Here is a 72,089-nt window from a genome sequence, read left to right on the forward strand (position 1 = left end):
AACACAATGGTAGGGCATTATTTACTTTCCCATGTTGGTAGGGCATTGTACACCTAACATATCAGTAGGGCTCTATATACCTAACACAATGGTAGGGAATTGTTTACTTTCACATGTTGGTAGGGCATTCAGTTGCTCGGGCATTATTTACTTTAACACATCACTAGTAATTAAATTGTTCTTGAGTCAAGAGAGGACTTTATGTTTTATAGTTGATAAAAATCACAAAAACATGGACTTCACATCCTCCTGTACCTGCATGTTTTTCACCAAAAATCCTGCAAAGATTGATAGCTGCGTTTCTGTTGCATTTTTGCACTCACTCACTGCTTTTTATGGGTGAAAAAAAACGCTGCAAAAAACCTGAATGAAGTGACATTCTGCAATTTTCAAAAACGCAGCAGTTTTCCAAATCAGTCAGAAAAAAAATCTGTGTGTGCATGAGATTTCTCGAGTCTCGTAGCTTTTACTGATATTGTAAAAAGCAGCTTTTTTAATTCACATAAAGAAAAATGCTGCAAAAAACGTAACGTGTGAACAAAGCCTAAAAAGATACAAAGCTTTCCTGCGGGCGATATGCACAGGGGGACGCGCTGCGTTTCTGCTCCTTGTCGGACGGCTCCCATTGACCTTGGCTTCGTTGCGTCGTTACTAATCATGTTTTTTTAAAACGAATCCAGCGACCTTGATACAGGAGACAAATGTATGTAACCCGTCGCCTAGTTGTCTCAACCGCAGGACATAACCCTTCCCTTCTATTCACACAGATGCTTCACCATAAACCTTAACCAATTCTGGGGGCAGGAAGGACACGCACTTCTTGTTGTTTTTTTCTTCTTTTTCAGGGCAGCGCATTATGTACGATGGGGAAGTCGAAGCAATGTTTGTCACGTCTGGAAAGCAAGCACAGCAAAGCGCGCTGTCCGCATGTAACCCCGCCACTAACATATGGCACGGTTTTCTTATGGATATCATACAGCTTCCTTTCATAAACATTATGTTCTTTCGCATGTAAATAAAGCTTCACGCACAACTGCAGGGTCTCTCGATATTGCGGCTTTATTCCTCTGTTGACGTGGAGCAGTTGTCTACTTTTTTCTCACTGCTGGTTTGGTGACCGATTCGGCCACCAGTCTAATGTGTATGGGGGTCCCGGACACATTGTCGGAGGGGGGGTGGTTTGGGATACAGTGTGTGTAACCTCGGACCACCGATCCTTTTGTTCTCGCTAATCATCTGCAGACATATCTGGTGAAGCAAGAACACAAGAGCGGAGCATGGGTGTCACACTGTGTACGGGGAACCCTGTGACTAGGGACTAAACCCTGTGTCTAGGGACTAAACCTGCTGCTGGTCCCTGGGGTTTCTTACCACCCTAGATAGGTTTCACACCTATGCGCAGAGCCAGATACCTGACCCTAGGTATGCCTAGTGCTGGGCCCTAAATAGGGAACGGGTGGGATGAGCTCTTCGTCAACCCCACTAAACGCTATAGATGACACAAGGAGGACAAACAAGCATGAACTACTTATTCACAGATGACACAGGTAGAAGTTCAGCAAAGTTTCAGCAACAATACCAGGGGAGTACAAGCCACCTGCTTGCAACCAGAGCTTGAATGAACTGAAAATATCACCAGCATCAGTCCAGGGAAGGAAGGGTATATTAGCAGCAAGAGAATACTGATGATCAGCATCTGGGTGGAAGGAGAGCTCCTGCTGGGTCCAAAAGAAGGAGAGTTGAAAGTCCAGCAGGAAAGCTACCTATACCAATGAATACCAACAGCAGGAACAATGGAAAGTCAGGGAGCATTCTGTGCAGCCAAACGCTGCGACCTTCTATGGCCAGAAACCACAGGACTGTCTGTCACACGAGACAAACCCGTGACAATGGGGGAGGCAACCACTATAGCTGCCGGATGAAAGATCGGCTATCCAAGGTGTATGGGAGGTTTTAGGGAACTCGAAATCCCTGGTGAGCTTGTGCGTCTACATAGCCGCCAATCTGAGAAAGGAGAGCTGAAGTGTATGGTGACAGTGGAGGGTCTGGTAGGACTCTAGTTCCGGACAACCGTGCAGTAGTCCATTATATTGGAGAGGGACTTCACGACGACTGATAATCCATCAGATGTTAACGCTCACAACCTATCGTTCATGATAATTGTGCAATGTAAATGGGTCGAACAATCGATCGATGTGCCCAGAAAAGCTCGTTCATCGTACAAAAAATTGTTCAGGGGAGCAAAAAAAAAAATTCTCATTCCACTGTTTATATACAGTGCCTTGCGAAAGTATTCGCCCCCTTGAATTTTTCAACCTTTTCCCACATTTCGGGCTTCAAACATAAAGATAAAAAAATGTTAATGTTCTGGTGAACAATCAACAACAAGTGGACACAATTGTGAAGTTGAGTGATAGTTATTGCTTATTTTAAACTTTTCTAAAATATAATAAACTGAAAATTGGGGCGTGCAATATTATTCATCCCCTGTAAGTTAATACTTTGTAGCGCCCCCTTTTCCTGTGATTACAGCTGCAGTCTCTTGGGGTATGTGTCTATCAGTTTTGCACATGGAGAGGCTGAAATTCTCGCCCATTCTTCCTTTGTAAACAGCTGGAGCTGAGTGAGGTTGGATGGAGGCGTTTGTGAACAGCAGTTTTCAGCTCTTTCCACAGATTCTCGATTGGGTTTAGGTCTGGACTGGGACTTGGCCATTCTAACACCTGGACACGTTTATTGAGAACCATTCCATTGTAGATTTTGCTTTATGTTTGGGATCATTGTCTTGTTGGAAGACAAATCTCCGTCCCAGTCTCAGGTCTTTTGCAGACTCCAACAGGTTTTCTTCAGGAATGATCCTGTATTTGGCTCCATCCATCTTCCCATCAATTTTAACCATCTTCCCTGTCCCTGCCGAAGAAAAGCAGGCCCAATCCATGATGCTGCCACCACCATGTTTGACAGTGGGGATGGTGTGTTCAGGGTGATGAGCTGTGTTGCTTTTACGCCAAACATATCGTTTGGCATTGTGCCCAAATAGTGATTTTGGTTTCATCTGACCAGAGCAACTTCTTCCACATGTTTGGTGTCTCCAGGTGGCTTGTGGCAAACTTTAAATGACACTTTTTATGGATATCTTTGAGAAATGGCTTTCTTCTTGCCACTCTTCTATAAAGGCCAGATTTGTGCAGTGTAGACTGATTGTTGTCCTATGGACAGACTCTCCCACCTCAGCTGTAGATCTCTGCAGCTCATCCAGAGGGATCATGGGCCTCTTGGCTGCATCTCTGATCAGTCTTCTCCTTGTGTGAGATGATAGTTTGGATGGACGGCCGGGTCTTGGTAGATTTGCAGTGGTATGATTCTCCTTCCATTTCAATATGATCGCTTGTACAGTGTTCCTTGGGATGTTTAAAGTTTTGGAAATCTTTTCGTAAATAAATCCAGCTTTAAACTTCTCCACAACAGTATCACGGACCTGCCTGTTGTGTTCTTTGGTCTTCATGATGCTCTCTGCGCTTTACACAGAACCCTGAGCCTATCACAGAGCAGGGGCATTTATACGGAGACTTGATTACACACAGGGGCTTATATTTATCATCAGTCATTTAGGACAACATTGGATCATTCAGAGATCCTCAATCAACCTCTGGAGTGAGTTTGCTGCACTGAAAGTAAAGGGGATGAATAATATTGCACGCCCCAATTTTCAGTTATTTATTTTTTAAAAAAGTTTAAAATAAGCAATAAATTTTGTTCACCTTCACAATTGTGTCACTTGTTGTTGATTCCTCACCAGAACATTTTTATTGTATTCATCGCTGTCCTTAGGGGTCTTGAACTTGCAGTCGTCTGATTGTTTGTACTATATACAGTAATGTCAAAGTATTTCTGTTTGTAGTAGATATCATTGTCTCCTTTGAAGTCCATGGTGACCCGGTCATCACAAACCATTGGCGCTCCACAGGGACACCAATTGGTGCATTGAATGATGCCCATCCATGATGGTGCACGGTTAATGTCACTGAAAAGAGTTTGACTGCAGCATTTAACAGCTTAACTGAGCTCCTCTCCACCCTCGGCCGTTAGACGCAGGTCATTATCTGCTTGCATGGGGTGAGCCCACTCCATACACCCGCGACTGACTTGTGCCACACATGTACAGCGGATGTCAGTAAACGATTATCTGGTGGCGTAACTGAATCCTTAGTCGGCAAGTAAACCGGTCGGCAAGTGTAAGGATCTGACGGGCCAGATTGTGCCGGCTGGACATCTAGGTTAGAAGATATCCAAAATAGGGCATTTTCGGTATTCAGTGGTTAAAAACTACCGAAAGTGGTAAAAGCAAGGAAAACCGGTGACTCCATGATAGATTTGTAGGCAGCAAAGTCCCATAGACGCTCGATGATTAAACTCCGGCCTGCCTGCGCCGAATGCACAAAAGAGCTACGGAAGCAAGAATTGCTGAAAAAGTTGCAAAAAACTAGCTACAAAATAATAAAAAGAAAATTTGTCAGAACACAATGCAACAAAACTTATGGAAGAGCAAACGGGCCGCACACAATATCCGGCAGGTAGCTGGAAGCTTCAAGGATTTGCTCTTGATTTCATAAATCCGGGGGCCACGTGACCCCCTTTGTTGGATACTGTAAGTTTAGCTTTGGGAAACTCCGATATCATTTTGGAAATCGTGGCACTTATCGAGGCCGCGGTTTAAGGCTTGTGGTTTTACACGTTGTGAAACAACAAGCAATAAAAAAAACGAACAAACACATGCTGGAGAAGATAAACTGATGTCACCGCCGCTCATCACTTTCTTCCGCCCTGTACTTACTATAAGCTGATTGATTCCCTCTGTATAAAGAGGGTGTAATATGGGCCTATAGGTGTTTCTGGGGTCCTTGGTAAGACGTGACTTAAAACCAAATCTGAGCATACCGGGCAGAATGATTGCGCTTGTAATACTGGTAAAAATATAGCTTGTTTTTGTTGTAATTGCTCATTGATAGAGGGCAGACGTGGGTAAAGTGCGTCCGAAAGACCACATCCGGCTCTCTGGGTGTGCAAGACAGGTCCACCGACTGAGACAGCCGAGAGGACGAAAACAGTGGCCTGCGGGGTGCACCATGTGGCCGCCCTCCACTTCCCCAATATCACCGTTATCTGCATCCTCAGGATATAGACAGCGGTGTGTATATATTGGTGGAGGAAGGAGCCGCCGGATCTTTCTTTCACCAATCAAGTGTGTGGGACAAAGCAGACGCGATGACCTCACTACATTGCGTCTACTGTGCTGACGTACAGCACCAGGAGAGCGTGCGCGAGATGAGGGGTGGTTTTTATGTGTAGAGGTTTGTGCCTGTATATAGCGGGCTATGTAAGGGCTCATACTGAATATAGAGAGGCTATGGGGGATCATACTATATACAGAAAGGCTAGCTGGAGCTTATACTGTATATAGAGGCTATGGGGGCTCATACTTTATATAGGAGTCCTATGTGAGAGCTTATATTGAATACAGAGAGGCTATGTGGGGGCTCATAGTATATACAGAGGCTATGTGGGGGCTCATACTGTATCTAGGGGGCTATGTGGGGGTTAATTCAATATGTAGGGGGCTATGTGGAACTCATACTGTATATAGGATACTATGTGGGGACTCAGTGAATATAGAAAGGCTATGTGGGGGCTAATACTGTATCTAGGGACTAATTCTGTATGTAAGGGGGCTATGTGGGGTTCATACTGTATATAGACTATGGGGGGCTCATACTGTATCTAGGGCTATGTGGGGGCTCATTCTGTATGTAGAGGGCTATGTGGGGGCTAATTCTATATGTAGGGAGCCAGGTGGGACTTATAATGTATATAGGATACTATGTGGGGACTCATAGTGAATATAGAAAGGCTATGTGGGGGGCTCATATTGTATCTAGGGACTAATTTTGTTTGTAAGAGGCTATGTGGGGGCCCATACTGTATATAGGAGACTATGTGGGGGGCTCATAGTAATATAGAAAGACTATGTGGGAGCTTATACTGTACATAGGAGGCTATGTGGGGGCTTCTACTGTATATAGGAGGCTATGTGGGAGCTCATACTGAATATAGGAGACTATGTGGGGGGCTCATAGTGAATATAGAAAGACTAAGTGGGAGCTTATACTGTATATAGGAGGCTATGTGGGAGCTCATACTGAATATAGGGAGGCTAGGGGCAGGGGAGGGCTTATACTGTACATAGGAGGCTATGTGGGGGGCTCATACTGTACATAGGTTATGTGGGGGCTCACACTGAATATGGAGAAGCTAGGTGGGGGCTCACACTGTATAAGAGGCGCTGTATGGTGCTCATACTGTAAAAGGGAGGAGGGAGGGGGTGTAACAGCCCAGTTAATCCTGCGCAATATTAATATGAATTACAAAAAAATGTATATTGAGTAGCATTAAATTCACCCTGTTGGTTTGACCGCTGCAGCAGTCACAGTCTCTCATGTGGCCCTTTGGGGAACATTAATTATGCGCACTTGATACGGAGTATCAGCCAAATATGCAAGTATATTTTCAGACAAGTGCCTCTGAAGGAAGAATTTTCCATTACTCTCCTTGTCTTACGCCAGCTGGATGTTAATGTTGGAATTTATAGTAAAACAGGTCAGTAAAAACAACACAAAAAGACACACACCAAATTATTGGTCTATATTGTAGCTTAAAAAATATTCCTCCATTGAACGCAAAAGGAGCCAGAACATCGTGGCGTCTTCAGGCGTTTGACGCTGCGCCGGGTCTGTGCGCCGGGTCTGTGCACCGGTTGCAGATTGTCCTCATTTCAAGTGCGCTTATTTCTTTCTCAACAAGTCAGGAAGGTTTTTTTTTCCTTTGCGGTACAAGAGGAAGGTTTGTTGGGATCTTCTACTTTTTGGCTTTCCTTGATAACCTGTGCATTTCTTCTTTCCATCAATTCACAAAACACCTCGGTCAGCACTACTTGTTTTTTTGTCACGCTTACCAATCAATAACCTTCATTGTTCGATAATTTTATATTAAGGCCGGTTACACACATGCGTGTTTAATCAGGTACAAGCCACTCGCATGGTTATGGTCATACATGTGGCACATGTGTCATCTGTCTTTGCATACGTGTGACACGGACCGGAGAAAACACGGGTCTTTTAAATAAAAAGATTTTCTATATTCACCTGTATCCAACGCTGTTTTCTTCGGCTCTGCTGCCTCCCGCTCCTGACCCCCGCTCATTATATTCACTGATTATTCACTGCAGTAAGCAGCTGGATATTAAAGCATCGCGGGGACAGCGGAGTATTCAGCAAGCAGTGTGTGTTATGTCAAGACTTTAGACAATTTCTTGTTGGTACTAGTGATGAGTACTAGTGTACTCGAGAAATGAGCAGGTCGAGTGCCCCAACGGGCTCAACTCAAGTACAAAGCATGAGGAAAGTCAACGGAAAAATGCTCACGTCACATTGACTTCCATTATACTCTGTACTCAAGGACGTCAGAAGGATCTGACCTGCTCATGTCAAGTACCGAGCATGGTAGTGCCCGCTCATCACTAGTTACCAGTACTGAGCACCCGAGCATGGTAGTGCCCGCTCATCACTAGTTACCAGTACTGAGCACCCGAGCATGGTAGTGCCCGCTCATCACTAGTTACCAGTACTGAGCACCCGAGCATGGTAGTGCCCGCTCATCACTAGTTACCAGTACTGAGCACCCGAGCATGGTAGTGCCCGCTCATCACTAGTTACCAGTACTGAGCACCCGAGCATGGTAGTGCCCGCTCATCACTAGTTACCAGTACTGAGCACCCGAGCATGGTAGTGCCCGCTCATCACTAGTTACCAGTACTGAGCACCCGAGCATGGTAGTGAGCGCTCATCACTAGTTACCAGTACTGAGCACCCGAGCATGGTAGTGAGCGCTCATCACTAGTTACCAGTACTGAGCACCCGAGCATGGTAGTGAGCGCTCATCACTAGTTACCAGTACTGAGCACCCGAGCATGGTAGTGCCCGCTCATCACTAGTTACCAGTACTGAGCACCCGAGCATGGTAGTGCCCGCTCATCACTAGTTACCAGTACTGAGCACCCGAGCATGGTAGTGCCCGCTCATCACTAGTTACCAGTACTGAGCACCCGAGCATGGTAGTGCCCGCTCATCACTAGTTACCAGTACTGAGCACCCGAGCATGGTAGTGCCCGCTCATCACTAGTTACCAGTACTGAGCACCCGAGCATGGTAGTGCCCGCTCATCACTAGTTACGAGTACCGAGCACCCGAGCATGGTAGTGCCCGCTCATCACTAGTTACGAGTACCGAGCATGGTAGTGCCCGCTCATCACTAGTTACCAGTACTGAGCACCCGAGCATGGTAGTGTCCGCTCATCACTCGTTACGAGCGCTGAACACCTGAGCATGGTAGTGCCCACTCATCACTAGTTACCAGTACTGAGCACCTGAGCATGGTAGTGCCCGCTCATCACTAGTTACGAGTACTGAGCACCCGAGCATGGTAGTGCCCGCTCATCACTAGTTACGAGTACTGAGCACCCGAGCATGGTAGTGCCCGCTCATCACTAGTTACCAGTACTGAGCACCCGAGCATGGTAGTGCCCGCTCATCACTAGTTACCAGTACTGAGCACCCGAGCATGGTAGTGCCCGCTCATCACTAGTTACCAGTACTGAGCACCCGAGCATGGTAGTGCCCGCTCATCACTAGTTACGAGTACTGAGCACCTGAGCATGGTAGTGCTCACTCAGCACTAGTTACGAGTACTGAGCACCTGAGCATGGTAGTGCCCGCTCATCACTAGTTGGCATCAAAGCAAGTGACAGATCTGAATTAAAATGCAAATGATCTGTGTCCTAGATTACTTCCATCATTGCTGGGTGTTGTAGAAGGAAAGACGTTATTGGCAACGCACTGGACTTTTTTTTTTTTGCCTTCCCCAAGTGGACAAGTAGAGAGCCTAATAAATAAGCCATCGTTAGGATCCACTTTCACAGAAGACCACAGAACACAGCAGCATTGGACCGGTGATTTGTCATTTCTACTTATGAACTTGTGCTCGAAAACAATCACCTTCGCCAAACAGCGAGTTATGAAAATGGCCATAGAAAATCCTGCACATAGGCCCGACTTGAGTCTTCCACAGCTCCCAAAATCACAACATTAGTTTCACTTTAACAATATCAAAACATGAAGTTTCCAGTCTTCTGTATTTTCTGCTTGAAACTTAAGTCCAGACTGCATCAAAAGCAGTTGGAGGGTCTCATCTTCCTCAAACCTTCTCTAAGGCCCTATGCACACGCTGCGGATTTACCGCGGATTTGCTGCAGAAAATGTGTACAACATTGCTACAATCATTCCCCAGCAAATCCTACAGGCTTTAAAAAATGCTGTGCGCACACTGAGTTTTTTTTCTATCCGCGGATTTTCCGCTGCGGAATTATTGAGCATGCCACTTTTCCGCAGGTACCTGCGGTTTTTGCCATAAATAATGGTAAAAATTGCAGGGACCAACCTGCGGAAAACCCGAGGGGGCGATATATTTTCAGAGGGTCCGTTTTCTTCAAGAAAAATGCACTTTCTAGTGCGCACATAGCCTAAAGGGATACACATGTGCAAGTGCATCTCAATACATTAGAATATCAAAAAGTTAATTTCAGTAATTCAATACAAAAAGGGAAACAAAGGGATCTATTCCTATATATTATATAGTCATTACACACAGAGGGATCTATTCCTATATATTATATAGTCATTACACACAGAGGGATCTATTCCTATATATTATATATAGTCATTACACACAGAGGGATCTATTCCTATATATTATATATAGTCATTACACACAGAGGGATCTATTCCTATATATTATAGTCATTACACACAGAGGGATCTATTCCTATATATTATATATAGTCATTACACACAGAGGGATCTATTCCTATTATATATAGTCATTACACACAGAGGGATCTATTCCTATATATTATATATAGTCATTACACACAGAGGGATCTATTCCTATATATTATATATAGAGTCATTACACACAGAGGGATCTATTCCTATATATTATATATAGTCATTACACACAGAGGGATCTATTCCTATATATTATATATAGTCATTACACACAGAGGGATCTATTCCTATATATTATATATAGTCATTACACACAGAGGGATCTATTCCTATATATTATATATAGTCATTACACACAGAGGGATCTATTCCTATATATTATATATAGTCATTACACACAGAGGGATCTATTCCTATATATTATATATAGTCATTACACACAGAGGGATCTATTCCTATATATTATATATAGTCATTACACACAGAGGGATCTATTCCTATATATTATATAGAGTCATTACACACAGAGGGATCTATTCCTATATATTATATAGAGTCATTACACAGAGGGATATAGTCATTACACACAGAGGGATCTATTCCTATATATTATATATAGTCATTACACACAGAGGGATCTATTCCTATATATTATATATAGTCATTACACACAGAGGGATCTATTCCTATATATTATATATAGTCATTACACACAGAGGGATCTATTCCTATATATTATATATAGTCATTACACACAGAGGGATCTATTCCTATATATTATATATAGTCATTACACACAGAGGGATCTATTCCTATATATTATATATAGTCATTACACACAGAGGGATCTATTCCTATATATTATATATAGTCATTACACACAGAGGGATCTATTCCTATATATTATATAGAGTCATTACACACAGAGGGATCTATTCCTATATATTATATAGAGTCATTACACACAGAGGGATCTATTCCTATATATTATATAGAGTCATTACACACAGAGGGATCTATTCCTATATATTATATATAGTCATTACACACAGAGGGATCTATTCCTATATATTATATAGAGTCATTACACAGAGGGATATAGTCATTACACACAGAGGGATCTATTGCTATATATTATATAGAATCATTACACACAGAGGGATCTATTGCTATATATTATATAGAATCATTACACACAGAGGGATCTATTGCTATATATTATATAGAATCATTACACACAGAGGGATCTATTGCTATATATATTATATAGAATCATTACACACAGAGGGATCTATTGCTATATATATTATATAGAATCATTACACACAGAGGGATCTATTGCTATATATATTATATAGAATCATTACACACAGAGGGATCTATTGCTATATATATTATATAGAATCATTACACACAGAGGGATCTATTGCTATATATATTATATAGAATCATTACACACAGAGGGATCTATTGCTATATATATTATATAGAATCATTACACACAGAGGGATCTATTGCTATATATATTATATAGAATCATTACACACAGAGGGATCTATTGCTATATATATTATATAGAATCATTACACACAGAGGGATCTATTGCTATATATATTATATAGAATCATTACACACAGAGGGATCTATTGCTATATATATTACATAGAATCATTACACACAGAGGGATCTATTGCTATATATATTACATAGAATCATTACACACAGAGGGATCTATTGCTATATATATTACATAGAATCATTACACACAGAGGGATCTATTGCTATATATATTATATAGAATCATTACACACAGAGGGATCTATTGCTATATATATTACATAGAATCATTACACACAGAGGGATCTATTGCTATATATATTATATAGAATCATTACACACAGAGGGATCTATTGCTATATATATTATATATAGTCATTACACACAGAGGGATCTATTCCTATATATTATATATAGTCATTACACACAGAGGGATCTATTCCTATATATTATATATAGTCATTACACACAGAGGGATCTATTCCTATATATTATATAGAGTCATTACACACAGAGGGATCTATTCCTATATATTATATAGAGTCATTACACACAGAGGGATCTATTCCTATATATTATATATAGTCATTACACACAGAGGGATCTATTCCTATATATTATATATAGTCATTACACACAGAGGGATCTATTCCTATATATTATATATAGTCATTACACACAGAGGGATCTATTCCTATATATTATATATAGTCATTACACACAGAGGGATCTATTCCTATATATTATATATAGTCATTACACACAGAGGGATCTATTCCTATATATTATATATAGTCATTACACACAGAGGGATCTATTCCTATATATTATATATAGTCATTACACACAGAGGGATCTATTCCTATATATTATATAGAGTCATTACACACAGAGGGATCTATTCCTATATATTATATAGAGTCATTACACACAGAGGGATCTATTCCTATATATTATATAGAGTCATTACACACAGAGGGATCTATTCCTATATATTATATAGAGTCATTACACACAGAGGGATATAGTTATTACACACAGAGGGATCTATTGCTATATATATTATATAGAATCATTACACACAGAGGGATCTATTGCTATATATATTATATAGAATCATTACACACAGAGGGATCTATTGCTATATATATTATATAGAATCATTACACAGAGGGATCTATTGCTATATATATTATATAGAATCATTACACACAGAGGGATCTATTGCTATATATATTATATAGAATCATTACACACAGAGGGATCTATTGCTATATATATTATATAGAATCATTACACACAGAGGGATCTATTGCTATATATATTATATAGAATCATTACACACAGAGGGATCTATTGCTATATATATTATATAGAATCATTACACACAGAGGGATCTATTGCTATATATATTATATAGAATCATTACACACAGAGGGATCTATTGCTATATATATTATATAGAATCATTACACACAGAGGGATCTATTGCTATATATATTATATAGAATCATTACACACAGAGGGATCAATTGCTATATATATATTATATAGAATCATTACACACAGAGGGATCTATTCCTATATATTATATAGAGTCATTACACACAGAGGGATATAGTTATTACACACAGAGGGATCTATTGCTATATATATTATATAGAATCATTACACACAGAGGGATCTATTGCTATATATATTATATAGAATCATTACACACAGAGGGATCTATTGCTATATATATTATATAGAATCATTACACACAGAGGGATCTATTGCTATATATATTATATAGAATCATTACACACAGAGGGATCTATTGCTATATATATTATATAGAATCATTACACACAGAGGGATCTATTGCTATATATATTATATAGAATCATTACACACAGAGGGATCTATTGCTATATATATTATATAGAATCATTACACACAGAGGGATCTATTGCTATATATATTATATAGAATCATTACACACAGAGGGATCTATTGCTATATATATTATATAGAATCATTACACACAGAGGGATCTATTGCTATATATATTATATAGAATCATTACACACAGAGGGATCTATTGCTATATATATTATATAGAATCATTACACACAGAGGGATCAATTGCTATATATATATTATATAGAATCATTACACACAGAGGGATCTATTGCTATATATATTACATAGAATCATTACACACAGAGGGATCTATTGCTATATATATTATATAGAATCATTACACACAGAGGGATCTATTGCTATATATATTATATAGAATCATTACACACAGAGGGATCTATTGCTATATATATTACATAGAATCATTACACACAGAGGGATCTATTGCTATATATATATTATATAGAATCATTACACACAGAGGGATCTATTGCTATATATATTATATAGAATCATTACACACAGAGGGATCTATTGCTATATATATTATATAGAATCATTACACACAGAGGGATCTATTATAATATATAATATATTATATATATATATATAGGAATAGATCCCTCTGTGTGTAATGACTCAAGATAAGAGTTTCCTTTTCTATACTGAATAACCGAAATAAACTTTTATATTGTAATTTATTGAGATGCACTTGTATTTATTCTTTTACCAAATAAATTGTTTATACAGACTGAATACATAAAAGATGTAATAAAAGCACAACACCTTTGCATCTTTTTAACCTCTTTATTTGTGGGTACTTTGCATTTAGCACAGAATATGTTATAAGAAAAATGTTCTGAACCAAAAAAAAAAACAAAAAAAAAATTAAAAGATGACAAATCATTTTTCATTGATAGGAACAATTGGAAATAAGCCATCAGCGGTCACATTGAGATGCATAGTGCTACCATACGCTTACAGATCAATCTGAAGTCATCGCTGTAGACTTCACACTAAAGGATTTTGGTTCATTTTATTTCATTATATCAGTGTATTTTGGGTTCCTTAAATGAAAGCATTACCCAGAAACTACTAAAAAGGGAATAACGGAAGTAAGGAGGGAGGCAATGTGTACCGAATCTCTTGCAGTAAAGTGAATACCGTTTACGAGGCTTCTTGCTCTAGGTGTGCCATTGTATCACCAGAATAAAGCCACCAAAAGACGACAAAGCTGGCAAGGATCTTCCAGTTCTCATTTCTGAGCTTTTGGGACGTAGCATCTACAATAACATTGTGTCCGGGGGTTTTTAACGCAAAGGCTCAGAACTTTCCATAAGAAGAATTTCCATGGAGAAATAATATTTGATGATGCTTTTCTTCGCAAACTTTTACTACCACATTTAGAAAGATTGGATGATAGTCCTACTGATCGTAAAACGTCCCATTTGCAGCCACTTCCTCTTGGAACAGTCACTTCTGATCTTCAGACTGTCATCTCTTTCGTTGCGATCGATCCAAGTGGCTGAGGCAGACACTGGTGGTGGTAAGACTCATGGGCTGGTAGAAGATAGTGGCACCATGAGACCTCCAATTACAGGACTGATACAGTGGCCTTCTTCATCTGGCCATGGCAAACCCAGCGCTTCGTTGCATCAAAGGAGGTTGTCCAGGCACACTCAACACCGGGGATGGAGAGCAGCCTCAGTACAACATCCAGCCAAGGCCACGCGAGATCTATTCTAGTTATCCGGACCCTGGATGGATGTTCTACGGCCACCTTGGCAAAATTACCACTCATGGGACAGTTGCACCTCTCAATGCCCAATGACTGCTCGAGCCGGAGAATACGCGGACAACCAAGTGTAACAATATCAACAATACTGCAACAGACTGATCAATGAAAGAGGTTTTACGAGATGCACTTTAAGTCTAAAACCTCTTTATACCCTCAATCGTGTGTGGCCTTTGTGGGTACTTTTCCACACCCCTAAAGTAATATCTATGGTAGACAAATGCCCCCTTAAGCAAACAAAGATACAATATCAGGATAGAAAAGTAATTGGCACAAGTCAAGTTAATTACAAAAGCAGAAACAAAAATACAGAATTATGGACAGCTTCTTCAGCTCAAGTAACGCAACATTTCCCAAAAAGGTTTATTTGCCACGAAGTCCCATTTGTCTACGAGGCCACGGTTGAAACCAGTGCTGACCACCACAGCCGAGCAGTGGTCTAAGCCACCTGGCAGGTAGGGTACGAAACATTGCAGTGAGTTTTAGACTTTATGACGATCGCCTTACAAAGCCAACCGGCTGTCCTGGTCAACACCGGCTTCAGCGATGGCCAAGAAGAGGTCGGAGGGTAACCGGAATGGTGGCAGAAGGTTAATATAAAAAAAACCTTGAGGAAATGTAAAGCCGTAAGACTGGCCAAAAGCTGGACCTCGATGTGACATCTTTGATACACAGATAAAGGCTGGATATTGAGGACTCGTTCACACTCCTGTCGAAGAAGGTTGATTCCTGCTTTCCTGATCCGGCCTTCAAGTCCAATCCCCGGTGGCAGATGGTCTTCAATTCTGTGCTTGGCATCCTCAGCATCTCTTGAGCTTACCAAACCCACCGACCATACATAAGGCCCAAATATGACAACCGTCTGTGGGGCCCAACAACCGCCAGATGCATCTAGGCTGCCGAGCACAGACGTGAAGACCAGCCACCATGGAGAACGGGACAGCCGGACCAGGGCAGAACCAATCAAATTACTCATCTTTAAATCACTAGGTACTTGATCAAGTCAACTAATTTTAGGCTTTTAGTAGGTACAGTCCTTTTTATAAGGCCCTCTTTATTGAATGAATTCCATGTCTTACATTTCGATTCCTGGAAATTGCAGATCTCACAATTACCATACAATTAAAAATAGTCACCTATGCATAGACCAAGTGACACGTTGATTAAGGGTCTACACATTAGGACCTTCATGATCCCATGAGGGGGGGGGGGGGGCTCTATAGCGCCTCATCTATATGGATCAGAGGTAGAGTATGTGAACCTCTACAGACAATGGAGTGGAGGGCGCATGCTCAACCATAACTCCATTTGATGGGGCTCTACAGACTTGCTCTTGGGATCAGTAGGGACTCCTGCGGTCAGGGATTCCTCCCTGGTCCAAAGAATAACCCTTCTAAAAGGTTAAAATGCAACAACTCCATCACACACGGCTAAAATATCCAGGCTCGGGATGAAGGACCATAACTGTACGAGCACACAAGGTATGGACCTCTGAGCAAAGCTGGATGAAACCGCCAATATGACGTTCCAGCACATCACTCACCCCATGAGTGATAAATTTAATACGGGCACAAAATTGTTGGAAGTTGTCCCATAACTATTACCTTATCCACCAGAAATCTAAATTTACATTTTCTGGGGATCCCAATGCCGATAAGCGGGATTAAAAAAAAAAGGTCCTAAAGTCCTGCGAGACCAGAACAGTACTGAGCATGTGCGACCACTCCTATCAAGAGGTCGCACATGCTCAGTAACACGACAGTCACAAAGGAATAAGACCACCGTCAATCAGATATTTAGCGCACTCTGGAGAAAGGTACTTGTTTATGGGACTACCACTAAAATATAACATGACTTCAGGAGTAATATCACCTCCAGACGAGCTTCGGTCAGAGTTGTAAAGCTGGTCACCGACCTCTTTGGTAACAAACTTCCCAGTAATGTCATTAATGTATATTTATTTTCACCATTCTGTGCCAGTATTAAAATAAAACAACTATGAGCACCTTGTGTGTCCAACAGCATACATTAATACTTTGACAATGCATTGTTTATCCTTATAGGCAACATGCACCTTTGTGCAGACCTAAGTCCCATCAGAAGACCCGATCAGTGAAGGTTTAGGTTCAAAGACCCTCTTAATTGAGTCAATACAAAATGACTGTTCAAACCAAGCCCACCAACTTGTTTTTCAGCCATCTCTGCCTCTAGTAAAGGCAAACTTACCAATCGGGGAGGCAGAAGAGAGAGGCAGAAGAGAGAGGCAGAAGAGAGAGGCAGAAGAGAGAGGCAGAAGAGAGAGGCAGAAGAGAGAGGCAGAAGAGAGAGGCAGAAGAGAGAGGCAGAAGAGAGAGGCAGAAGAGAGAGGCAGAAGAGAGAGGCAGAAGAGAGAGGCAGAAGAGAGAGGCAGAAGAGAGAGGCAGAAGAGAGAGGCAGAAGAGAGAGGCAGAAGAGAGAGGCAGAAGAGAGAGGCAGAAGAGAGAGGCAGAAGAGAGAGGCAGAAGAGAGAGGCAGAAGAGAGAGGCAGAAGAGAGTGGGAAGAGTAGGTAGAAGAGAGTGGGAAAGTACACAGATAAGCTAGGCCCCACCGGCTGCCCGAGCTTGGTTTGCCCAGTCATTTTGAGTTAATCCTACTAAAGAGACTGGAAGGTGAGGGGGGGGCTACTATTTGCTCTGGTGTGAATCTCAACCTCACACCCGCACTAATACCATTTGCTGACATGATCATAATCTCCACAAAGGTGCACTTATTTTTAGGGGAGCCACAGGTCTCCAGACATGCATGCAAATAAAAAGAAAACATCCTGAACACCTTAAAGCATTATCACTGAGCGAGAGACCAGACGTTACCCGCTCTCTAAAAAAACAACTGCATATAGATCAGATTTACAGCAGATAATTATCCAGCACCGGAGCTGCGAACTGATAATGAATGCAGTGCTAAGACTTTGCAGAGAAGCCTGGTCTCTCTGGTGCCTCCTCCAGTGATAATCACAGGTCACTCCTCTATACAGACATGTGCATTTCCTCTCCTGTGAGGGCTGCGCACACATTTATCCCTTTGGTTCCCATTTTTCCCCATTGATCTTGCATGTGTTCAGACCCTCTATCTCCTGACAAGCTCACGTTTTATTTTTTTGGTTCCTCATCCGTGAATACTTCAATCTCTGCGGCTCTCTCATGTAGAAAATAAAGACCAACACAACCATGGCTGCGACAATGTTACACGTCTCCGAATTGTGCGTTTTTTTCCATCGGATGAGCATTTCGGACAGGAACCAGCAACGCCATCTTCCACGAGTGAACTACAAAGTCATAAGAAAAGCTAAAATTTAGAAATGGACAAAAAGGACAAGAACATACAAAAAGTGGGATCTCCTGCACCAATATAACCCCATACTGTTTTCTCATAGAACCAAAAAAGAATATTTAAAACGTCATTGTTACCCATGGAAATAAGACAGTGCTGCAAATTACTGAAACGAAACATCGAGAACCAGAAAGGAAAATAAAAAAAAAAAAATTTGCAAGCCCTTAACACATCGCCACAGTTCATTTTAAAATCGGCAAGGGCCTTGAATGTGGCCTTCGACTTCTCAAGGGCACGATTTTTTTGGATGATCTCAGTAGTTAGTGAAGAAAGAAAAAAAATAAATCACTAATATGGATCGGTCTTGTATCCTTAATGGATTAGAGTTGTTGACCTCGTCATTTTCTGAACCATTTGCTCTGCAGTTAGTCCCAGGCTGCGGCATCGAGCAGACGACGGGAAGAACTGATGAGACAAATGAGTCGGAGATCCTGCCAACACCGGGATTATTAGCAGAATGCGGAGTCTGTACGTCATAACTTATAGCTGCCGGGATTGTGAACCAGCGCTCTGCTGGGAACGGAGGGCAGAAATGACAAAACAGGACTGCAGTGTGCGCCTCCTTAATATCCAACACCCTATAACTAGTGATGAGCGGGCACTACCATGCTCGGGTGCTCTGTACTCGTAACTAATGATGAGCGGGCACTACCATGCTCAGGTGCTCAGTACTCGTAACTAATGATGAGCGGGGCACTATCATGCTCGGGTGCTTGGTACTTGCAATGAGCAGTTGGATGCTCGGATGGGCGCAACCCAAATACAATGGCAGTCAATGGGGACTCACTAATTACCAGTACTGAGCTCTCGAGCATGGTAGTGCCCTGCTCATCACTAGTTACGAGTACTGAGCACCCGAGCATGGTAGTGCCCGCTCATCACTAGATACGAGTACAGAGCACCTGAGCATGGTAGTGCCCGCTCATCACTAGATACGAGTACAGAGCACCCGAGCATGGTAGTGCCCGCTCACCACTAGTTACCAGTACTGAGCACCCGAGCATGGTAGTGCCCGCTCATCACTAGTTACCAGTACTGAGCACCCGAGCATGGTAGTGCCTGCTCATCACTAGTTACCAGTACTGAGCACCCGAGCATGGTAGTGCCCGCTCATCACTAGTTACCAGTACTGAGCACCCGAGCATGGTAGTGCTCGCTCATCACTAGTTACCAGTACTGAGCACCCGAGCATGGTAGTGCCCGCTCATCACTAGTTACCAGTACTGAGCACCCGAGCATGGCAGTGCCCGCTCATCACTAGTTACTAGTACTGAGCACCCGAGCATGGTAGTGCCCGCTCATCACTAGTTACTAGTACTGAGCACAGCCTTAAAGGGCTTGTCTGCAGCAGAGATGCCATCGCCTCTCTTCACAGGATAGGTGATAACTTAAAAATCGGTGGAGGTCCCAGCAGACAGTTCCCCACCGATTGGCAGAATGGGATACATACATCCCATTAGAAAGGATGAGCAGTGCGCATGTGACTGCCGCTATAATTCTTTGTGGCTGCCAGTGACGGTCGAGCATACGCACTGCTCATCTTACTACTGGGAATAAAAGTGCCTTGTTTTTGTACTCAGGCCCCACCGATTGGCAAACTCTTACCTATTCTGAGGACAAGAGGTCCAAACCCACTCTGGTTATATTATACGGTAAGGCATAAAAAGCCAACTGATTTTTCATGGGACCACGTGCAACAAAAGGTTGACTTTTCCTTGAGAAGACCAAAGGCCACATGCTCGGCCGGCCATGACATTTCATTTGCATCTTCAACCATAAAAGAACCTAATGAATCAGATTATACAATTATAATGCATTCAAAAGAAAAAAAAAACCCCAAAAAAACCATTTAACATCACATGGACCCTAATACATATGAGGTGGTGGTCTTCCATCGTCGTTTGCTCCTACAGTATTTATCCCATCCGTCCTGGCAGCCTAACCATACATGAAATCATCAAAGAGCAAGATGCAGTTTCATAGTTGACAATTTATTACATTCCAGCTTTTTATTTCATAGTTTTAATTATTTTTTTTGGCTGTTGGCTTAAATAATTAAAAAAAAAACCTATATAAAAAAAAAAAAAAAAGTACATATAGCACTGAAATGGAGGCGTAGGACGAGGGAGCGGCGCCCTTGCTGCCCTCTGTAGTGTTTAATCTAAGGGCTGACGAAATTTCTGACCAAGAAAAAAAAAAATTAAAAAAAAAAAGGGGGACATGGAAGGAGGTAGGAATGTAAGAAACTGGCTGCAGGTCTCCCCTTCCCCCCCACCCCCCTGTCCTAAGACAATACAACCCCCCCGCTGTAGGCCTGATGGTATAGAAATAAAAGCCCCCTATAGAAGGAAGATCGGGTGATTTTTTTTTTTTTTTTTTTTTTTTTTTACTTCCATTGTCCTCTCGCCCCTGCAATGAGAGTGTCTGGCAGCCGCTCACCCCTCCTGTGTGCAAGACACATTAGTATGCACGGCGTGCCGGAGAAACCCTGCATGCTAATGGGGGGATCCAGGCCTTCACCGTCAGCCATACGCCCAGAATAAAGAAAGGAGGCAAGATGAAGATGATGGGGTTTCCCTTACCCACAGAGGGTTTTGGAAAGGACGAAAGCCATATTAAAGATATTTAAAAAAAGGGGAAAGAAAAAGAAAAAAAATGAATACATTAATATTTCACTTTTTTTCTTTATTTTGTTTTCATATATATCTATGGGAAAAATATATAATATATATATATATATATATATATTCATATTTCTTCACTTTTTTTCTTTATTTCGTTTTTGTATATCTATGGGAACGAAAAAAAATATATATTTTTATTTTAATTTTCATTATATATATATATATATATATATATATATATATTTATAATATAATGGAAAAAAAAAATTATATATATATATATATATATATAAAGTAAAAAATACATTTTTTATTTTATTTCAAATAGATCTATAAAAACGAAAGCAAAAAAAGTGAAAAATATGAATATATTTTTTACTTTATTCCTTTTTCACATACATCTATAAGAAAAAGAAAAAGATATATGTGAAAAAGAAAAAAATATAATATGTATTCATATTTTTCACTTAATTTAGTTTTCATATATATCTATTAAAAAAAAAAAAGTCGACCTACTGAGAGGAGGAGGGAGGGGGGGGAATTGGGGTAATAAATGCTAACGCCCTGCAGCCAGAGAGGAACGGGTACAATGGGTGACACTAATTGCTCCCTTATCCCACCGAAGCCCCTCATCCAGTGCAACATATGGAAAAATGAAAAAAGAAAAAAAAAAAAAAAAAAGCAGCAACTTGGGTTTAAAGAAAAAAAAAAAAACTGTTCAAATGCAATAAAAACAGCATCATAACACTGTTACTAACCTGACGGCAGTGCCGGGGTTAACGAATGAAAGTGGGGAAGGAGCAGAAACCCCTTCACTTGCGGAGGCCCAACCGAGTGCGACGCGTCACCGTAAGGGTATTCCGGTAGTGAAGGGGGTTTTGCATATAACAGTAAACCATATAGTCCTGTGCATAAATATATACAGACATATATATAGAGAGATCTTACAAGGGGCAATGTGCCAAAATCAACAACGTGGGGAGAATGCTTTAGGGGGTACACGGCAGATTTGGGGGCAGGCAGGTGGAGTTTGCACCCATTAAGGGTGAAGCCTCTAAGGGAATTGGATTGGGGGGGCTACACACGGAGGTATAAGAGGGGTCCGGGTTGGTTATGAGGCACGATGGAAGAGCAAAACTGGCCGTTGTAATGAATCAGTGATATTCGGTGTCATTTTTCGGGGGGGCTTCACAGGACTATTTTAGCTTTAAGACCTTCTCTTAAAAAAATAGTAAGACTAATCAGCACCGGTTAAGACGTTTAAGTAATTGCCTCCCAAGGCCCAGCCGCCTCCAATGGAATAGCACTTAAATGTTTCGCTCTCGTCTGCCTCCCCTTGTAAACGTTAAGGAAAAATAAAGTTTTTTTAAAAAAAAAAAAGGGAAGGAATTCCTGTTCATGCACATGCAACCTGCGGGAGATACGGGATAGAGGTATATGTCCCCTCCCCAGGTCAGCGGGAGATCCTCCGAGCAAGTCACCGTTCTGCATGACCGGGTCCGGCGGCGGGCGGGGGGGAGGGGAGGAGACACCATGCCTAAATGCTGACGATTCCCTTTAAAACAAAAAGCAGAAGACGACGCCATCCCCATCCTTCGCGGTTCCATATTACAAAGCACGGCAGGGGTGGGTAAAGGGTGAGGTGTAGTATCATCCGAAAACCACTGAACCTAATAGCAGCCTCCTGACTGGGATAGTTGCTCTATTGTAATTAAGACTAATGAGAAGCATTAATTACATCAGTGGCGGGAGATAAATAATTGATCAGCCACGTGACGTGACCATGCGATTGCTTTGTGTACACTTTCCCTTTAAATGCGTCCATTGTAATATGGAAGTCTTCTGGCTACTGCCTTCCCCAATTCATAGCTCAGTGGTGCAGCCTCATTTTATAACAGGGATTCTGCGTGTTCCCACCCCAGACCCTCCCCAATCCCACACCGCCCTCCTCCCAAACACCAGCAGTAATGGCCCCTACAATATTTACACGTGCTAGATCCCCCCCATCCCTGTAACCCCCCCCACCCCACTTTTCACAACCCTCCCCTCTCCCCAATCCCACCCCCCCCCCAATCTTCTATTCCACCAAAAGGTTGATTTCGCTGGCGAGAAGCTGGTTCATGTTAAAGATGGCGCTCTTGGTGAGGAGCTCCCTCTCGGTGGCAGTGTCGGGGTCACTGTCCACAGAGCTGGAGCTGGCACTCATGCTGTCGCCAGGTTCGTGGTGATGGAGGAGAGGAGCGGGCACGTCTACGCCCGAGCTGGAGGTGACGCCAGGCAGCTCGGGCTCGCTCGTCTCGCTCGCGCTGGACACGACGGAGAGGAGGGACATTCGTCTGGTCAGTCGACTTGGCAGAAGGGAAATGGCGTAGTCGGCCACCATGGAGGCAACGTCCATGTTGCAGGCTTTGTCGAAGGCGATGAAGCCCACGTTGGCGTTGGCCTCGCAGACGCAGAAGGAGCCGTCTTCTTTGGTGAGCAGGTCGATGCCGCACACATCCATGCCCAGGATGTTGGAGACTTGAATGGCCAGCTGCTTGCCCTGCTCGCTGAGCGTGCACATCATCCCGATGCCTCCTGCAGAAGAGAAATACGGGAACGGATGAGCGGCAGACGGGGAGAGTACACCATGAACACACCCTGACCTCCTCCACCTATGGACGATTTATTTAGGGCCTGATAGGTGTCCAAAAATTAAACCCTTCCAGACAGTCCACATGTACGGAGCAGGCTCAGGAGCTGAGCCCGCACTACACAACAGATACTGGATATGCAGCACAGATGTGATCAGTCCAGCTTAACCATTTACATGCTGGTGTATGATGCACCAACGTGATCTCATGGCAGCCAGGGGCTTGATGAAGGCCTCCATGGCTAATATCTTCATCCACCAGTCAAGCCCATCCAGTGGCCCCCTACCCTACATTAGATTGCATGGAAGCTGAGGGATGCCGGAGAAGAAGGCGGCGGCGGCTGCCAGAGCAGGGGATGCCGGAGGAGAAGAAGGCGGCGGATGCAGGAGGAGAAGGCGGCGGCGGCAGCCAGAGCAGGGGATGCCGGAGGAGAAGAAGGCGGCGGCAGCCAGAGCAGGGGATGCCGGAGGAGAAGGCGGCGGCGGCAGCCAGAGCAGGGGATGCCGGAGGAGAAGAAGGCGGCGGCAGCCAGAGCAGGGGATGCCGGAGGAGAAGGCAGCGGCAGCCAGAGCAGGGGATGCCGGAGAAGAAGGCGGCGGCGGCTGCCAGAGCAGGGGATGCCGGAGGAGAAGGCGGCGGCGGCAGCCAGAGCAGGGGATGCCGGAGGAGAAGGCGGCGGCGGCAGCCAGAGCAGGGGATGCAGGAGAAGAAGGCGGCAGCAGCCAGAGCAGGGGATGCAGGAGGAGAAGAAGGCGGCAGCAGCCAGAGCAGGGGATGCAGGAGGAGAAGGCGGCGGCAGCCAGAGCAGGGGATGCAGGAGGAGAAGGCGGCAGCCAGAGCAGGGGATGCAGGAGAAGGCGGCGGCAGTGGCAGCCAGAGCAGGGGATGCAGGAGGAGAAGGCGGCGGCAGCCAGAGCAGGGGATGCAGGAGGAGAAGGCGGCGGCAGCCAGAGCAGGGGATGCAGGAGGAGAAGGCGGCGGCAGCCAGAGCAGGGGATGCAGGAGGAGAAGGCGGCAGCCAGAGCAGGGGATGCAGGAGGAGAAGGCGGCAGCCAGAGCAGGGGATGCAGGAGGAGAAGAAGGCGGCAGCAGCCAGAGCAGGGGATGCAGGAGGAGAAGAAGGCGGCAGCAGCCAGAGCAGGGGATGCAGGAGGAGAAGGCGGCGGCAGTGGCAGCCAGAGCAGGGGATGCAGGAGGAGAAGGCGGCAGCCAGAGCAGGGGATGCAGGAGGAGAAGAAGGCGGCAGCAGCCAGAGCAGGGGATGCAGGAGGAGAAGAAGGCGGCAGCAGCCAGAGCAGGGGATGCAGGAGGAGAAGGCGGCGGCAGCCAGAGCAGGGGATGCAGGAGGAGAAGGCGGCAGCGGCAGCCAGAGCAGGGGATGCAGGAGAAGGCGGCGGCAGCCAGAGCAGGGGATGCAGGAGGAGAAGAAGGCGGCAGCAGCTAGAGCAGGGGATGCAGGAGGAGAAGGCGGCAGCAGCCAGAGCAGGGGATGCAGGAGAAGAAGGCGGCAGCGGCAGCCAGAGCAGGGGATGCAGGAGGAGAAGGCGGCAGCCAGAGCAGGGGATGCAGGAGGAGAAGAAGGCGGCGGCAGCCAGAGCAGGGGATGCAGGAGGAGAAGAAGGCGGCGGCAGCCAGAGCAGGGGATGCAGGAGGAGAAGAAGGCGGCGGCAGCCAGAGCAGGGGATGCAGGAGGAGAAGGCGGCAGCGGCCGCCAGAGCAGGGGATGCAGGCGAAGGCAGCAGCCGCCAGAGCAGGGAATGCAGGCGAAGGCAGTAGGAGCCAGAGCAGGGAATGCAGGCGAAGGCAGTAGGAGCCAGAGCAGGGGATGCAGGCGAAGGCAGTAGGAGCCAGAGCAGGGGATGCAGGCGAAGGCAGTAGGAGCCAGAGCAGGGGATGCAGGCGAAGGCAGTAGGAGCCAGAGCAGGGGATGCAGGCGAAGGCAGCAGCCAGAGCAGGGGATGCAGGCGAAGGCAGCAGCCAGAGCAGGGGATGCAGGCGAAGGCAGCAGCCAGAGCAGGGGATGCAGGCGAAGGCAGCAGCCAGAGCAGGGGATGCAGGCGAAGGCAGCAGCCAGAGCAGGGGATGCAGGCGAAGGCAGCAGCCAGAGCAGGGGATGCAGGCGAAGGCAGCAGCCAGAGCAGGGGATGCAGGCGAAGGCAGCAGCCAGAGCAGGGGATGCAGGCGAAGGCAGCAGCCAGAGCAGGGGATGCAGGCGAAGGCAGCAGCCAGAGCAGGGGATGCAGGCGAAGGCAGCAGCCAGAGCAGGGGATGCAGGCGAAGGCAGCAGCCAGAGCAGGGGATGCAGGAGAAGAAGGCGGCAGCCAGAGCAGGGGATGCAGGAGAAGAAGGTAAAAGCAGGAATGCAGACACTTTGCTGCTGCTTTTTAGTCAGGCCCCTTTCACACTGGGTTTTGCCTTACGTTTAGTGGTCCCGTTGGGGCATCAGTCCGAACCGCTCCTCCCCCACCCTGCAAAACTTGTTTCGGACGCATGCGCCGACAGGGCCCTTGACTGTAATGGAGCAGACCATGTTAGCGTGTGCTGTTTTGTACCATTTACGGGCACACACGTTTTCTGCAGGCGGACACCAAAACATAGGGACAGGTACGCGTGTCACAGCTGATGACGCTGGGCAATGAATAGCATGTTAGTATGCCCCTGTGGGCACGCTAACATGCTAAGATGGCGGACTAGTCAGGTCAAATAATGCCCTTGTGACTAGTCCCTGCGCTCATTAGCATATCATAAAGGACCTTTAGAAATACTACTAGTATATGCTGGGACAGAGGCAGGGATTGGCAATATGCACCCAGAACTGCTCGTGGTTCTGGGTGCATATTGGACCTCATAAGTTCCCTTTACTTCTGCACCCTCCAGCTCAGAGACAACTGTAACTTAGAGGCTGGAGGTTGGCAGAAACCTGCAGGAAATGAGTCATAATGGCCAAAAATTGCATTATTCATCATGCACACGCAGGACGGCTTATTCTGACGGTCACGTGAAATGACAGTAATATCTTGGTGCACAGACCAAGTTCTAACATGTATTATTGATTCATGGCAAGACAGGACGGGAAGGATATAGTGGTTCATCCGTATACCTAGTGAGCAGTTGCTCTGCATTCTTCCGTCCGTTGAGCATCTTAGCATGGTGCCGATCACACGGCCGCCGACCACGATGACCCTCACGTCCCGTCCGTGCGACTCCTCCACGTACTTCTGGAACAGGTAAGGGGCTTCATGCCGGATGAGATGAGTCAGGTCGGACAGGTGGTGCTTGTCCCGGGCTAAAAACACAGCCTTACCTATAAAAGGAGAGAATAAGTGACGCTTCTATATACAGGGGTCTCCGCCAACGTCCTACACCACTGGCACTGACTCACCTCGATGTCCCCGGGTGTTCTTTACCACCATAGGAAATTCCAGAACTTCTGCCTCATCGATCATTTTTGAGAAGTTTTCATGTCCACCTGTGAAATAAAACATTAGCATCAACAAGATAAGACAAAAATGAGTACACCTCCCTTTCCGGATGGGGCAAGACCCCTCACCGTAAGAAAAGGTATCCGGCAGCGGGACCCCGTGACCGGCGAGTTCCTGAAAAGTCCAGAACTTGTTGACACAGTTGAGAATGGCTTGTGGTCGATTCATCAGTCGACAACCCATCTTCTCCAAGTGCCTGAGGACGGTGATATCGCTGTCACTTTGCACCCATGGGGTGGGCACGCGGACCACCACCACCTGGGGATAGGACGTGATGAACTCTCCATTCACACGGAGACCTGAAGTTATAAAAACGGACTGACGTTAATCCTCCCGCGTAGAGAAAACGCCTTTACGTTAATGCTCAACCTGACGACCGGAAGCTGCGCAAAAACCAAACCGAAATTAGCAAAAATTGCTCATGAAAACTTATCTAAACCGCGATAGAAAAAAATAAATAAATAAATAAATAAATAAATAAATAAATGAGGACAGGAAACCACGACGCACATGAAAACAAGCACGAGTTCACCTACTGAGGCCGCGGCCTCTACACAGACGTGTCCTGATTTTTTTTTTCTTCTTGGCTGGAATGCCGGTCAGGAAAGACACAAATAGATATTTCCCACGACACATGAGTACGGAGGGAAGTGACGATAGTCAGCACTATAGTTGTAAACTTACAAAGCCACTCACGGGGGACGAGGGAGTCCGGCTCCAGGACCCCCAGAGATCAGGCGTACTGAATGGAGAAACCTGACAGCAAACGTTAGATTCCTCCGCAGCGCCGGCAAAGGAAAACATCACGCCATGGCCGATGAAGTTCAGAGTCGGCCACATTTGAGGACAACTTTAGTTCTCATGTAAATGCATGAGTCGATCAAATTTGAAAGTGACAAGAAAAAGTTTGTGAAAGCAAAACTAAAAAAAAGTTTAGAAAAACGTACCATATTTTTTGTCTTATAAGACGCACCGGATAAGACGCACCCCAAATTTAGAGATAGAAAGAAGAAAAAAAAAAAAAAAAAGGTAAAAAAATAAAAATGGGGTTCGTCTTATACTCCGGTGTTGTCTTACCGGAGGGGGGCAGCAGAGGTGGTGAAGCGGGTCACATGAGGCAGAGGTTGTGCTGACAGCAGCGGGTCCGTGGCGGCAGCAGCATTGGCGGCGGGTCTTTGGTATCAGTGGCGGCAGCAAGTCAGTAGTGGAGCAGGCCGGTGCGGTGAGTGTCGGCGGTCCGGTTCAAATGATGGCACCTGGAGCTGCGCGTGCGCAGATGGAGGTCTTGGATGAGAGCTCCATCAGCGCACGTGCTGACTCCCGGCACCATCATTTGAACTGGGGCAGTCACTGCACAGCCACCACAGTCCGCACAGCCACCTGCCCGCACAGAGTGGCTGCCAGCAGGCCGCCCGCCCGTACAGAGGCAGCCGGCCTCCAGATCTGAGAGGGAGCCAGCACCAACAGGCACGCAGCCACAGGCACCCGGCCGCCTGAACGCACCCGGTCACTGCACACACAGCCCTAACGATAAGCTATATTCGGATTTTAAGACGCACCCCTGATTTTTGTTGCAAATTTTTGGGAAGAAAAGTGCAACTTATAATCTGAAAAATATGGTTATGGTTATAATTATATATATATATATATATATATATATATATATATATATATATATATATATATATATATATATATATATATATATATATATATATATATATATATATATATATATATATATATATATATATATATATATATATATATATATATATATATATATATATATATATATATATATATATATATATATATAGGTTTGAGTACAGCGATGCTGCAGGCACTGTGCTGGCTGCAGGGGCCAATGCGAAACAAGGCGGTGTATCAGAAGCTCTGGCAGCACACAGCGGCTGGCACAGATTGACCTCTTGCTCAATGTCAAGCAGAGATCTCCTCTGCAAACGTGCCATCTCCAGGCGCCATTTTCGTTAAGTCCGCTGCTGGGAAATCAATGGGCCGCAGGCGGCGCGTGCGCAGATGAGATCTTGAGAGGAGAGCTTCATCTGTACACGCGCCGACTGCGGGCGCCATTTGTTTGAAGCCTGCACCACAGACAGGGCACCTGGGATACCCTTCACACTGCCCTGCTCCACACAGCCAGCAGGGTCCCCGCCGCCCATTCTCCACCTCCTGGTAAGCTACATTCAGATTGTAATATGCACCCCCAATTTCCTACCAAATTCTTGGGAAGAAAAGTGAGTTATAATCTGAAAAATATGGTAATTGCAAAAATTAGCAGCAAAAGTAGAAAAGAAAAATAAAAGTTAAAAAAAAAAAAAAAAAAAAAAAAAAAGGGGGGCCTTACTTCTAGTCGGCATTCCCCAAGGTGGGGGGCTACCAATTAGATGAGGCACAAGGATGCCGGCAGGTAGTCAACATGGCACCGGTCTGGGGTGCCATAGACCAAGAGGACGACACCGGGCACAGGAGGCCCCACATGTGCGTGTTTATGGTCGGATGCCACAAGTCTCATGATATATTATCTCATCCATAGGAAATCCAGCAAGAAAGCGACTGCTTGGTCAGCGAGGGAACAGGAAAACAGCGTCAACCTCTCATAATAGAGGACGCCGGCCCATAAGCCTCTTCACACACGACAAGCTCCGCCACAAAGCACCTCCATCACTTCGGGGGCCGTGCAGGGGGGCTAAGCCGCCCATTGTTACTGTGACCTTTACTACTCTGCCTCTCACGCCATCAGGCCCCAGTCAGTCCGGGTAACCTGGGAACTACATATATTTTAGATATAAGTGCGCTAATCTCTGCAGATAACGGCAGAAGGTGCGCCTGGTCTCGCGCTCCTTTGCACTTTTACAGCTGCCGCATTGCAGGCGTCGTGGACAGACGGCAGCCGAGGGAAGCAGACACCGGAAAGTGCCTGGAATGCTGATCGAGAGTCGGGTTTCTGGAAGATGAGGAAATTCTTGAGTGGACAGGGAAAAAAAAAAAAAAAAGCTAGGATAAAAGGTGATCCAGACACCGATGAAGAGCTGACACTGCTGAAAGCAGAAGCACTCTGCTCCGCCAGCCTTCTGTCTTAAAGGGGAAATGCACCTACAGCAGACTGGCCGGGGGGTTAACACAGGCCTCGATGGGATTCCTCTATAAACGTCCCGGCTCTGCTTCACCCCGGTGTAACCCGCCTCGTAACCCGCCTCGCTCACTGCTTCTGTTAATCTGTAAGTGAATCCAATGTATGAACTACAAACAAAACCAGGCGTCCATAAACCGTGCCGCACACCAAGCACATGCCCCTTATGGCCGCACGGCCCCATCTGGAAGAAAATCCAGCTTCTCCCCGTCCCCCGCTGTGATATCAGCTGGTAGGAAGTTTACACGACGACGAGGAGGGGCCGCTCCGGTCTTGTGATGCTTATCCCCCCCACATCCCCCACGCATTTTCCACTTCTCCATACAAATGGCTGCATTTCAGAAACTGCAAACACTGCCAAGAGGGAAAAACACCAGGACGCCAAAACAAGCCAGCGTCAGAGCCGCGAGCCACTGGACCGAGAAGACTGCGGCTCTGGATCCTGTGGGCATCTTTCTTTTAAAACTGCGTGCACTTCGATGCCATAGAATAAAAATGGGGCAAGAAGCCGCGCCGCTGCGGGGGGAGAGCCTGCCCCCCCACCCCCAAGAAGCCGCGCCGCTGCGGGGGGAGAGCCTGCCCCCCCCCACCCCCAAGAAGTTGCGCCGCTGCGGGGGGAGAGCCTGCCCCCCCCCCCCCCAAGAAGCCGCGCCGCTGCGGGTGGAGAGCCTGCCCCCCCCCCCATCCCCCCAAGAAGCCGCGCCGCTGCGGGGAGAGAGCCTGCCCCCCCCTTCCCCAAGAAGCCGCGCCGCTGCGGGGGGAGAGCCTGCCCCCCCCCCCCCACCAAGAAGCCGCGCCGCTGCGGGGGAAGAGCCTGACCCCCCAAGAAGCCGCACCGCTGCGGGGGAAGAGCCTGCCCCCCCAAGAAGCCGCGCTGCTGCGGGGCGAGAGCCTGCCCCCCCCCCCAAGAAGCCAGGCTGCTGCGGGGGGAGAGCCTGCCCCCCCAAGAAGCCGCGCCACTGCGGGGGGAGAGCCGTGCCCCCCCCCCTCCCAAGAAGCCGCGCTACGATCGCTGCTGTCAATTACTGAAAACAGGTCATGGTGCGATTGCCAGTGCGCTCCTGCATTACTTGAAGCCATTGGGCTACTGTCCCTGCCACCTTTGTCCTCCTGTGAGGCTCCTAGATCAGCAGTGATACTAAATAATGCAGTATCGCAGTATATTTTAAAGGCAATCGCAGGTTTAAGTCTTAGGCTATGTGCGCACGTTGCGTATATACATGCAGTTACGCTGCGCTTTGTAGCGCAGTGTAACTGCATGCGTCCTGCGTCCCCTGCACAGTCTATGGAGATTGTGCAGGGGACGTGCGCACGTGGCGTTTTAGAGCACAGCGCTTCGGCTACTGCCGAAGCGCTGCGTAAAAAGTAGTGACATGTCACTTCTTCCGTGCGCTTTGCCGGCAGCTCCTGCTCTGTCTATGGGAGGAGCTGCAGGCAGAGCGCATGGAATCGGCGCTCACTACGGACATTTCTGCAGCGATTTAAAGCGCACATGTGCTCTTCAGATCGCTGCAGAAAGTTCTGCAGTGAACTGTACGCAATGTGCGCACATAGCATTATACTGATTTTTCCTTGTTTTTTCCCCACCCGCAGTTTGCTAGTAAACAGTAAATCGTGCTGAACTCACCCTCCCCAGGTCCACCGGTGAGTCCAGTGTTAAGTCAATAGAGGAGCAGCAGTCAGTGAGCTCACTGACTGGCTGCTGCACACTTAACATGACACCAGTGCTGGAGCCAATGCCAGGCACCGCTGGGCGCACTGGAGGAGACTCACTGGTGGACCTGGGGAGGGAGAGTGCAGCATGTTTTGCTGTTTAATGAACCGCAGCGTGGGCTGAACATTGTCTGGAGGACTTTAATAAATCACTACTCCACCCATCTGATCGGCCACTATGTGCCTTACAAGCCCGGTGTTATAGACAAATACTAAGTATTTACGGAGTGGCCTGCTGCATGGGGCATTGCCGGTCACACGCTCCGTCTTACCGAGGTTTCCTTGCTCGATGGTCAGAACCACCTCGTCCATCAGCAGATACCGGAACTCCAGGTCTTCTTCGCAGCATTTGGCCTTGAGCGCGCGGTGGATCTCCTGCTGGGGGTAGTCGTCCTTTATCCTTCTGTCTGTCAGAAACCAGAGACGGCCATTGGAGCTGCACATTTTCACTGGCCTGGAGGAGATGGAGGTGAGTGCGCTCCCTGGGTCAGTGGGCTGCAAGGAAAGGAAAAAGAATTTTTGTTTTAAAACACACGACTACAGAGAAATGTGCACAACCCCCTCCAAATATCTGCAGACAATATAGCCTCCAGCAGAAGGTACAACGTGGCCCGTCGTGTCTTGCACAGGCCTAATAAGCCCTATGTGAGCCCAAAGCGGACCTGAATGCCGTCCCCCGAGTCTTCCTGTACATATACTGTGCAGCTGCAGTCTATTGCTCGCTGTTATCAGCATTTCAGTTCTCTTTATTGGGTGGATAGTAGCCGCTCCTATATTTCTGCCATACATCTGGACAATCCCTTTAAGTTGGCCTTAAAGGGATTGTCCAGATGTATTTGCTTTTTTGTGTACAGACTGCTGCCACAGAGGATGAGGATAGGGAAGCAAAAGCAGGGGGAGGAGCCCACTGAAAACCAACATGCCCGATCCTTCTCTGCCCCCGTCAGCCCCATACACCGACACCGTGGGTGATCCGTGAAGGATTTCTCCTCCTAATGCTTTGGCTTAAGGCTAAGATTTTATGTAAATATCTTTAAAGGGTTAACAGGGGGTGAAGTGCTCCAGGACTATACCCGTCTGCAATGCCAGGGGTGCAGATGCCCAAGTACTGTACAATAGATGTGCTGTACATAAAAAAAAAAAAAAAAAATGGCCGCCCAACATCGGATGACTCGTGTGTATGGCACGGAATACAACGCAGGCGAGCAAGTCACGGTGTGCGGCGTAAAGCCGTCCCTTTCTTCGGGGAAGGGGATGGGTATTAAGTTTGCACGGCGACGCTGGCTCGGCACCACCCTCCCTGCGACGCAGGCTGGCATTGCTGACGCAGCTCGTCTTCTACAACCTCTCCCTCCCTCCCCAGCTGCACAGACGCAGCCGGCAGACAATAGACTTAGTGTAATGTTAGACGGCAGCCACATGCCGCCCTCCCTCCCCCCCTCCATCCTGCAACCTGGAGAGCGAGCGAGCTGCACAATAGAGATGCAGGGGAGAAACCGCCGGAGCCAACCCCCTCTGCCTAAATACTCAAAGGGAGAGGCCCCACCCCGCCGCCAGACCGGCTCTCGTCCACCATTAGTCAGATGTGTGCGCCACCCCCCCACCCTCCCGCCGCTTCACGGACATCGCGATCCGCCGGTTGGCGCGTTTCCTCGTATTAGAGAGGGAGAATGTGCAGACGGCCCCTTCCTGTTTCAGCACCGCGAAAGGAAAAAAAAAAAAGCTGCTGGTAATCCCGGCGGCACACAGGGGGTTAATGTGCACGAGGCTCGACATACAATGCACAGATCATATTTAAGGGGGGGGGCGAGTGAAAGCCTGCCATGTCTTCTCCCGCGCCTCCACGAACGGATACTCCACTTTAACCCCTTTCCTGCTGGGTCTCTCACCACATGTTAGTGTGTCGGCCCTATACAAGGGGGGAGAGACACTGCGATGGTGGGCTGGGGACACACGGACCTCGGCGGGGTTCGGTACCTGCATTTGGCGGGCAGGGTCTGGGGACACGGACCTCGGCGGGGTTCGGAGTCTGCATTTGGCGGGCAGGGGACACGGACCTCGGCGGGGTTCGGAGCCTATAATTTGGAGGGCAGGGGCTGGGGACACGGACCTCGGCGGGGTTCGGTGTCTGCATTTGGCGGGCAGGGGCTGGGGACACTGACCTCGGCGGGGTTCGGTGTCTGCATTTGGCGGGCAGGGGCTGGGGACACTGACCTCGGCGGGGTTCGGTGTCTGCATTTGGCGGGCAGGGGCTGGGGACACTGACCTCGACGGGGTTCGGTGTCTGCATTTGGCGGGCAGGGGCTGGGGACACTGACCTCGGCGGGGTTCGGTGTCTGCATTTGGCGGGCAGGGGCTGGGGACACTGACCTCGACGGGGTTCGGTGTCTGCATTTGGCGGGCAGGGGCTGGGGACACTGACCTCGACGGGGTTCGGTGTCTGCATTTGGCGGGCAGGGGCTGGGGACACTGACCTCGACGGGGTTCGGTGTCTGCATTTGGCGGGCAGGGGCTGGGGACACTGACCTCGACGGGGTTCGGTGTCTGCATTTGGCGGGCAGGGGCTGGGGACACTGACCTCGACGGGGTTCGGTGTCTGCATTTGGCGGGCAGGGGCTGGGGACACTGACCTCGACGGGGTTCGGTGTCTGCATTTGGCGGGCAGGGGCTGGGGACACTGACCTCGACGGGGTTCGGTGTCTGCATTTGGCGGGCAGGGGACACGGACCTCGGCGGGGTTCGGTGCCTATAATTTGGAGGGCAGGGGCTGGGGACACGGACCTCGACGGGGTTCGGTGTCTGCATTTGGCGGGCAGGGGCTGGGGACACTGACCTCGGCGGGGTTCAATGTCTGCATTTGGCGGGCAGGGGACACGGACCTCGGCGGGGTTCGGTGCCTATAATTTGGAGGGCAGGGGCTGGGGACACTGACCTCGGCGGGGTTCGGTGTCTGCATTTGGCGGGCAGGGGCTGGGGACACTGACCTCGGCGGGGTTCGGTGTCTGCATTTGGCGGGCAGGGGACACGGACCTCGGCGGGGTTCGGTGCCTATAATTTGGAGGGCAGGGGCTGGGGACACTGACCTCGGCGGGGTTCGGTGTCTGCATTTGGCGGGCAGGGGCTGGGGACACTGACCTCGGCGGGGTTCGGTGTCTGCATTTGGCGGGCAGGGGACACGGACCTCGGCGGGGTTCGGTGCCTATAATTTGGAGGGCAGGGGCTGGGGACACGGACCTCGGCGGGGTTCGGTGTCTGCATTTGGCGGGCAGGGGCTGGGGACACTGACCTCGACGGGGTTCGGTGTCTGCATTTGGCGGGCAGGGGCTGGGGACACTGACCTCGACGGGGTTCGGTGTCTGCATTTGGCGGGCAGGGGACACGGACCTCGGCGGGGTTCGGTGCCTATAATTTGGAGGGCAGGGGCTGGGGACACGGACCTCGGCGGGGTTCGGTGTCTGCATTTGGCGGGCAGGGGCTGGGGACACTGACCTCGACGGGGTTCGGTGTCTGCATTTGGCGGGCAGGGGCTGGGGACACTGACCTCGACGGGGTTCGGTGTCTGCATTTGGCGGGCAGGGGCTGGGGACACTGACCTCGACGGGGTTCGGTGTCTGCATTTGGCGGGCAGGGGACACGGACCTCGGCGGGGTTCGGTGCCTATAATTTGGAGGGCAGGGGCTGGGGACACGGACCTCGGCGGGGTTCGGTGTCTGCATTTGGCGGGCAGGGGCTGGGGACACTGACCTCGACGGGGTTCGGTGTCTGCATTTGGTGGGCAGGGGCTGGGGACACTGACCTCGACGGGGTTCGGTGTCTGCATTTGGCGGGCAGGGGACACGGACCTCGGCGGGGTTCGGTGCCTATAATTTGGAGGGCAGGGGCTGGGGACATGGACCTCGGCGGGGTTCGGTGTCTGCATTTGGCGGGCAGGGGCTGGGGACACTGACCTCGACGGGGTTCGGTGTCTGCATTTGGTGGGCAGGGGCTGGGGACACTGACCTCGACGGGGTTCGGTGTCTGCATTTGGCGGGCAGGGGACACGGACCTCGGCGGGGTTCGGTGCCTATAATTTGGAGGGCAGGGGCTGGGGACACGGACCTCGGCGGGGTTCGGTGTCTGCATTTGGCGGGCAGGGGCTGGGGACACGGACCTCGGCGGGGTTCGGTGTCTGCATTTGGCGGGCAGGGGCTGGGGACACGGACCTCGGCGGGGTTCGGTGTCTGCATTTGGCGGGCAGGGGCTGGGGACACTGACCTCGGCGGGGTTCGGTGTCTGCATTTGGCGGGCAGGGGCTGGGGACACTGACCTCGGCGGGGTTCGGTGTCTGCATTTGGCGGGCAGGGGCTGGGGACACTGACCTCGGCGGGGTTCGGTGTCTGCATTTGGCGGGCAGGGGCTGGGGACACTGACCTCGACGGGGTTCGGTGTCTGCATTTGGCGGGCAGGGGACACTGACCTCGGCAGGGTTCGGTGTCTGCATTTGGCGGGCAGGGGCTGGGGACACGGACCTCGGCAGGGTTCGGTGTCTGCATTTGGCGGGCAGGGGCTGGGGACACGGACCTCGGCAGGGTTCGGTGCCTGCATTTGGCGGGCAGGGGCTGGGGACACGGACCTCGGCAGGGTTCGGTGCCTGCATTTGGCGGGCAGGGGCTGGGGACACGGACCTCGGCAGGGGTTCGGCGTCTGCATTTGGAAGTAATTGAAGAGAGAATGTGACACGTGCTGGATGCCGGAGCGGAGGGACGTCATCTGCTCTGCTGGTTATGGGAGGATGCTGCGCTAGAGAAGCGGCCGGAGGGGTGCAGACAGGGTGTGCCACGCAGGGACAGCCAATAAACCTGCCTACATGCCAGGCAGATGGGCACCGTACACATACAAGGAGCCTGCACAACCTCAATGTGGTCTCCTACACTGCACCCCCAGGGGTCAGATGGGGTGACTGCCAGCCATAATTCATCATCACGGATCACCCAAACCCGTAGTCCAGATTACCGGAGAGAAGGAGAGATCAAAGCGTCCAAACAGCCTCTAATCCCACTGTGCCTACTGCTCCCTGTTATCAGCCAATTTTAGAAATGAATGCAGAATTGTCACTCCATTAGTCACAAACAATAAAACCATCACAAATACTGGGTCGCTGGTTTGTGAAGGGGCAATTTACATGCAGATTATTGCCTCCGTGATCTTGCATCTCATCCTTTAATGAACCCCCACCCATAACTGAAAGCCCCTTGGGGTTTAAGACCCCCAGAAGATCCCAACAGGGTATGTGCATGTTCAGCGACCACTACAGGGGGAATGAGGTACTGCAGGGGCCATTTGCAGACATGAGCTGCTCGGGTCCTCCGAGGCCTGCGCCTGCCAATTATTCTCCGCAGTGGCTCAAGAAGAGGGCACAACTCTAAAAAGGGCAAGAAGTGAGACCGCACAAGCCTCGACTATTAATGGGGCATTAATCTGCCTGAAAACCCAGAAGCAGAAGACAGAGCAAAACGATCTGATACTGACGCGTGTTATCGCAATGATCTGACCAGAAGACCCCAACAGCTGGGATCCCCCTGTGACCCTACTACTGAGGGAGCGCAGAAATCACACGACCGCCCCCCCCCCCCACAGGGGAGCCCTGCGCCGAGCCCCACCCCACGGAGCCCTGCGCCGAGCCCCACCCCACGGAGCCCTGCGCCGAGCCCCACCCCACGGAGCCCTGCGCCGAGCCCCACCCCACGGAGCCCTGCGCCGAGCCCCACCCCACGGAGCCCTGCGCCGAGCCCCACCCCACGCCGAGCCCTGCGCCGAGCCCCACCCCACGCCGAGCCCTGCGCCGAGCCCCACCCCACGCCGAGCCCTGCGCCGAGCCCCACCCCACGCCGAGCCCTGCGCCGAGCCCCACCCCACGCCGAGCCCTGCGCCGAGCCCCACCCCACGCCGAGCCCTGCGCCGAGCCCCACCCCACGGAGCCCTGCGCCGAGCCCAGCCCCACCCCACGGAGCCCTGCGCCGAGCCCAGCCCCACCCCACGGAGCCCTGCGCCGAGCCCAGCCCCACCCCACGGAGCCCTGCGCCGAGCCCAGCCCCACCCCACGGAGCCCTGCGCCGAGCCCAGCCCCACGGAGCCCTGCGCCGAGCCCAGCCCCACCCCACGGAGCCCTGCGCCGAGCCCAGCCCCACCCCACGGAGCCCTGCGCCGAGCCCAGCCCCACCCCACGGAGCCCTGCGCCGAGCCCAGCCCCACCCCACGGAGCCCTGCGCCGAGCCCAGCCCCACCCCACGGAGCCCTGCGCCGAGCCCAGCCCCACCCCACGGAGCCCTGCGCCGAGCCCAGCCCCACGGAGCCCTGCGCCGAGCCCAGCCCCACCCCACGGAGCCCTGCGCCGAGCCCAGCCCCACCCCACGGAGCCCTGCGCCGAGCCCAGCCCCACCCCACGGAGCCCTGCGCCGAGCCCAGCCCCACCCCACGGAGCCCTGCGCCGAGCCCAGCCCCACCCCACGGAGCCCTGCGCCGAGCCCAGCCCCACCCCACGGAGCCCTGCGCCGAGCCCAGCCCCACCCCACGGAGCCCTGCGCCGAGCCCCACCCCACGGAGCCCTGCGCCGAGCCCCACCCCACGGAGCCCTGCGCCGAGCCCCACCCCACGGAGCCCTGCGCCGAGCCCCACCCCACGGAGCCCTGCGCCGAGCCCCACCCCACGGAGCCCTGCGCCGAGCCCCACCCCACGGAGCCCTGCGCCGAGCCCCACCCCACGGAGCCCTGCGCCGAGCCCCACCCCACGGAGCCCTGCGCCGAGCCCCACCCCACGGAGCCCTGCGCCGAGCCCCACCCCACGGAGCCCTGCGCCGAGCCCCACCCCACGGAGCCCTGCGCCGAGCCCCACCCCACGGAGCAAGCACAGAGGAGCAAGCACCGAGCCCCACCCAGAGGAGCATTCATCGAACCCCACCCCACCCCCGCACACAGAGGAGCCAGCGCCGAGCCCCACCACCGCAAAGAGGACCATCACCGACAGGGTGTACTCTGCTCTGGCTAAATACAGCTGTGCGTACACTGGACGCAGCTCATATACACAGAGCAAATTATCTCATTGGTCAAATTTTCCCAAAATCCTGCCTCCCCCCCCAGATAAATTGTGGAGAACGCAAGCCGGATTCATTCAACCTTTGAACCACGTGCCATATGGTATTACCTGCTAGTTCCCACTCATTGCCCATCCGATGGGGTACTGTGCAGTTAACCCCTCCGGGCACACGGCAGGGGGGTCACCAAGTCTAGGGCCCCAACATAAGCCAGTGCAGCAGCAGGCGGCATGTGTGATCACAGCACCATTTATAAAGGGGCACTTTGGCTTAATAGACAAGGTCTTAAGATCTGGCTAACATTACAGCGTGATTTCCTGCTCAGCTGCAGAAGCAGCGCCACACTTGTCTGCAGGCTCTCTCCGGTACTGCAGTGTATTAGGCGAGCGGTGATACAGCGCCACACCTGTCCTCAGCTTTGTGGCATCTGTAACCCTGGAGAAACCTTGTAATAACCTGCAAGGGGTCCGCATCACTGACACCACAAACGGGAAGGAAACCCACGTGACCGGGCGGGCAACACACGATGTGCAGGACGGGGGAACCCACCTGCTCAAAAACAAAACCTCAACATATACAAGTTTGATATATTTTTTGTTTAATCCAAAGCCTGAACTAAGCTATTAATAGCTATCAAAGCTATTGCTTTCAGTTATCATCCAAGGAAGACGTCTACAGATGGGTAGAATAGTACAGCAGAGCGCGAAGCGATGGAGCAACCAGAGGAACGGGCGGCTGCTTGCTGCAATATGAAGCGACGGCCTCCGACTGCCCAAGTTTAGCTCAAATCCGAAAAACATGTGCGAGTCAGCAGGAAATCACAGTGAAATCAGCAGAGCCGCCAGCACCGCCGTGTGGACAGGAGCCACGTACGGCCGAGACGCCACTCCTCCGGCACCCCCCACCTTCTCCTGACACGGGGGGCCGCAGCACAAATATATCACAGATGGGTATAGGACAGTTTCTTAGAAAGCAGGTAACGTCTGAACAATCAAATCTAAAACCCATCACCACCCCAAGGGGCCGCGAAGGGAGGAAAGAAAAAAAAAAAAAATATATAAATCACGAGTTCAGCCCCTGCCGGCAGTCACCCAGTTTAGTCTTTTTCTACATCCGTCCACTACTGCATATTTATAGCATAAACCCACCCATAGATACAGAAAACTTCCTATTTTTCTAAATTTAAAACTCCATTTCCATCCACTGCACACAGAGCTCTCCTCCGGCAAGCGCAAATCAGTATGGAGAAAAGGGGAAAGCATCTAAGGGGTGCTTCACACACAGCGAGCTCGCTGCCGAGATCGCTGCTGAGTCACGCTTTTTGTGACGCAGCAGTGACCTCATTAGCGATCTCGCTGTGTGTGACACTGAGCAGCGATCTGGCCCCTGCTGCGAGATCGCTGCTCGTTACACACAGCCCTGGTTCGTTTTCTTCAAAGCCGCTCTCCTGCTGTGACACACAGATCGCTGTGTGTGACAGCAAGAGAGCGACAAATGAAGCGAGCAGGGAGCAGGAGCCGGCGTCTGACAGCTGAGGTAAGCTGTATCCAAGATAAACATCGGGTAACCAAGGTGGTTACCCGATATTTACCTTAGTTACCAGCCTCTGCAGCTCTCACGCTGCCAGTGCCGGCTCCGGCTCTCTGCACATGTAGCTGCTGTACACATCGGGTTAATTAACCCGATGTGTACAGCAGCTAGGAGAGCAAGGAGCCAGCGCTAAGCAGTGTGCGCGGCTCCCTGCTCTCTGCACATGTAGCTGCATTACACATCGGGTTAATTAACCCGATGTGTACTGTAGCTAGGAGAGCAAGGAGCCAGCGCTCAGTGTGCGCGGCTCCCTGCTCCCTGCTCACACTGGTAACTAATGTAAACATCGGGTAACCATACCCGATGTTTACCTTAGTTACCAGTCTCCGCAGCTTCCAGACGGCGGCTCCGTGCAAGCGCAGCGTCGCTTGCACGTCGCTGCTGGCTGGGGGCTGTTCACTGGTCGCTGGTGAGATCTGCCTGTTTGACAGCTCACCAGCGACCATGTAGCGATGCAGCAGCGATCCTGACCAGGTCAGATCGCTGGTCGGATCGCTGCTGCATCGCTAAGTGTGAAGGTACCCTAAGTGTTCAGGGAGGGCAGATTATCAGCTGTACATTAGTGTAGATAGGGGGGGGGGGGGGGGGAGCGCATACTCTGCAGCCTGAAGATGGCAGCTCACACCGCCTGTGTCTTACAGACTCGCCGAAGGGAAATTACAATGTGACAAGGGAGAACAGATCCCTGGTGGGGTGTGATGGGACAAATGACAGCAGCCCCCAGATCTCAAGTCCAAACTATATCCATACGGGAAAAGTCCGGAGCAGGCTGTAAAATGCATATCATGGGCTGAAAATGGCGGCAGGGTGCAACATGTAATACATCAAGGTAACCTCTAACACAAGTCATTCTGCTGCGCGACAAAGTTATAGCCTGAGCTTTATGACCGGCAAGGTCCATGCTGCGCGGTGCCGGGGCTTTCCCTTCATTACTAGTCACAGTCGTGCCTTCACAGCAGCGCTCATGTGCAGATGCTCAGGAAGTCACAACTATCATGTGTCGGCCGCGCTCGCAGTGATGTCAGTAGTTTATACAAGTTGTGGCCGCACCTCTGAGCCCGAGGCACAGGAGCCCGGTGCCGGGTAAATGTTACACCAAGCGTCATACACATCAATGAACCTGAATTACAAGGCTACACGAGTACACCCAGCGTCTACTACACCGACCTGTCTCCACATACACAAGCACATGACTGCTTCACCGTCCGACAGCTGCGACAGTGCTCGTATCAAGACGACCGCAACCCATGCCCCCCCAGAGACCCCACTATTGTAAGCCATTGACCCTAAAGGGGTATTCACACAGCTGATCGTATCAGGTCCTAGGATCTGCATCTATCCTAACAAGAGATTTGCTTCCTCCTCCCCCAAAGCCAGAAAGGTGGGCCGCCAGCCACCCCCCCCACCAAAGCCAGAAAGGTGGGCCGCCAGCCACCCCCCCCCACCAAAGCCAGAAAGGTGGGCCGCCAGCCACCCCCCCCACCAAAGCCAGGAAGGTGGGCCGCCACCCCCCCCCCCCAAAGCCAGAAAGGTGGGCCGCCAGCCACCCCCCCCACCAAAGCCAGAAAGGTGGGCCGTCAGCCACCCCCCACCCCCCCAAAGCCAGAAAGGTGGGCCGCCAGCCACCCCCCCCCCCACCAAAGCCAGAAAGGTGGGCCGCCAGCCACCCCCCCCCCCCCCCCCACCAAAGCCAGAAAGGTGGGCCGCCAGCCACCACCCCCACCAAAGCCAGAAAGGTGGGCCGCCAGCCACCCCCCCCCCCCCCCACCAAAGCCAGAAAGGTGGGCCGCCAGCCACCACCCCCACCAAAGCCAGGAAGGTGGGCCGCCACCCCCCCACCCCCACCAAAGCCAGGAAGGTGGGCCGCCAGCCACGCCGCCACCCCCCCCCCCACCAAAGCCAGAAAGGTGGGCCGCCAGCCACCCCCCCCCCACAGCCAGAAAGGTGGGCTGGGGCCGCCAGCCACCTTCTCCCCCTTGAAAGGCGGGCCGCCATTGCATCTGGACTACTAAACAGGAAGCACAAAAGTTGCCGGTAAGAGCAGCTGATGGGGCCAAGCCGGGGGTTGCAGACTAAGATGTGGCCATTAAACCTGGATCCTGCAAATTTTTTTTGCAGAAAATCCCAGCATTTTCGGAACTCCTATGCACAACCAACCCTCGGCTCCTGGTAGTACAAGACCGGGGACTGACTAATGCTCCTATGATCAACACCGGCACCACAGCTGTGGAGAAACTACAACTCCCAGCATGTCTATGGTCACCGGAGAGTGCTGAGCGCTAGTTTCCCAACAGATCAAGTGCAGAAGGTTGCTGACCCCTGTGGTATGAGCAGCCATGGGTCACCTCTTCACCTCTGCTCCTTTTTTGGGCTGGGGGGGATTGGATAGAGGATGGTAAATTTAACTTCTAGTAAAAGCTGCGTTGCTTTTTCTATATTTTGTGAAATCTTTCCAGATATGACCCACGTAAAACCTAACAACTGCTTCTCTTCCCAACCCCCGGGCCACATCTTATCTGAGCAGCTGTCGGAGGCTCGAGGTCACGCAGACTATCCCCAACCGTACTAACCCTCCGCTGAGTGTCTGTGTCACTCGCAGGGCCGCTCCGGGTATTTCGAAGAATCATCAGCAACTACAGAGTCAATATGCAGTACAGCCGGATGGGAAGAACACGTCACCGTGCGGCTACACCGAGGCCTTCGGATACTGTAACTAAGCAAATAGTCACAGAGAAAGACCACGAGCAGAGGATTTACTGCCGATATGGAACACTCACGGCAGACGCCAAATCTACGGGACGGCAGGCGCCAAATCTACGGGACGGCAGGCGCCAAATCTACGGGACGGCAGACGCCAAATCTACGGGACAGCAGACGCCAGCAAATGCACTTCGTTACCCACCTGTACCCCATATGGGGGAGATTAAAGGAGATTTAGCATTGCTTGCAACCACTTGCATAAATGGAGCTGATCACCCAAGGCATGGGGAGGCCAGGACATCGCAAACCACTTGCATAAATGGGGTGGACCCCCCCCCCCCCCTTAAGGCAAGAGCTGCTCATTAGTGGGGGGAGGCCAGGACATCGCAAACCACTTGCAAACAATGCCCAGAGCACACAGCTCTCAAAGGGGTTACCCAGCACCTATCCCGCATGGAGAGGAGAGCGGCGCAGCTCACTTGCAGTATCACCTGTGCACACCACATAATACCTGGAAAGCAGCCACTGATGCCACAAAGCAGCCAGCGCTGGATAACCACATTTAATGCAAAACAAAAAACGGATGAGTACAGTAAAACTCCGGACCCCCCCCCAAAGATGACCGGCTGAATCAGCTGGGTATATTTCCAAACCATCCGAAATAAGGAGACATGGACCAACGTCCTCTTAGGTCGAGGTTCCTATTACTCTCACTCCAAGCCCCGGAGGTGCCGGCGCTCACCCAGCGAGCTCCGTGCTCAGCACATAGGGGCCATTCCTGGACGACACCGGTGGTCCGTCTGCCTCAAATACATAGGACAGGTTCCCAGACACTTACTGTAAGCTGTGGACGTAGACTGGTCGTGTGCAGAATCTCAGTGCCGATCGTTCAGAAACCTACGGAAAGCAGAAGACGACATTACTATCAGCACGTTACACTGTAACCAGTCATTAGGGCGCTGGATACAATTGTATGACGTAATAAAAGATACAACGTATTATTAACCCTACAGAAATTATGATGCACAATGAGAACAGCATGGCGGGCGGCTGCCAGCTCCTATCTGGCGCCGCTTATCTCCAGATGGTCGCTGGCTCCGCTGCAGATCCATACGGCGGCGTATTATGTCTCCTTAAAATGTCAAGATTACGCTCACGGACATCAGACAAGACACTGATCAGTCAACATCCCTCACGACCTTCAGAGGGGAACGCTGTGCATTCTGCATCATCGGGGGAGATTCAGCTGCAGCAAGAACTACAACTCCTAGCAGGCGGGAAGTTGTTGTCTGACCGCACATGGCCACCGTCTTAGGATGCCAGGGCATGCTGAGAGTTGCAGTTTTGCAGCAATGATCCAGGAATAAGATTCTTAAAGGCAATGCCTTATGAACCTGGAATTGGCTGGAATCAGAGCCCTCCATCCTGATGAGGCGCTATACTCCCCCTTTAAAGGGAACCTGTCACCGTGTTTTTGGCCTATAAGCTGCGGCCACCACCAGTGACCTCTTGTATACACCATTCTAACATGCTGTACACAACAAACACTTTATAATACCAACTAAACTGGTCGCTGCGGTCATGTGGCTCAGATGGGCGTCTTCGTCCTCCGCCAGTGCCGCCTCTTTCGGCCCTCTGTCGCCGCCTGTCGTCCTTCTGAAGCCGCGGTGCATGATGCGTCCGACGTCATACACACTCGCTGGCATTCAGATCAAAGTATCGTAGTGCGGCTGCGCTGGACCTGCGAGTGTGTATGATGTAGGACGCATCATGCACCCCAGCTTCAGGACGACGAAGATGGCCGAAGAGGCGGTGTCGGCACCAGAGGACGAAGACGCCCATCTGAGCCACATCCACTGCAGCGACCGGTTTAGGTGACTATTATAAAGTGTTTTTTATGTTGTACACAGCGGCCTGGGCCCTTATATACAGCATATTAGAATGCTGTATATAAGAACCCGGTGGTGGTGGCCGCAACTTATAGGCTGAAAAAACTGACAGGTTCCCTTTAAAGAGACCCCTGATGCAACACTCAGATTTCTCTTGGTCTCACCAATGGAAGACACATCAATGGCAGCTGCAGACTGCCATGACTGTGGGTCATCCATCCCGCCAGACTATTGACACTGCACTGTGATATATACATGAAGCAGGCAGAGCAGGATGAACGGTGTTAAAGGGGTCGTGGAGGACGTCTCCCCTCCTGGTGAAGATCGAGTGTGCAAGCATTTCCGTTAGATAAGCGGCACCTGAATGGCCATTCAAAAAGCCTCCATCTTGAAATTTGCATGGAGACCGCTTCAAGTGACAACCCCCCCCCACCTACGCTGAATAATCGTGAGCATCACCGTAACCCCTGACCCCACCATGGTACAGGCCGCCTTGCTTCCATAGTTTGCATTGTCTATGGACGGACCATACACTGCGGGTCTGTAACTTAAGAGTCATTTCATATTAAATTTTTTACATTTTTTGCTCATGTAAAAATGTGATGTGAACAAAAGCGTGTGGCATCTCTGACAAGGTACATGACGCCTAAGGCCCCAACATACGAGAAGGAGGAAGAGGAGGCAGCCGCATGAAATGCCATTCACGGTGACTAGCGGGTCCGGGACATCGTCCTACGCTTGGTGCATTATTCCTGCCCTTCCTTTATCAGTTCGTGGCGGAACAACGGCAGCTAACATGTCAGAATTGGGGAGGGGGGGGCACAGCCGGCCCTGAAGACCATCAAGTCTCCAGTCAGCAATTATAACAAAAAAATGTCAATTTCCTACATCCATGACCGGCACGAGCTGGGACCGTATCCGCAGCCGCCCCCTGGTGACCCTGGAGGGCTTCCAGGTCTATTCATGGAGGCCTCTACCCATAAGTGCCCATTACCCTGTTGTGCGGATCAGAAACCTACAGCTGTTCTAGGACTATAACTCCCAACAGCATCAGGGGAATGCTGGGATTTGTAGTTTTATAACACCAAATGTGGCCTAGGATGCTCCATGGGCCCTGACTGTTGGCCTCAGTCTTCCGCATAGAGCCCGGCCACTCCTACAGGAACCCGCCACCAACATGACAACAGACCACCCCCCTCCCCCCCACCAAACTCTGCAGCCCGTGGGGTCCAGCCCATGTATGAACCCCAATCATCAGCAAGATGCAGAAGAGTCTAAACCCATCCCTACAAATGGAAGGACGGCATCGTGTCCAGCCTGTACCGGGGGGCACATGACCATACTGTGCCTCCAGTGTATGAAGCCAGTGCACTAAACCCCCCTCCCACACAAAAAAAATGCCGCACCAGGTGACATTACGGTGGTATACGGTGACAACCTGGGCACGCCACTCAACACCAATCACTATCCTCACAGCCGTGCCCACTCCCGAATAAAGCTGCCCCCTGTGATAAAACGTCAGCCAGACGCAACCCCACCTCACCCTCATCCATGGAGGCCTTCAAGTCTCACCCCTGTGCGCCCGAAAATCCTCACCCACATCCATAGAGGCCTACAGGTCTCACCCCTGTGCGCCCAAAAATGCCAGTCACCGTCTCCTCCGCTCCACATCAAACAATTTTTAAGATTTTACAGCTTTCTCTTAAAATTAGCCCCAAAAGCAATGACTGATGCATAATCTACTGTGACCCCGCCACATCAGCATCAATGTGACGAAATATGACACCAATATCAGTAGCTAACACTCATCCAGTGTCGGTGCCACCCCCCTACCCCCATTTCACACCCCCTCCCAGGACACCAGCCTCCTCAGCCCCCCAGCATTATACCATCTGCTCCGCAGCATTTCCGTTTTTAAAGGCATGCCTTTAATACATATTCCTTTAAATAAACAGACAAGGCAAAAAAAAAAACAAACTAGAAATCCTGCAAACCCCTCCACCGCCAATAAATGGGCCTAGACCACCCCCTAATGACAACCCCCCTTCAGACACCATGGAAACCGCGTCCTGCACATCAGCCAATCTCATCCTCCATCTCATGACAGTCTCCTCCCACTGAGGCCTGCCACCCCTTCAGAGACCCTGCACCCCCACTCCTCCCCGAGAACCTGAAACAGCACCCCCCCAGCCTCCTCTTGCCCCTACTCTCCAAGCACCCTTTTGCCCTCACCAAGCCATGGCGCCCTCTACCCTCTCCTCCTCGCCAAGCTGCTGCGCTCTCCTGTCCCCTCCTCAAGCCCCCCCGCCCCCTCCTCCTCAAGCCCCCGCAGTCACCATCCCCCCCTGCTCCCTCCTCCTCAAGCCCCCCCCGCTCCCTCCTCCTCAAGCCCCCCCCAGCCACCAACACCCACCCTCCCCAAGCCCCCCAGCCGCCAACCCCCCCCCGCTCCCTCCTCCTCCAGCCCCCCCCAGCCGCCAACCCCCCCCGCTCCCTCCTCCTCCTCAAGCTCCCCCCAGCCACCAACCCCCCCGCTCCCTCCTCCTCCTCAAGCCCCCCCCAGCCACCAACCCCCCGCTTCCTCCTCCTCCTCAAGCCCCCTCCAGCCGCCAACCCCCCGCTCCCTCCTCCTCCTCAAGCCCCCTCCAGCCGCCAACCCCCCGCTCCCTCCTCCTCAAGCCCCCTCCAGCCGCCAACCCCCCGCTTCCTCCTCCTCCTCAAGCCCCCTCCAGCCGCCAACCCCCCGCTCCCTCCTCCTCAAGCCCCCTCCAGCCGCCAACCCCCCGCTCCCTCCTCCTCAAGCCCCCTCCAGCCGCCAACCCCCCGCTCCCTCCTCCTCAAGCCCCCTCCAGCCGCCAACCCCCCGCTCCCTCCTCCTCAAGCCCCCTCCAGCCGCCAACCCCCCCGCTCCCTCCTCCTCAAGCCCCCTCCAGCCGCCAACCCCCCGCTCCCTCCTCCTCAAGCCCCCTCCAGCCGCCAACCCCCCCGCTCCCTCCTCCTCAAGCCCCCTCCAGCCGCCAACCCCCCCGCTCCCTCCTCCTCAAGCCCCCTCCAGCCGCCAACCCCCCCGCTCCCTCCTCCTCAAGCCCCCTCCAGCCGCCAACCCCCCGCTCCCTCCTCCTCAAGCCCCCTCCAGCCGCCAACCCCCCGCTCCCTCCTCCTCAAGCCCCCTCCAGCCGCCAACCCCCCCGCTCCCTCCTCCTCAAGCCCCCTCCAGCCGCCAACCCCCCGCTCCCTCCTCCTCAAGCCCCCTCCAGCCGCCAACCCCCCGCTCCCTCCTCCTCAAGCCCCCTCCAGCCGCCAACCCCCCCGCTCCCTCCTCCTCAAGCCCCCTCCAGCCGCCAACCCCCCGCTCCCTCCTCCTCAAGCCCCCTCCAGCCGCCAACCCCCCGCTCCCTCCTCCTCAAGCCCCCTCCAGCCGCCAACCCCCCGCTCCCTCCTCCTCAAGCCCCCTCCAGCCGCCAACCCCCCGCTCCCTCCTCCTCAAGCCCCCTCCAGCCGCCAACCCCCCGCTCCCTCCTCCTCAAGCCCCCTCCAGCCGCCAACCCCCCGCTCCCTCCTCCTCCTCAAGCCCCCTCCAGCCGCCCGCTCCCTCCTCCTCCTCAAGCCCCCTCCAGCCGCCAACCCCCCGCTCCCTCCTCCTCCTCCTCAAGCCCCCTCCAGCCGCCAACCCCCCGCTCCCTCCTCCTCCTCAAGCCCCCTCCAGCCACCAACCCCCCCGCTCCCTCCTCCTCAAGCCCCCTCCAGCCGCCAACCCCCCGCTCCCTCCTCCTCCTCAAGCCCCCTCCAGCCACCAACCCCCCCGCTCCCTCCTCCTCAAGCCCCCTGCAGCCGCCAACCCCCCCGCTCCCTCCTCAAGCCCTCCAGCCGCCAACCCCCCGCTCCCTCCTCCTCAAGCCCCCTCCAGCCGCCAACCCCCCCGCTCCCTCCTCCTCAAGCCCCCTCCAGCCGCCAACCCCCCCCGCTCCCTCCTCCTCAAGCCCCCTCCAGCCGCCAACCCCCCCGCTCCCTCCTCAAGCCCCCCAGCCGCCAACCCCCCCCGCTCCCTCCTCAAGCCCCCCAGCCGCCAACCCCCCCCGCTCCCTCCTCAAGCCCCCCAGCCGCCAACCCCCCCCCGCTCCCTCCTCAAGCCCCCCAGCCGCCAACCCCCCCCGCTCCCTCCTCAAGCCCCCCAGCCGCCAACCCCCCCGCTCCCTACTCCTCAAGCGCCCCCAGCCGCCAACCCCCCCGCTCCCTACTCCTCAAGCGCCCCCAGCCGCCAACCCCCCCGCTCCCTACTCCTCAAGCGCCCCCAGCCGCCAACCCCCCCCGCTCCCTACTCCTCAAGCGCCCCCAGCCGCCAACCCCCCCGCTCCCTACTCCTCAAGCGCCCCCAGCCGCCAACCCCCCGCTCCCTCCTCAAGCCCCCCCCAGCCACCCGCTCCCTCCTGCTTAAGCCCCCCCAGCCACGCCAACCCCCCCCCCCGCTGCCTCCTCCTTAAGCCCCCCCCCCCAAGCCACCAACCCCCCGCTCCCTTTTCAAGCCCCCAGCCGACTTCTCCCAGAGCCCCGGCACCCCGCTGTCTCGACACCCTAGTACTTGCTCCTTCCAGAACCCCAGCACCCCCCTGCAAGCATCAACACCCTACTACCACCTCCTTCTAGAGCCCTTGCACCCCCTCCCCCCAGGCACCTCCCACCCCCTTCTCCTCGAGCCAAGGCACCCCCCCTAAGACCCCTATCAGAGCCCTGGTACCCCCTGCCCCCTCCCAGAGCCCTTTCAGCCCCCATTTCCTCCTTCATGAGCCCCAGCACCCCCCCACCAGCATCCTCTCCTTCCAGAGCACTTGCAGCTCCCTACCCCCTCCTCCTTCCAGAGCCCCAGAATCCCCCTTGCCCAGTACCCCCCTCCCCAGCACCTTCTACCAGAGCCCAGGCACCCCCCTGCCTCCTCCTCAAGACCAGGCAACCCCCCTGCCCCCTCCTTCTGAGACTAGGCACCCCCCCTACCAGAGCCCCACAGCCTCATCCTCCCAGCGCTCCATCCCCCCCAGCCTCCTCCTCCACGAGTCCTGACACCCTCCAGCCTCCTCATTCTCCTGGCGGCCCCCCACCCAGCCTCCTCCACGAGTCGCGGCACCCTCCAGCCTCCCCTCCTCCCGGAGCCCCCCAGCCCCCCGGCGCCCCCTGCTCCGGCGGATACTCACACAGGCGCCTTTCTCCACGACGTCGTCTTTGTTATGTCTGAGGGGATGAGCACAATGCGGCAACACAAAGGAGCGGCTCAGCCACGCAGAGCGCAGGACACAGGCGAGAGCCGGCCGGACGTGCCTCCCCTCTTGGCGGGCTGGGATACGGGCAGACACCCCGCGCCGCCGGAGCAGCTAGGACGAGATGACCGAGATCCCCCCGAACACACACAGCTCCGCACAGACACGTCCGCACTCCACGCCACACTCACACCGACTGAGCGACAGTCAGCACACGCTGCAACCCTCGGCCACACCCCCCACAGCAACCGCCGACGTTCTATTGGTGGAAAGCTAGGCTGAGCGCCGCCCATTGGCTGGAACCAGATTGGCGGGAAAGGAGGAGAAAAGGAGACTGGGGCTGGGACGCGTGGGAGGGGGGAAGAGGAAATGAGTGACGGAGGGTGCGGCAGTATAGCGAGCTCTGATTGGCCGAGACATTAAAGAGAGGCGGAGTCCGGAGAACATCGTTGCCTCTTTACATCTTCTTCATCACCTCTTGGGGGTTTCTGATGACGTCAGCAGGGGCCTCCCCGTATATAAAAGCAGCGCGGTGGGCGGGAAAAACCAGATGGTTTAGGGGAGTGATTGATTCTGACTGGAAAATGTAAATAAAAAATATCCTCGTATTTAGTGAGAGGCTCAGCCCTGTGTAGGGCCGGGAGTGTGAGCTCCATGTGAGTCACTGAGCCCGTGCCAAACTACAGCAGCCATAATAAACCCAGTCACGTAATAATAAATACATTCTGCCCGAGTCGTCGACTCCTCTGAAGTAAAATTCTGTGTATACTTCAATGGGGAATCTGAGGGAGATCCAATATGGCCGCTGTGGGCCCTTACCGTGAAATATAATGGCTAATGTCACCCTATTATGGCTGATAATTGGGTGACAGGACTGCGCTGCCCAAATCCACCCGCACGACTTCTGGCGCTTCTTTCCATTCAGCCATCACCTTCGAGCATTTTGGCGTCACCACACGGCGCGGGGCAGATGTTCGTTACTTCACACCATGAGCGATCGGTCACACTTTTACCTCAGCTTGGCCTCCCTGACTGTAATAGGAGCGAGGGTCCGAGACCGGCGGCAACGAGAAGTTTCTGGCGTCGTTTATACGGCCGTAGTCAGGATTTGTATCGTATACATCCGAAACACAGATCTCATGTATGTCGGTGTGGCCGAGAAAGCTGTCATAGCCATTAATGGTGCCCGGGCTCCACACGGCACTATCGCGCCTTCAATACGGTGCGTAGGACAGTACGAAATACAAACAGCCATCCAAAGGGGGCAATATGGGGGCTCGGAGATGATATGGGCGCAGTATGGCTGACACTGATATGTAGACACAACAGTGCCTGGCACTGATACGGAGATATGGTGGGCAACACTGATACGGAGACGTGGTGTCTGGCACTGATACGGAGACGTGGTGTCTGGCACTGATATGGAGACATGGTGTCTGGCACTGATACGGAGACGTGGTGTCTGGCACGGATACGGAGACGTGGTGACTGGCACTGATACGGAGACATGGTGTCTGACACTGATACGGAGACGTGGTGTCTGGCACTGATACGAAGACGTGTGTCTGGCACTGATACGGAGACGTGGTGTCTGGCACTGATACGGAGACGTGGTGTCTGGCACTGATACGGAGACGTGGTGTCTGGCACTGATACGGAGACATGGTGTCTGACACTGATACGGAGACGTGTCTGGCACTGATACGGAGACGTGGTGTCTGGCACTGATACGGAGACGTGGTGTCTGGCACTGATACGGAGACGTGGTGTCTGGCACTGATACGGAGACGTGGTGTCTGGCACTGATACGGAGACGTGGTGTCTGGCACTGATACGGAGACGTGGTGTCTGGCACTGATACGGAGACGTGGTGTCTGGCACTGATACGGAGACGTGGTGTCTGGCACTGATACGGAGACGTGGTGTCTGGCACTGATACGGAGACGTGGTGTCTGTCACTGATACGGAGACGTGGTGTCTGGCACTGATACGGAGACGTGGTGTCTGGCACTGATACGGAGACGTGGTGTCTGGCACTGATACGGAGACGTGGTGTCTGGCACTGATACGGAGACGTGGTGTCTGGCACTGATACGGAGACATGGTGTCTGGCACTGATACGGAGACATGGTGTCTGACACTGATACGGAGACATGGTGTCTGGCACTGATACGGAGACGTGGTGTCTGGCACTGATACGGAGACGTGGTGTCTGACACTGATACGGAGACGTGGTGTCTGGCACTGATACGGAGACGTGGTGTCTGGCACTGATACGGAGACGTGGTGTCTGGCACTGATACGGAGACGTGGTGTCTGGCACTGATACGGAGACGTGGTGTCTGGCACTGATACGGAGACGTGGTGTCTGGCACTGATACGGAGACGTGGTGTCTGGCACTGATACGGAGACGTGGTGTCTGACACTGATACGGAGACGTGGTGTCTGGCACTGATACGGAGACGTGGTGTCTGGCACTGATACGGAGACGTGGTGTCTGGCACTGATATGGAGACGTGGTGTCTGGCACTGATATGGAGACGTGGTGTCTGGCACTGATAAGGAGACGTGGTGTCTGACACTGATACGGAGACGTGGTGTCTGGCACTGATACGGAGACGTGGTGTCTGGCACTGATATGGAGACGTGGTGTCTGGCACTGATATGGAGACGTGGTGTCTGGCACTGATAAGGAGACGTGGTGTCTGACACTGATACGGAGACGTGGTGTCTGGCACTGATACGGAGACGTGGTGTCTGGCACTGATAAGGAGACGTGGTGTCTGGCACTGATAAGGAGACGTGGTGTCTGGCACTGATAAGGAGACGTGGTGTCTGACACTGATACGGAGACGTGGTGTCTGGCACTGATATGGAGACGTGGTGTCTGGCACTGATAAGGAGACGTGGTGTCTGACACTGATACGGAGACGTGTCTGGCACTGATACGGAGACATGGTGTCTGACACTGATAAGGTGACACGATTGCTGGCACTGATATGGAGACACAGCGGCTGTAATTGATATAGAGACACGATGGCTTGAACTGACATGGAGACCCAGTGGATGGCACTGATATGGAGACATGATAACTGGCACTGATACGATGGTATGGCGACTGTCAGTGATAGGGGTACAGCGGATGTCACTGACATGGGGTATGGCATCTGGCAATGATACGGGGGTATGGCGTTGGGCAGTGATACAGAGGTACTGTGGTTGGCAGTGATTCGGGGGTGCGGCGTCTGGCAGTGATATGGGGGTACGGTGGCGGATAGTGATACAAGGGTATGGCGTCCGGCAGTGATACAGGAGTACTGTGGCTGGCAGTGATACAAGGGTACGGCGTGTAGCAGTGATACAGGGGTACGGCATCTGGCACTGTTATAGGTTCTCTGTGCTGGCACTGGGACATTATGGCTGACATTGGGTTGTTGGCACTGTGGGTGCCTGGTTTGTAGAGTTCCTGTGGCTGGCAGTGATTTGGGGGTACGGGTCTGGGAGTGATATGGGGGTACGGTGTCTGGTAGTGATACAAGGGCACGGCGTCTGGAAGTGATACGGGGGTACAGCGGCTGGCAGTGATACGTGGTACGGTGGCTGGTAGTGATACAAGGGCACGGTGGCTGGCAGTTATACGGGGTACGGCATCTGGCAGTGATACGGGGTACGGCGGCTGGCAGTGATACAAGGGCACGGTGTCTAGCAGTGATACGGGGTACGGTGGCTGGTAGTGATACAAGGGCACAGTGTCTGGCAGTGATACGGGGTACGGTGGCTGGCAGTGATACAAGGGTACGGCGTCTGGCAGTGATACGGGGTACGGTGGCTGGTAGTGATACAAGGGCACGGTGGCTGGCAGTTATACGGGGTACGGCATCTGGCAGTGATACGGGGTACGGTGGCTGGCAGTTATACGGGGTACGGCATCTGGCAGTGATACAAGGGTACGGTGGCTGGCAGTGATACAGGGGTACGGCATCTGGCACTGTTATACGTTCTCTGTGCTGGCACTGGGACATTATGGCTGACATTGGGTTGTTGGCACTGTGGGTGCCTGGTTTGTAGAGTTCCTGTGGCTGGCAGTGATTTGGGGGTACGGTGTCTGGTAGTGATACAAGGGCACGGCGTCTGGCAGTAATACAAGGGTATGGCGTCAGGCAGTGATACGGGGTACGGTGGCTGGCAGTGATACAAGGGCACGGTGTCTGGCAGTGATACGGGGTACGGTGGCTGGCAGTGATACGGGGGTACGGTGGCTGGCAGTGATACGGTGTACGGTGGCTGGCAGTGATACGGGGTACGGTGGCTGGCAGTGATATGGGGGTACGGTGGCGGATAGTGATACAAGGGTATGGCGTCCGGCAGTGATACAGGAGTACTGTGGCTGGCAGTGATACAAGGGTACGGCGTGTAGCAGTGATACAGGGGTACGGCATCTGGCACTGTTATAGGTTCTCTGTGCTGGCACTGGGACATTATGGCTGACATTGGGTTGTTGGCACTGTGGGTGCCTGGTTTGTAGAGTTCCTGTGGCTGGCAGTGATTTGGGGGTACGGGTCTGGGAGTGATATGGGGGTACGGTGTCTGGTAGTGATACAAGGGCACGGCGTCTGGAAGTGATACGGGGGTACAGCGGCTGGCAGTGATACGTGGTACGGTGGCTGGTAGTGATACAAGGGCACGGTGGCTGGCAGTTATACGGGGTACGGCATCTGGCAGTGATACGGGGTACGGCGGCTGGCAGTGATACAAGGGCACGGTGTCTAGCAGTGATACGGGGTACGGTGGCTGGTAGTGATACAAGGGCACAGTGTCTGGCAGTGATACGGGGTACGGTGGCTGGCAGTGATACAAGGGTACGGCGTCTGGCAGTGATACGGGGTACGGTGGCTGGTAGTGATACAAGGGCACGGTGGCTGGCAGTTATACGGGGTACGGCATCTGGCAGTGATACGGGGTACGGTGGCTGGCAGTTATACGGGGTACGGCATCTGGCAGTGATACAAGGGTACGGTGGCTGGCAGTGATACAGGGGTACGGCATCTGGCACTGTTATACGTTCTCTGTGCTGGCACTGGGACATTATGGCTGACATTGGGTTGTTGGCACTGTGGGTGCCTGGTTTGTAGAGTTCCTGTGGCTGGCAGTGATTTGGGGGTACGGTGTCTGGTAGTGATACAAGGGCACGGCGTCTGGCAGTAATACAAGGGTATGGCGTCAGGCAGTGATACGGGGTACGGTGGCTGGCAGTGATACAAGGGCACGGTGTCTGGCAGTGATACGGGGTACGGTGGCTGGCAGTGATACGGGGGTACGGTGGCTGGCAGTGATACGGTGTACGGTGGCTGGCAGTGATACGGGGTACGGTGGCTGGCAGTGATATGGGGTACGGTGGCTGGCAGTGATACGGGGGTACGGTGGCTGGCAGTGATACGGGGTACGGTGGCTGGCAGTGATACGGGGGTACGGTGGCTGGCAGTGATACGGGGGTACGGTGGCTGGCAGTGATACGGGGTACGGTGGCTGGCAGTTATACAGGGTACGGTGGCTGGCAGTTATACGGGGTACGGCATCTGGTAGTGATACAGGGGTACGGCGGCTGGCACTGTTATAGGTTGTCTGTGCTGGCACTGGGACATTATGGCTGACATTGGGTTGTTGGCACTGTGGGTGCCTGGTTTGTAGAGTTCCTGTGGCTGGCAGTGATTTGGGGGTACGGTGTCTGGTAGTGATACAAGGGCATGGCGTCTGGCAGTAATACAAGGGTATGGCGTCAGGCAGTGATACGGGGTACGGTGGCTGGCAGTGATACAAGGGCACGGTGTCTGGCAGTGATACGGGGTACGGTGGCTGGCAGTGATACGGGGGTACGGTGGCTGGCAGTGATACGGTGTACGGTGGCTGGCAGTGATACGGGGTACGGTGGCTGGCAGTGATATGGGGTACGGTGGCTGGCAGTGATACGGGGTACGGTGGCTGGCAGTGATACGGGGGTACGGTGGCTGGCAGTGATACGGGGGTACGGTGGCTGGCAGTTATACAGGGTACGGTGGCTGGCAGTTATACGGGGTACGGCATCTGGTAGTGATACAGGGGTACGGCGGCTGGCACTGTTATAGGTTGTCTGTGCTGGCACTGGGACATTATGGCTGACATTGGGTTGTTGGCACTGTGGGTGCCTTGGTTATGGAGTTCCTGTGGCTGGCACTGATGAGTGCAGTATGCCATACCGATGTGTGAGCTCCTTGGCCGACGCTGAGCTCCGCACTTAGCTCGCCATGGCAGGATACTTCATATATCCCATCGTCCTACTTCTTAGATCCTCGCAGATGATTTATGAACATAATAATTTAATTTAATAATTTTATTCATTTATATAGCGCTGTTAATTCCACAGCGCTTTACATATAATTGCAACACTGTCCCCATTGGGGCTCACAATCTAGAGTCCCTGTCTGTATGTCTTTGGAGTGTGGGAGGAAACCGGAGTACCCGGAGGAAACCCATGCAAACACGGGGAGAACATACAAACTCCTTGCAGATGGTGTCCTTGGTGGGATTTGAACCCAGGACCCCAGCGCTGCAAGGCTGCAGTGCTAACCACTGAGCCACCGTGCCGCCCATAAGAAACATAAACATAAGAAAGTCCAGTTCAACTTTCAGGTGGTCACAAATCAGCCGAGAGGAGCTCAGAACACGGAGGACATATCCTTTAAAGGGGTTGTCCGACATAACAAAAATTTTGAGTTTAAGCTAATCTGCGCTGTATTGTCATATAAAACACCCCTACATTGTTATTTTTTGTTTTCTAACTTTTGTTCCTCTTGAATTATCCCTTTATTCTCTGCAGCTTCTTGTTTACATTCAGCTCAAGCAAACTGACCACTTCCTGTGCTGAACCTCCCAGTCAGAGCTGGCACCGCCCGGCCTCAGTGTCCAGCCCCGCCCCAGTGTCCAGCCTCGCCCCCTGCCCGCCCCCTGCACACACATTCCCTGTCAGTATTCTTCCCCAGCACCTGACCTGGTATCACTACAACATTGAAAATAACAGCCCCACATCGGGCTCTGCACCGCACACCACATCGGGCTCTGCACCGCATACACACATCGGGCTCTGCACCGCATACACACATCGGGCTCTGCACCGCATACACACATCGGGCTCTGCACCGCATACACACATCGGGCTCTGCACCGCATACACACATCGGGCTCTGCACCGCATACACACATCAGGCTCTGCACCGCATACACACATCAGGCTCTGCACCGCATACACACATCGGGCTCTGCCCCGCATACACACATCGGGCTCTGCACCGCATACACACATCGGGCTCTGCACCGCATACACACATCGGGCTCTGCACCGCATACACACATCGGGCTCTGCACCGCATACACACATCAGGCTCTGCACTGCATACACACATCAGGCTCTGCACCGCATACACACACGACGCTCTGCACCGCACACACGACGCTCTGCACCGCACACACGACGCTCTGCACCGCATACACACATCAGGCTCTGCACCGCATACACACATCAGGCTCTGCACCACATACACACATCGGGCTCTGCACCGCATACACACATCGGGCTCTGCACCGCATACACACATCGGGCTCTGCACCGCATACACACATCGGGCTCTGCACCGCATACACACATCAGGCTCTGCACCGCATACACACATCAGGCTCTGCACCGCATACACACATCAGGCTCTGCACCGCATACACACATCAGGCTCTGCACCTCATACACACATCAGGCTCTGCACCGCATACACACATCAGGCTCTGCACCGCATACACACATCAGGCTCTGCACCGCATACACACATCAGGCTCTGCACCGCATACACACATCGGGCTCTGCACCGCATACACACATCGGGCTCTGCACCGCACACCACATCGGGCTCTGCACCGCACACCACATCGGGCTCTGCACCGCATACACACATCAGGCTCTGCACCGCATACACACATCGGGCTCTGCACCGCATACACACATCAGGCTCTGCACCACATACACACATCAGGCTCTGCACCGCACACCACATCGGGCTCTGCACCGCATACACACATCAGGCTCTGCACCGCATACACACATCAGGCTCTGCACCGCATACACACATCGGGCTCTGCACCGCATACACACACGACGCTCTGCACCGACCCCCCCTACCCCCATAGGGAACACATGTAGGGAGTACATACTCACCCGTCCTCGGTCTCCGCCGCTCCTGCACGTTCGCACGCTGTCTGTGCTCTGGACATATCAGCACAGTAGTGACGTCACCGCTGTGCTGAAGAGAGCACAGACAGCCGGAGGGACAGTGATGAGAAGCTGCGCTGCGCTGCTTCTCATCAGCACTTTCAAATGTACCGGCATCTGTGATCTGTGATCTGTGATCTGTGATCTGTGATGCCGGTGTGAAGATGTAATTTACCCTCTCACTGTATATGCTGTACAGATTCCTATTTCAAGCTGGGTTCATTGTCTTATTTGAACTACTTCTGTGTACATTTCTATTGTTGTAGGTAATCACCCCCTAAAATGCAAGGTTATATCCTCTTGAGGCACTTCCATCCCTGGGAGTAGGGGGAGGTGGGCCTAGAGTCCAACTAGTATAAACTCTGCTTACCTGGGAGATTCAGGCAGAGTGAGCTGAAACTTGAAGGGAGCAGGAGCTCCAGCCTGTGTGGCTGTGGACACGGACGGAGCTAGGCCTGTGTGGCGGCCTGTGGGATTGTGTGGAACTCTTTGGACTACTGTAAGGACGATTGCTTTGTAATCCGGTCCGAGGATTGTCGGGAAGGGCCCCGAATCTGTTTTACGTGGACTTATCGTGTGCTGTTCCAGTGTTCTTGTGAATAAACCTGTTGGATCGTTCCTCGGCCTGTTGTCTCTCCTTGCTCTGCTGTACACCCCGTCACAAACTGGTTGGCAGCGCTGGGATCAGAGCAGAAGGAATGGAGGACAATGGCTCAACATCAGGAACCAGCACTGCAGAGTACAAGACCTGGACTTTGGGGAGCCTGCAATCAAAGGCCCGTGAAGTAGGAGTTCGTTTCAAAGGACTCTCCAAGGAGCAGCTGATTGAGGCGCTAGAAGGAGTCTGCTCGCAAAATGACGTGGAGGAAGGATCCTCACAGCAAAGGGAGGAAAGACGGGAGCTGGAGGTAAATACCCAAAAAAGTCAATGGATTGTGTGGTACAAGGAAAAGATGGCACTGCTTGGAGATGAGGCCACCATAGAAGATAAGAGGGAGGCCATGCGTGGAGCTGAAGAGAAGGAGCGCAGGATGGAGGAGATGGCATTGCTGGATAAGCAGCTCGCTGTGGAAGCCGCGAGAGGTTCCAGACAGACTGTAACCCCAGCACCCACCATGAGGGAACTTCCCAGGGTGTCCCGCAAAGACTTTAAGCCGTTTAATGAGGCTGCAGGCGACATTGAGGGCTTCTTCCAGGACTTTGAGCATCAGTGTCGATTAATGGAAGTCCCGGACAGGGAGCGTGTCCGGCATCTGGTTGGGCTCCTAGAGGGGGGAGCTGCTGAAGCCTATAGAGCTATGGACCCTCGGTGGAACTGTGAGTATGCGGAGATTAAACAGACTATTCTAAAACATTATGCTGTGACCCCAGACACTTACAGGACTCAGTTCCGTGCTTTAGCCTGTGATGGGGAAGTGTCTTTTAAGATATATGCTCATAGACTCAAACAAATATGTAATCGCTGGCTGGAGGCAGAGGAGGCCTTATCTTGGGAGACCTTCCTGCAGGTCATCCTAAAAGAACAATTCTTTGCCCAGTGCCCCGCTGAGATCCGGGAATGGGTGCGTGAGAGAAAACCAGCGACAGTGGAGGAAGCTGCTGCTCTAGCTGATGAGGTGCTCACTATCAAGCCTCAGTGGAGGATTCTGTTGGAGGATGGAGAGACGCCTAACAGCTCCACAACACCGGATGCCCCCAGTTATTCTGTCCCCATTGTTCCCCGTTCCTCTAAGCCACCACATGTTGATACCCATGTTAATGTGCCTCCAGTTGCTTCTACTGCACTTCCTGGAATACGCCGGGGAGAGGAAGTAACAGAGCGCAGGTGTTATGTTTGTAGGCATCCCGGGCATTTGCAGGCCTCATGCCCAGCCAGGCCATGGAGGAATCATCCTCAAACCCCTACAGCACCTTCAGGTGGGAGCCGGCCTCCAAGTTCCCCTACCCCTTACCCAAGAGGACGCCTTGGATGGAGGGAGACCCAGCTCAGATGCTATCAATGTGGACAGCCAGGGCATCGGCAAGTCTCCTGCCCAGCTGTTCAAATGAGGACTGATCCTGCGCCCAATCGGATTGTTAATTATTTACAGCCCAGTGCCATGGAGGAAGATGTGGCACCGTTATGTGAGGACTGGCCTAGTGACTCAGCCCCCCATGTTGCACCACCAGGAGTTTACGGGGTGCGACCCGCAGTTATGACGACTTCTGCTCATCGAGGTAAGCACTTGCAGGAGGTTGTGCTGGATGGACAGAGACTTGTTGGATTTTGTGACTCGGGTGCTTTCCTCACACTGGCTGATCCCAGAGTGGTTCGGCCTGAGGCAATCCATAGAGGACCTGGGATTGTCATTGAACTGGCGGGTGGACAATGGAGGACTATTCCCACAGCCACTGTGGATCTGAACTTTGGTTTTGGGGTCAGGCGATGTGTCGTTGGGGTGATGGGTGGTCTGCCTGCAGCTGTTCTCCTGGGCAATGATGTGGGAGAGCTACGATGCCAATTCGTGGCTGCATGAAGCCACATGTAAGTAACGCTCTGCCTGTGTGTACTTAACCAGTGACCTGTAGAGGTCCCTAGTACGTACACAAGTTGGGAGGGGAAGGAATTGTCATGATGTATGTAGTTTTCTCCATTCCATATTTTTGTATAAGATGCCATGTGATGTATTTTACCTTCTCACTGTATTTGCTGTAATACTATGTCTTGGGATGTAAGTGACTATACCTTCCCCCAGCCTGTATCATATTGCACTCAGGCTTCAGCAATAGCTATACATTTGAATGTGCGATCCTGAGCAGGGGGTCCGGTGCTGGCGCTGACACCATGGCAGCCGCCGCCAGGCCCCTCCCCCAGGGCACGGACCCCACAGAAGTGCAGGGGGAGATTGTGGGCAGAGTACGGGGTGCGGGGGAATGTGTGGGAAGGTGCAGGGAAGGGGGCGGTTACTCTATGCACTGTACAGCCCAGCAGGGAGGCGACATGCTGTTCCAGATTTGCATGTCAACATGGTCCTGCCCATGTTGACATGAAATGACCGGAAGCAGCAAAATCGCGGCAGGAGCGGTCACATGACCGCTCTGAGCCGGGGGGAGAGGAGCTGACAGCAGAGCAGGTAAGTGCTCACTATCTACTTACCTGCCCCAATGTAGCCCAATAGGGTAATAATGAAAAAAACCTCAAAGTAAGCCGGATAACCCCTTTAAATATCAATCCGCAACCATTCTTACATAACGCTGGCCAGGTGTCCAGCCAATCATACAGACAAATGACCTCTGCAGCCAATCACAGACTAACTTTAGTGATGGGCTGCAGTGGTCACATGAATGTCCCTGCTGCAGGAGAAGTAATATGACCCTTACCCAACCAAGAGTGACACATGTTACCACTATGGATACAATGTATCTGGGGAGATTTGTGCAGCGGCCACTGATGATGAGTTTCGATCACAGATTCACCTACATGGGATACAAATGTGACAGATCCTCGTCTGTGCAAGCGTGAGATCAGCCTCTGGCTGTAAACAGAACGCCTTCCTTTACTAATAGCGAGCGGAAACGGCCAGGAATGGAAACAAAGTTTATAGAAAGTTTCAAAACATTTCATGACATAATAATGATTAAAGTTTATTTTTTTTAAAACCACAAAACCCCCTGAGGAGATTTACAAACTGCCGTGTGACAGATCCTCCGCACCCACGACTTATACTTCCCAGGAATACGTCCCACCTGTGTGTCTGAAAGGGGGCGAAACTCAGTGTGATAAATGCAAAAAGAAACGTGTTCCAGCGCACCGCTCTGGTGTGTAAAAGTCTGAGGAGAAGACCAGCTGATCCTGCACGGAAATCCCAGGCACAAGGGGATAATAGCAGATACAAAGTAACGAAATCCAGCGGATCACAGGCAGATGAATTAAAAACTTTCCTTTATTTTCATCGCTTTAAAAATGGATAGACAGCATCCACAAGGCACAGTTCATCCAACGCGTTTCGACATAACGCAGTGTCGTTAGTTCTTATTCATGGATGGATTCATGAATAAGAACTAACGACACTGCGTTATGTCGAAACGCGTTGGTGAACTGTGCCTTGTGGACGCTGTCTATCCATTTTTAAAGCGATGAAAATAAAGGAAAGTTTTTAATTCATCTGCCTGTGATCCGCTGGATTTCGTTACTTTGTTTCAATGTGATAAAATTCCTAAAATTCTGAATCCATAAGACCTGATAGGTGCAAGATTGCTAAATATACCACATGGACAAAAGTGTTGGGCCGCGTGTCCAAATTAATGAATTCCGACCTCATCACTGATGGTGGAGTCCTGTCCTGCAATAGGTGTCATTGGGGTAACAAGTCCATTTCTTCCTCCTGAATATTCCCCCATCAGCTGTGAGTGAGTGAACCGCAGCAGCTCAGTCCCAAACCGCAGCAGCTCAGTCCCAAACCGCAGCAGCTCAGTCACAAACCGCAGCAGCTCAGTCACAAACAGCAGCAGCTCAGTCACAAACAGCAGCAGCTCAGTCACAAAGCGCAGCAGCTCAGTCACAAACAGCAGCAGCTCAATCACAAACCGCAGCAGCTCAGTCACAAACCGCAGCAGCTCAGTCACAAACCGCAGCAGCTCAGTCACAAAGCGCAGCAGCTCAGTCACAAACAGCAGCAGCTCAATCACAAACAGCAGCAGCTCAGTCCCATACCGCAGCAGCTCAGTCTCAAACCGCAGCAGCTCAGTCCCAAACCGCAGCAGCTCAGTCACAAACCGCAGCAGCTCAGTCACAAACAGCAGCAGCTCAGTCACAAACAGCAGCAGCTCAGTCACAAACCGCAGCAGCTCAGTCACAAACCGCAGCAGCTCAGTCACAAACCGCAGCAGCTCAGTCACAAACCGCAGCAGCTCAGTCCCAAACCGCAGCAGCTCAGTCGCAAACCGCAGCAGCTCAGTCGCAAACCGCAGCAGCTCAGTCGCAAACTGCAGCAGCTCAGTCACAAACAGCAGCAGCTCAATCACAAACCGCAGCAGCTCTGTCACAAACCGCAGCAGCTCTGTCACAAACCGCAGCAGCTCAATCACAAACCGCAGCAGCTCAGTCACAAACCGCAGCAGCTCAGTCACAAACCGCAGCAGCTCAGTCACAAAGCGCAGCAGCTCAGTCACAAACAGCAGCAGCTCAATCACAAACAGCAGCAGCTCAGTCCCATACCGCAGCAGCTCAGTCTCAAACCGCAGCAGCTCAGTCCCAAACCGCAGCAGCTCAGTCACAAACCGCAGCAGCTCAGTCACAAACAGCAGCAGCTCAGTCACAAACAGCAGCAGCTCAGTCACAAACCGCAGCAGCTCAGTCACAAACCGCAGCAGCTCAGTCACAAACCGCAGCAGCTCAGTCACAAACCGCAGCAGCTCAGTCCCAAACCGCAGCAGCTCAGTCGCAAACCGCAGCAGCTCAGTCGCAAACCGCAGCAGCTCAGTCACAAACTGCAGCAGCTCAGTCACAAACAGCAGCAGCTCAATCACAAACCGCAGCAGCTCAGTGACAAACCGCAGCAGCTCTGTCACAAACCGCAGCAGCTCAATCACAAACAGCAGCAGCTCAGTCACAAACCGCAGCAGCTCAGTCACAAACCGCAGCAGCTCAGTCACAAACCGCAGCAGCTCAGTCACAAACCGCAGCAGCTCAGTCGCAAACCGCAGCAGCTCAGTCGCAAACCGCAGCAGCTCAGTCGCAAACCGCAGCAGCTCAGTTCCAAACCACAGCAGCTCAGTCACAAACCACAGCAGCTCAGTCACAAACCGCAGCAGCTCAGTCACAAAGCGCAGCAGCTCAGTCTCAAAGCGCAGCAGCTCAGTCTCAAAGCGCAGCAGCTCAGTCTCAAAGCGCAGCAGCTCAGTCTCAAAGCGCAGCAGCTCAGTCTCAAACCGCAGCAGCTCAGTCTCAAACCGCAGCAGCTCAGTCTCAAACCGCAGCAGCTCAGTCTCAAACCACAGCAGCTCAGTCACAAAGCACAGCAGCTCAGTCACAAACAGCAGCAGCTCAATCACAAAGCGCAGCAGCTCAGTCGCAAAGCGCAGAAGCTCAGTCGCAAAGCGCAGCAGCTCAGTTTCAAAGCGCAGCAGCTCAGTCTCAAAGCGCAGCAGTCAGTCTCAAAGCGCAGCAGCTCAGTCTCAAAGCGCAGCAGCTCAGTCTCAAACCGCAGAAGCTCAGTCTCAAACCGCAGAAGCTCAGTCTCAAACCGCAGAAGCTCAGTCACAAACCGCAGCAGCTCAGTCACAAACCGCAGCAGCTCAGTCACAAACCGCAGCAGCTCAGTCACAAAGCGCAGCAGCTCAGTCGCAAACCGCAGCACCTCAGTCATGAAGAAGAGACCCAGTAATGTTACAGAGCGGGGGGCCGAGTGCTGATGAGCAGAGGGCAGAAAGGTCCCTGTCTGCTGGCCCCATACTCTGGTAACATCAGAACAAACACTGCATCCACCAGGAGATTCATGGCCGAGCAGCTGCAGCAGCCCGTAACCAAGCACAATGCCATGCGTCGGATGGAGTGGTGTAAAGTCGCCACCACCGGACTCTGAAGGAGACGTGTCCTGTATGCAGCACTCATATATCACCAGCACAATGCCGAGCCGTACATCACCAAGCACAGTGCCGAGCCGTACATCACCAAGCACAATGCCATGCCGTACATTACCAAGCACAATGCCGAACCATACATCACCAAGCACAATGCCGAGCCGTACATCACCAAGCACAATGCCATGCCGTACATTACCAAGCACAATGCCATGCCGTACATTACCAAGCACAATGCCGAACCATACATCACCAAGCACAAGGCCGAGCCGTACATCACCAAGCACAATGCCGAGCTGTACATCACCAAGCACAATGCTGAGCCGTACATCCCCAAGCACAATGCTGAGCCGTACATCCCCAAGCACAATGCTGAGCCATACATCACCAAGCACAATGCTGAGCCATACATCACCAAGCACAATGCCGAGCCATACATCACCAAGCACAATGCCGAGCCGTACATCACCAAGCACAATGCTGAGCCGTACATCACCAAGCACAATGCCGAGCCATACATCACCAAGCACAATGCTGAGCCGTACATCACCAAGCACAATGCTGAGCCGTACATCACCAAGCACAATGCTGAGCCGTACATCACCAAGCACAATGCTGAGCCGTACATCACCAAGCACAATGCTGAGCCGTACATCACCAAGTATAATGCTGAGCCGTACATCACCAAGTATAATGCTGAGCCGTACATCACCAAGTATAATGCTGAGCCATACATCACCAAGCACAATACTGAGCCGTACATCACCAAGCACAATGCTGAGCCGTACATCACCAAGTATAATGCTGAGCCGTACATCACCAAGTATAATGCTGAGCCGTACATCACCAAGCACAATGCTGAGCCGTACATCACCAAGCACAATGCTGAGCCGTACATCACCAAGCACAATGCTGAGCCATACATCACCAAGCACAATGCTGAGCCGTACATCACCAAGCACAATGCCGAGCCATACATCACCAAGCACAATGCTGAGCCATACATCGCCAAGCACAATGCTGAGTCGTACATCACCAAACACAATGCCGAGCCGTACATCACCAAGCACAATGCTGAGCCATACATCACCTAGCACAATGCTGAGCCATACATCACCAAGCACAATGCTGAGCCGTACATCACCAAGCACAATGCTGAGCCGTACATCACCAAGCACAATGCTGAGCCATACATCGCCAAGCACAATGCTGAGCCGTACATCACCAAGCACAATGCTGAGCCGTACATCACCAAGCACAATGCTGAGCCATACATCGCCAAGCACAATGCTGAGCCATACATCGCCAAGCACAATGCTGAGCCATACATCACCAAGCACAATGTTGAGCCGTACATCACCAAGTATAATGCTGAGCCGTACATCACCAAGCACAATGCCAAGCTGTACATCACCAAGCACAATGCCGAGCCGAATATCACCAAGCACAATGCTGAGCCGTACATCACCAAGCACAATGCCGAGCCGTACATCACCAAGCACAATGCTGAGCCGTACATCACCAAGCACAATGCTGAGCCGTACATCACCAAGCACAATGCTGAGCCGTACATTACCAAGCACAATGCTGAGCCGTACATCACCAAGCACAATGCCGAGCCGTACATCACCAAGCACAATGCTGAGCCATACATCACCAAGCACAATGCTGAGTCGTACATCACCAAGCACAATGCCGAGCCATACATCACCAAGAACAATGCCGAGCCATACATCACCAAGCACAATGCTGAGCCGTACATCACCAAGTACAATGCCGAGCCGTACATCACCAAGCACAAAGCCGAGCCGTACATCACCAAGCACAATGCTGAGCCGTACATCACCAAGCACAATGACAAGCCGTACATCACCAAGCACAATGCTGAGCCGTACATCACCAAGCACAATGCCGAGCCGTACATCACCAAACACAATGCCCAGCCATACATCACCAATCACAATGCTGAGCCGTACATCATCAAGCACAATGCCGAGCCATACATCACCAAGCACAATGCTGAGCCGTACATCACCAAGCACAATGCCCAGCCATACATCACCAATCAGAATGCTGAGCCGTACATTACCAATCACAATGCTGAGCCGTACATCACCAAGCACAATGCTGAGCCGTACATCACCAAGCACAATGCCGAGCCGTACATCACCAAGCACAATGCTGAGCCATACATCACCAAGCACAATGCTGAGCCATACATCACCAATCACAATGCCGAGCCGTACATCACCTAGCACAATGCCGAGCCGTACATCACCAAGCACAATGCTGAGCCGTACATCATCAAGCACAATGCTGTGTCGGATGGAGCGGTGTAAAGCCGTCACACTGGACTTTGTAGTAGACGTGTTCTTTGCAGTGACGGATCACACTTCTCTATCTGTATCTGATGGAGGAGTTTGGGTTTGGTGAATGGAGGATGTTACCCCCTGACTGCATTGTGCCCCCTGTACAGATGGTGGAGGAGGATGATGCTCTGGGCTGTTATCAGGGTCGACCTTGGCCCTTTAGTTTCCATGAAGGGAAATCTTAATTCTTCAGCACAAGACATTGTGGACAGTTGTAGCTTCAGCTTTGTGGGAATAGTTTGGGGAAGACCCCTCTCTGTCCCCCATTACTGTGCCCAGTGCACAAGCTCCATACAGACATGGAGGGGGGAACATGACCGGTCGCACAGAGCCCGGACCCCAGCCCCATCCTATAATAGAGACTGAGCCCGGCCTCCCCCACATCACGGTCTGACCTCACAAATGCTCTTCTGGATGAAGGGGCAAAAATTCCCACCGACGCCTTGAAAATCTTGTAGAAATAATTCCCAGTAGAGCGGGAGCCATAACATCTGCAGAGGACGACGCCATATTAATGTCTATGGGTTGATAATCCGATGTCAGAAAAGCTGCTGTAGGTAGAAAGTGTCCAACACTTCTCTATATAATGTTGATTTATTGAACAATTCAAACAACATAATATTGAATTGCAAATTCATGTAATTGCAGGGTTTTTACATGTATTCTTTATGTATCAATAGAGACAGAGGTGTTTACAGAGTGTGAGCCCCGCGGCCTTCACTGTGTACAGATAGGAGTCAAAATAAACCTTAATTATCAACAATGAAATATGTCTGGTAATATTCTCCCTATCAGCAAGGAGAGCGGCGGCTCAGAGCAAAGCGTAGAATGCTGCAGCGACCCGACAAGTCACATATCCTCAAGTTACAATATTTTCACCATTCCATTGTCTTCCCTGGGCAACTGTAACTGAAAACCGCATTCAATGGATAATGCCAGAAGCGATCCGCATCTGCGGCACGTGTGATCTGCTCAGCAACCAATCAGCATGGGCATTTCACCTGCATTATGGAAGTGCATGCACTGATTGGCTGTCGGGTAGCACCTTACTATAGTGCATTGCAGTACACATGTTCTGTAATCCTCTTTAGGGTATGTTCACACATCAGGTTTTTGCTGTGCGGCACAATCCGGCGCTTTTTTGAAAAAACGGATGCGGCAACAGCTGTCGCCGCATCCGGTTTTTCCCCCATAGACTTGCATTAGCGCCAGATTGTGCCGCATGGCCTTGCGTTGTGTCCGTTTTTTGCCGTATCCGGCATATTTAGCCGATGCGGTGGCCGGATAAGGCTGCTTTCACACATCCGGTTTTTCCTGTGCGGCACAATCTGGCGCTTTGCAGAAAAAACGCAACCGTTTTTTTTTTGCCGTCAGTTGCGTTTTTTCTGCATAGACTTTCATTAGTGCCGGATTGTGCCACATGGCCTTTGCTTTGGTCCGTTTTTTACCGTATGCGGCATATTTAGCTCATGCGGTGGCCGGATGGAACGTTGCCTGGCACGTTTTTTTGTCTGGCAAAAAAAAACGCATCGCGCCGCATCTTGCCGATGCGGCGCTTTTTCCAATGTATGCCTATGGATGCCGGATGCGGCGCGATGCGGCAAAAACCGCATCCGGCCGCCGCATGTGTTTTTTTTGCACTGCACATGCTCAGTAGCGTGCCGCAACTGGCAAAAACCGGACGGGCCGCATGTAAAAACTTATGCAAAGGATGTGTTTTTTTCGCCGCATCCGTTGCATAGGTTTTAGAGCCGGATTTAGCCGCACTGCTAAAACCGGATGTGTGAAAGCAGCCTAAAACGTTGCATGCTGCGTTTTTTGCTGCGGCGAAAAAACCGCATCGTGCCGGACCCGGCGCAATTCAGCGCCATTTACAATGCAAGCCTATGGACGCCTGATGCGTTTTTTTGAACTGCGCATGCTCATTGTCAAACCGGATCCGGCAAAAAACAGACGGGCCGCATGGAAAAACTTATGCAATGCATCCATTTATTTTTGCCGCATCCGTTGCATAAGTTTTTGAGCTGGATTCGGTCACATAGAAAAAAACTGATGTGTGAACTTAACCTAACTTGCACCAGGGTGACTGCATTTCATTTTCCTGGTGCATTTTTGTACGTACGTGAAAACTTAGGAAGCTTAAAATGAATATGTCATCAGATTTCGTAATACAAACTGCATGCATTCATGAATAGATATTATAGACCAGATGAGGCTGGTATACTGACTTTGAAAATCCATCTAATAATTCGCTGAATTATCATTTTTTTAGTAAAATTTTCACTGCCTAAACTAAAATGAGCTCCAGCTGGATTTCCATTGTGCGGGTGTCCAGTTAATGCAACATTTATTTGTCAGTGCATGCTGGCAATTGTAGTTCTGCAAAAGCTGAAGCATGTTGGAAGCCAAGAATATAGCTGCAAACCATCAGTTTAAACACTTTACAACATTAAAACTGCAACCACAAGAAGGAAAAGTCATGAAGTTGTGGAAAAGACAAGATGGAAAGGCAAAAACATGGAAACAATGAAATGATAAAAAGATGGAAACAAACTTTTGAAAGCATCATCAGTCTTTAGTATGAGCACCTCACGCAAAAATCCCAGCACTTACAGCCTCAGCTGTGCTGAGGCTATTAATGGTCATCTGGGGAAGGTTCTGCAGCTGAATGCACTTGGGTAAATCATCAAGATCCTCTGGTGGCAGATCCTGTGTAATTACTGACCAAAGATATCCCAGATGTGCTCAATGGGAGATTAATCCGGAGACACTGCAGCCATTGGAGACAAGTCCTGAGAAGCTGCAGCCATAGGAGACAAGTCTGGAGACGCTGCAGCCATAGGAGACAAGTCCAGGGAAGCTGCAGCCATAGGAAACAAGTCCAGAGAAGCTGCAGCCATAGGAGACAAGTCTGGAGACGCTGCAGGCATAGGAGACAAGTCCAGAGAAGCTGCAGCCATGGGAGACAAGTCCAGAGAAGCTGCAGCCATAGGAGACAAGTCTGGAGACGCTGCAGGCATGGGAGACAAGTCTGGAGATGCTGCATCCATGGGAGACAAGTCCAGAGATGCTGTAGACTTAGGAGACAAGTCCGAAGATATTGCAGCAATAAGAGACAAGCCCAAGATGCTGCAGTCATGGGCAACAAGTCCAGAGACGCTGCAGACATGGGAGACAAGTCTGGAGATGGAGATGCTGCAGCCATGGGAGACAAGTCTGGAGATACTGAAACAATGGTAGACAACTCTAAAGACTCTGCAGCTATGGGAGACAAGTCTGGAGATGCTGCAGCCATGGGAGTCAATTCTGGAGAAGCTGTAGCCTTAGGAGACAAGTCCAGAGAAGCTGCAGCCATAGGAGACAAGTCCAGAGAAGCTGCAGCCATAGGAGAAAAGTCTGAAGATGCTGCAGACACGGGAGACAAGTCCTGAAATGCTGCAGCCATGGTTGACAAGTCTGAAGACACTGAACTCATGGGAGCAGGTTTAGGCCACGTAGACTGCACACACTGCTCACTAGCATTCTTATACTGAAAAACAACTCTTGAGAAACATTATTTGAGAATGACCACAATACTGGTTCCACCACAAAGTCAATGTAACACTGAGCTGTTAGTGCACCTGAAATGAAGATCAAGGGGATCCAGCTACAGCACACTATGCTTTCCCCAAACCATAATCCACGGAATCGGAAGGGTGTGACTATCCTTTGTGAAGGCCAAAAATACAGATGAAAAAAATGCTTTAATATACGTCATGTGTAATTTATTATCTAGAAATACCTGGTGTCTAGAGTAGAATGTATAATATCCTTGATGTCAAGTGAGGAACTTATAATATCCATGGCATCTTATAACATCACTGGTGTCTAGTGGTGTTCTTGTAATATCCTTTGTGTTTACTAGGATCCCTATTTTTTGTTCCCTGTTTTTTTTTTTTTTTGTAAAATACTGATCATATCCCTGATATCTATTAGGGTTTTTATAATATTCCTACTATCTAATGGAGGAATTATAACATCCCTGGTGTCTAGTAAAATCAGTATAACATCCCTGGTGTCCAGTAAAATCAGTATAACATCCCTGGTGTCCAGGAAAATCAGTATAACATCCCTGGTGTCCAGTAGGATCCTTATAATATCTCTAGTGTCTTGTGGGGTTGTTATAATACCCCTGGTGTCTAGTGAGAAACCTATAATACCCCTGGTGTCTAGTGAGAAATCTATAATATCCCTGGTGTCTAG

General features: G+C 51.4%; 1 protein-coding gene and 1 long non-coding RNA gene across 2 annotated transcripts; both read right to left on the bottom strand.

Moving 5' to 3' along the window:
* Nucleotides 1-14,151: 14,151 nt before the first annotated feature.
* LOC142310686 (uncharacterized) lies at nt 14,152-20,791 on the bottom strand. Its single transcript, XR_012754207.1, has 2 exons — nt 20,129-20,791; nt 14,152-18,458 (listed from the first exon to the last, which is right to left on the bottom strand). It is a non-coding gene; the product is annotated as an uncharacterized LOC142310686 (long non-coding RNA).
* Nucleotides 20,792-23,217: 2,426 nt separating this feature from the next.
* Nucleotides 23,218-50,813, bottom strand: RIMKLB (ribosomal modification protein rimK like family member B). The gene is made up of 7 exons (XM_075352197.1): nt 50,564-50,813; nt 44,327-44,385; nt 32,402-32,624; nt 27,331-27,561; nt 27,163-27,249; nt 26,881-27,084; nt 23,218-23,724 (listed from the first exon to the last, which is right to left on the bottom strand). The coding sequence occupies exons 3-7, from the start codon at nt 32,571-32,573 to the stop codon at nt 23,225-23,227; spliced, it is 1,194 nt and encodes a 397-aa protein (XP_075208312.1). The 5' UTR covers nt 32,574-32,624; nt 44,327-44,385; nt 50,564-50,813; the 3' UTR covers nt 23,218-23,224.
* Between the last annotated feature and the right edge of the window lie 21,276 nt (nt 50,814-72,089).

The sequence above is a fragment of the Anomaloglossus baeobatrachus genome, chromosome 5 (genome assembly GCF_048569485.1).
Source record: "Anomaloglossus baeobatrachus isolate aAnoBae1 chromosome 5, aAnoBae1.hap1, whole genome shotgun sequence".
Lineage (NCBI taxonomy): Eukaryota > Metazoa > Chordata > Amphibia > Anura > Aromobatidae > Anomaloglossus > Anomaloglossus baeobatrachus.

What these genes read in the sequence shown, in the direction of transcription:
- RIMKLB (XM_075352197.1), bottom strand. Translation starts at nt 32,573, where the DNA reads ATGTGCAGCTCCAATGGCCGTCTCTGGTTTCTGACAGACAGAAGGATA. An exon ending in CATCGAGCAAGGAAACCTCG is followed by an intron (nt 27,562 to 32,401) that starts GTAAGACGGAGC and finishes TTATAACTTCAG; the next exon opens with GTCTCCGTGTGAATGGAGAG. An exon ending in GAACACCCGGGGACATCGAG is followed by an intron (nt 27,085 to 27,162) that starts GTGAGTCAGTGC and finishes CTCCTTTTATAG; the next exon opens with GTAAGGCTGTGTTTTTAGCC.